The sequence below is a fragment of the Cupressus sempervirens genome, chromosome 11, assembly GCF_028749045.1.
Source record: "Cupressus sempervirens isolate cs-2001-9-10 chromosome 11, ASM2874904v1, whole genome shotgun sequence".
NCBI classification, from domain to species: domain Eukaryota; kingdom Viridiplantae; phylum Streptophyta; class Pinopsida; order Cupressales; family Cupressaceae; genus Cupressus; species Cupressus sempervirens.
In genome coordinates, this window is record NC_143128.1 from 825,282,826 (window position 1) to 825,354,914 (window position 72,089).

General features: G+C 34.5%; 1 protein-coding gene across 1 annotated transcript; it reads right to left on the reverse strand.

Moving 5' to 3' along the window:
• Nucleotides 1–3,776: 3,776 nt before the first annotated feature.
• Nucleotides 3,777–33,807, reverse strand: LOC149532109 (uncharacterized). The gene is made up of 3 exons (XM_089810085.1): nt 32,522–33,807; nt 5,927–6,571; nt 3,777–4,595 (listed from the first exon to the last, which is right to left on the reverse strand). Exons 1-3 carry the CDS (start codon nt 33,514–33,516, stop codon nt 4,217–4,219), a joined length of 2,019 nt encoding a protein of 672 aa, XP_089666211.1. The 5' UTR covers nt 33,517–33,807; the 3' UTR covers nt 3,777–4,216.
• Between the last annotated feature and the right edge of the window lie 38,282 nt (nt 33,808–72,089).

Consider the following 72,089-nt stretch of genomic DNA (forward strand, 5'->3'; position numbering starts at 1 on the left):
GTGATAACACCACTGAAAGTCAAAATATTCTTATATGATCCCAAAGTAAAATCAAGTAATATGTGTGTTTAATACATAATAGAATGACTTGGTGCAACAACTAAACATAGCAACAAGACAATCTTTATAACATCAAAATCTTAGCCATCATAATTTTGTAATATTATACATATTTATCCTAGATGTGCTTAGTATCTATCTTCTACTTCTACTTTATATGATAAGTTTTTAAGCTAAATTTGAAATTTTGATTTAATAGAAAAAACATTAAATGTGATTTTATTTTTTTAATCTAAATTCTTCAAAAATGCATAATTCAAGCCCATTTAACTCTACCTATTATGAGAAATGCTCTTTATTTTATTAATTGATTACATTTTTAATTTGATGAATTCTTCCAATTTTCCTACTTAAAAATTTGACAACAATAAATTGTTTTTTTCTTTTATTTTGATGCAAACATATTACTATAATTGTTTTGAGATCTTAGTATGTCTTCAGAGTTTTCAAAAGTTGTTATATTAATGTTGTCTCCATAATTAAACATTCTTTTGATATTATAATAATTTAGAATGCATTATTGTTAACAACATTTTGTAAGCCACTCACAACATACAACAAGAATGGAAATTTACATATTATAAATTAAATTATACTATTATTAATTTTGCAACAACTATATCAATTTCATATACCTAGAACTTACCAAAGAATCATTTAATAGAAAGCTTATATTCTACAATCCATTATATTCTCCTTGGAGGGGAAAGATTCTCCAAGAAATTACTAATTCTCCTTATTGTAATTTTCAGCATGCTTTTGGAGGGAGAAGATTAGAGGGGAATATAAAAATGGAAGGAAGAAAAATTATGTAGACATTTAAACCCTTTTTTCAGTATGCAACTACTACTTAACTTCAACCCCTCCTTTATTTTGGCTAGGAGTCGTTCTTCAACATTTTTAGCAACAATTTGTGGAGCTGATGGCCCCATGATTACTTATTTTTGTTGTTTATTTCTTAACAATCCAAAATCGAATGTTTAAATAAATTTTTAATAAAAAAATATGATAGATAAATATTTTGAGAAAAAATAGGAGGCAATAAAGGAGAGTGAAAGTATTTTGTGGCACCACATCATAATTCTAAATAAGAAACGGTTGTTTATTCTAGCCCCTCATTTTTTCAATGCTTAATTTTATATTTCAAGCGGTGGACACTCCACAAAAGTAGAGATAGATTCCAAATTATCATTTTCCTACAATTAAAAAAATGACATGGGAATACTAAGGTTGCTTAAGTTTAAGCACAAATTGCACTTCAGCAGCCACATGGAGACATGGGGTTATTTTCAATAGTAGAGGAACAATTGCACTATGAAAATAGGAGATTCCAAATTATTCTTTTGTGCTAATAAAATATTGCATGAGAACACTTTTATACTTATTTGTAAACACAAAATAGAGTTGAACAGCCTATGAAGGCATGAAGTTAGATAAGTTTTTTATTTGGATACGCCATAGGCTAAATTTTCTATTTTATGTGCTCTATCCATATATTATGAAAATGTCACAATCGGATGGCTTGAGTATGCTAAGCAACTTTATGAGTGCCCACAAGAGGAGACACCTCTCCGTTTGTGAATACAATGAAGGAAATCTTCACAGTTGAGGATATCAAAATGGGGATAAAGACTCTAGCAAATGGTAAAGCTAGGGACATTGATGGGGTGCAAGCTAAGTTTTTTAAATGGGGAGTGGCAATCCTTGCGCCTCATATAAAGGACATATTCAATCGTGTTGCTTGTGAGGGTTTCCCATCAGACTGGACAACTAGTGCAGTTATCCCCCTTTAAGGGTGGAGGTGTCAACAATTCATCAAATTACCACACTCATGGTTAACCCACTTTTTGTGAACACTTTTTGGGAGCATGGTAGAATGTTAGATCAACAAATGGTTAGAAAAGGAATGTAAGAGAGAAAGAGGGCAAGCCAATTTCGGATCCATACACTCCACATTTTAATCATTGCATCACTCTTCGACACATAATAGAGAAAGTGTGGGACAAACAAGAAGAAGAAGCCTACTGTTGTTTTGTAGACTTCAAGAAAACTTTTGACACAATGCCTAGAGATAAGTTATTGAATAGAATGAAAGATTTGGGGATTCCAAATGAGTATAGAGCAATAATGCATAGATTATATGACAAACTTAGAGCCAAAATCAAAACTAGTGGCAAAATGTCAAAATGTTTTGGGAGTGACATTTGCGTTAAACAAAAATGCCTTTTATCTCCTACCTTGTTTGGGTTGTACATCACTAATCTAGAAGCTTGGTCAGATAAAAGTTAAAACCAAGGGGGAGGGTGTTCACCTAGCAGGGTACATGGTGAAGCTTTTTTTTGTATATTGATGATCTCTGATATAAAAAATGGCATAGGGGCTAAGAGATCTTTTAGGGGCCTTAGAGCAATTTTCTTAGGAAGTTGGGATGCAGGTGAACATTACTAAAACCAAAGTCATTATTTTTTCTTTAAGGAGAGAAGAAAAGCATATCACATTCCTGTTTGAAGGCAAACCACTTAAAATTGTGAAAGAATACAAATATCTTAGGATTGACTTCCATTATAGACTCAATTGGGAGACTTGTAGAGCAAAAATGATTTAAGAAGGTTGGAAAGCTTCATTTTTACTCCAAAATAGATGTAGGATAGTGGAACTATGAGACTGGAAAACCAAGAAGACTCTTTTTTATTTGTTAGTCACACCGGTGGTTCTTTATGGCTGCGAGGTGTGGGGGGGGCAACATATCAAAATGGGGGTGGAGACAAACAGAGATAATTCAAAAACAATTAATCACAAGCAATCTCAAAGTCAAGAGTTATGTGCCTTATGAAAATCTTATTGCTGAGGCCGGGGCTTTTCCATTAGAGGCTTCAACAGTAATTCGGTTACTTAGTTACTTAAAGAAGATTGAAAACAAGTAAGATAATTGTTGGCCGAAAATAGTGAAAGGAGAGGCTCTTAACTGAAGGAAGAAAACATGGATGAAGCAGAATATTAAATGGTTGGCTAAATTGAACATCAAGTTACAAGATTGCTTGAACACAAATGCAGACATAAGAAAGTTTGTTAGAGGGAAGTTTCACAATGCCATGTGGAACAATACTATGAGTAGAAAAAAAAACCTATTATATTAAAGAATTTAATCCAACTGGGGAACTTGGCAAAAAACGTACCTTGAGGCTGCTATCTAAGGAAAGGCAAGGTTATTAGTGGCACAATTGAGGATGGGATCTCATCACCTCAAGTGCCAGACGAAGAGATGGAAGAGGCCCAAAGAGACTTGGGAGCAGAGAATTTGAATATTTTGCGAGTCTGGAGCAATTGAAACGGAATGACATTTTCTCTCAGAATGTGTGACATACGACAACATCTGATCTCTATGGTGTCATCTTGATGGTGGACAACATGCATAGTTTATTTTAAGGGAATAAGATAAAGCAGACTGCTGGTTTTTTGGTTAAGATACACACCAAAAGATTAGAAGTGGAAAGGAATTCGGAAATTATCTAGTGCAGTTGCTCTTCGGTCCCTTAGACTGCTTTGGTCTCATGGATGTCATTAAAAAGCATTCATTCGTTCATCCCAATTTTTTTCCTGATTTTTTCTCAATTAAAAAAACTTGTACTTCTAATTTCCGAGTTTTCTTCCAAACGATTTTTGCTGCTATGATGAGACATCCACGTAATGAGTCACGAATTTCGATTGTGTTGACATTTTTAGGTATCGTTGATAAAAATTGCTTGGCTGCAGGTGATATATTACAAAGAACACAATTGCAACACATTTTTTGGACTAGAAAATTTCCCATCTTACACACAACCTTTTTCTTTACAGATTTGTCATTAGCAAAAGATTCGGTTCACCTATGCCCCATGCTCTTCCTAACTGTATCGGATGCTCTTGACAGCATTATAATTGATTGCCTTACAAAAACTTTCAAAAGCAAGGCAAATTGATTGACCTCTTAGAGTGTCGTAAAAAGTTTGTTATGTTTCAACTTCAACACTGCAACCTCAAGGAGCAACAAGTAAATAAGCTTTGCCAAAATTAATTGCAGTGAAATTCATTTATCTGCTTGCATCAAAAATTTCTTACTGTCTTGAAAAGATTTGTACTCAGCCAATGGTCCGTCTATGGGCACTGATCATTAGAATTAGTAATCATTACTCCAATCCTCAAGGTACTGCCTTCTTAACTGCTCATAATGTTTATGCAAATTGGTATTTCCTGACAGCATGTGACCTCCAGTTACTGAGCATGCATTATGTGGTGGTATCGTTCTGTTTTTCCATACAAGCAAATATCGAATAACAACTTTATTTTCCTTTCCCGGAGGAACCAAGAAGAAGCTATTATTATGTGTAGAAAACCTGGCCCCAGAAAAAATCTCACAAAGAGCAAGCACACAATACTCTTCAATCGATGTAGCGTATTGATATGAATACGACATCTTGGTAGAGAAGTAAATGCCCGCTCCATAAGCCTTTCCTGAAGACATGTACTTTGTATCACTTAAACACTTCAAGCCATTCCTGCACAACTCAAGACAATTGGCAATGTTCAGCAATGAGAGAGATGTATGTGACTTTACAATGTGTATAAGTTCCAGAAAACTTGTTTTTCATGAAATGGCACTATTCATATTAACTCTATAAAGTTTACAAAACTGCACTGTATCACAGAAAAAGGGTAGGTGGAAATAGTCTATGCAAGGCAAAGCCTAAAACAATATATCCATCGAGAGACAAATATTCTAATTTTAAAAGAGAAAAACTGAAAAAAGTGCATAGGCTAAAAGGAATGACCAAAATAATGTATACCTTGCAAGCATGTAAATGGGTATTTTCTGTTGTTTTGGAGGTATTTTCACTGGGATAGATTGCAAAAAGTCAAAAAGTTTAATTAGAAAATTTATGGGAATGTATGTTGGTTGAATAGCCATGTGAACGTTTCATTTGAATCACTTGTAGATTCAATGAGAATTTTTATGGGCTGTGACATTACTGATACTGATAGCTGAAGAAAAGATTCAGAAAGGCCAGTAGCAGGATGAATGTGTATGTTGTGATTAAATGATAACCAATTCTTTCAAATGATCACCGGGAACCTATATCATAGGACTGAATCAGAAAGGGCTATAATTCAGAAATGTTTATATTGTGATTAAGAGCAGCTAATTCCAACAAATATTTACAATGTCGCAGGAAAGCTTTAGCATAGGACCAAACAAGCAAGATTACCTTTACAAATTGACTTAAGAAGAATAAAAATAACTGATCAAATTTGTTACATTTGAACCCGTCCAAAACCTTCTATGAATAAGAAATTCAAAGCATTGGTGTCAAAAGATTAGATGCACACATTTTTTGAAGTAATGGGTCTGCGGCTCTGTCATATATTGCCTTCTATAAAGGTTATGCAGAAAGTTAGGAGAGAGAGATCACAATTTCAATGAAAAAATGGATGCTGGTGAAATCAAGAAATCATTTTATATTTCAAAACCATAATTGCAATTTGAGGGAACACATAGTCTTCTGGATTTAGGGACCTACGATCACCCAAATGGCTACTAAATAGGTCATAAAAGACAACTATAGGGGAAATAGATATTGGAATGTTTATGCTTTACTATATTTATGGTCTGTTTATTACTAGAGGTATTGCCATCAACACTTTTACAGTTGGCACTTTTACAGTTGGTATCTTATGTAATATTTTTTATTTTTCTACAATATTGAGTATGAATTATGCTACTCCCGTCTGATGGAGTTGTAAAGATAACAAATCATCATGTTCAAGCTTAAGGACTCAAAAGAAAGAAAATAAAAACATGCAGATATTCAAAGAGCACCAATGGGGATACCTTATGATAGAGTACCAATTAGATATGTTACTTCCATGGAATGCAAAGATAGATCCTTCAGTTTCCCTGCGCTGCTCAAAGTTCTGCTCACGCTCAGAATTATAGAAAACAGCAAACTGGTAATGAGATTCGTCTATATTCAATCTGTGACTCTCTGGAAGCAGATGGAGCGACAACCTATTTGTAAATAGCACATATCTCAAGATTTTGTATGGAAGCCACATTTTCTCTACAAAATCTTTTGGAGATAAATTAGCCCCAATGGTACTTATTTTACCAGTAGATTTATAATCTTTTTGCTGCCATGACATTCCTAGCTTCAGAACCAGTTCAGATTCACTAGAACAAGTTTGCATCTCAGATAGTAGGGGAAAAGAAGATATTAACTCTTCCAAAAGATCCAAATTTTTATTTGCCATATTTGGACTATAAGTCTGTCCTCCAGAGGAACAAGTACTGAAGAATCCTGAACGATTTCGCATTTCAGCATTTTTCAATAGAAAAGCTGGATATGGCTCAAAAACATCCCTAGTCTTATTTCTTGTTGCAGCAGCAGCAAGTTTAAGCTCCAATTCAATAACCTCTGTATTCTGTAGTTCATGTAGAACTGATGCTCCAATTCCAAGTTCTTCAAATCTATACAAGCTGAGGGAAAATTATTTTCTTTTAGCATTATGGTCAATACTGGATAGAAATCCCACATAGAATACAAGTAGCACATTATTTACATGTAAAATAAAAACATTAGTTTTTCTTTCTTTGCAAATTTTGCTATTTAGCTTTGCAGAAGGGATCCTAGCAATATGGGTTTCAAAGACCACATAATTGTCAGCCCTATATGGAGCAGTTTCAAGCAAAATTCCTGCTCAAGCGAGTATTTAGGAGGACAACAGGACCAGCCCATCAAGAATGAGTACAGTGAATTTATAACCAGCATGTATACCAGGTTATTAAAAAGGAAAAGGTCTCAGGTAATTATATGTTTAAGCAACTTATAACTAGTATTTTTGTTTGATTGGAATGCTTCCAATGATAAAGTTAGAGGATAGTTGTAAAACTAGATAAGTTCCTATGATATCAGAAATGCAATGTTCATGACTCATTCCACATTAAATATGGACGAATTGCTGTATCTGTTTTATTTTTTTAACAATAATTTCTCAAGCATTTGTGACTTTATTCCTGTATGCAATAAAAAACTGCTTGGTCCTTACAAAAAAATCCAACAGTAAACTTGCAAGAACTTTTGTAAGCCAGGTAACTTGTGTGCATTGTTCAGTGAAAAAATTGCAATTTTCTGGGAGTTAATCAGCCAATTTTCACCTGCAACAAACTTGGACTTGGCGAGTTCTCTCTTTAGACTCATCCACTGAAAAGAAAATTGACAAAACTTGATAAAAACCCGATTTAGTTTTTTTTTTCGTACTTTTGATTTTCATGTTCAAGAATTAAAATCTCAGGAGTGTGAGTTGATTGTTGACTGACTGTGAGTGCATCTTAAAGGATTTATTGACAATTGCAGTGCATTGGACAGGAGTTTGGTTTTCTATTTTCTTGTCTATCTTTGTCCAAATTTCATATTCAAAAGAAAGAAAACCTTGTCACTATGCTAATGTTTTTTCTTTGATTGAAGTTTGAAACCTATAGTGGATGATGCAAGGTACTAGCAAAAAGGACCTCACATGAAAAATTAACACATTGGGTCTAATTAAGTGGCCGATAACCTGAAATTATTGCAATTTTATATGAGAGGAGATAGTCAGTTGATTAAAATACCTATATCACCGGTCTTGGTATAGGGACAAGGTTAAGTACGGCAGCATGGAAATTTTTTCTCATTGGATATAGGAAAGGGTTCAGTCGTGTGTGTGAGAGTATGTGATGCTTGTAATTTCCAATAAACTAAATATGTAGGTACTTGTGCATTCTTTTTTCTGGGTTCAATTGTGTAGCAATTTTTTAGCATCTGTTCGGATCACACTACATAATCCATCATCAGGATATAGATTGTGGAAACCTCACAACGTTTACACAAATACCTTATAATTTATAAAGATGAAAATACTCATAAATTCAATTAAATGATTTGTCAAATGCTAATACACAATGAAAATTAAAACCAATATTTGATAATCTTCATATTGCTCTTTAGTGGTTGATATCAAAGCCAATATTTGGTTTAATTTCAGTAAACCACAATCAGCTGCATTGCCACTCCCACTAGCCATGTCATATTACAAAAGCTGCCCAATCTATGAAGACTTCAACAAGCTATGCAACTTGTGTCCGAATTGGCACACTTAGGAAGTAGATCCCAACTCTTTGTCAGCATCTTGGTGTAATTAGAAATTTATATCTCTTATATGACAAGCGACACAAGTTGGAGTGGACAAAGACCGAATGCTCAGCTTTTCTTCCATCCAATCAGTTGTGCTTAATTGAGTGGATAGAATATGTACTCCAATTCTACTCAGCTGAAGGAAAACATACAAACTCAAAATACAACATTTACATAACAAAACATAAATTGAAAATTAGAGAATTATAATACAGACAAACAAAATACAAATGAGAAAAAATATTAAAAGGATGCATTCTTCGGAGAACTTTTATTGCAAGTAAGACCCTTGGCTATGCATGTACCTCCATTAATGGACACTTTTTTGTACTCGTACCAAAGAACAGAATAGAGATCGAGGAGTAAATCTATCAGCCACAAGAAAGGAAGTAGAGAGAGAAAAGGTGAGGTTAGTAGTTTCATTTGTAGTGTTCTTATGCAGAGGGCAGATATGAATGACCAAACTAATTTGTGAAAACACTTTGTATCTTTACATCTTAGAATATTCCTCTTAGTGCAGTCTTGTAGCTAACAATAAGCTCTTCATCTGTATATGATGTCTCCCTCTTTACCAAGGAAGGTATCTCTTTGCTACAATCCTTTGGAAACAAAACAAATGCTAGTAGATGCAAAGGTGTCGTCACTCGTTCCAATGGTCAACAATGATACTTTGCACTCCTTTGAAAAATGTTTCAGTCAGACCATGCTTCCTAGCTTCTATTATGGTCCATTTTTTCAACCATGGAGTCCATGCCATCATAAATCTTGACTAATGGACTCAACTCAAAACATATTTCATAGAAGCCCATCTCTTCGTCTAGTATCAATGCTTCAACTTTTTTGGATCTCTTTGTACTTGATTCTTCCCATGCACCCCGAAGAGTGTTGGTGACCATAGTGGTCAATTTTGGTTAATGTATCTCACTTTCACAAATCATCTTAAGGCAGACGTGTGTGATGCAAATGGAGCTTCAACAACGTAAGATGGTGTAAAAAAAAAATTAAAATATGAAAGGTAGATTACATGTCACACATTAAAAATTAAAAGTAAAAAATATAATTTATATTACCTTCAACAACTTGTGAGGTCTTCGCACCAGCCTCCTCCCATGAAACATGAAGCCCCCTTCTTTTTGATGTAAGTTTTACTTTTGTTTGTTGTAGGTGTTAGTGTTAGGTAGGTTGGTAACATTTTATGAACTTGTGAGAGCACAATAAAGATTATGTCCATGTCAATTTTAACTTCAAGTTGTATGCACTTGCCTAAGTCTATTAGGATCTAAGCCCATAAAAAAAATCAGCAATAAGGAAAACATAACAGATACAAAGTACACCAGAATTTATCTTGGGAAAACCCCTCTAAAATGAAGGGCAAAACCCAACCACACCAACAAAAGATCTTCTTTAATGATAATAAATATTCAAGTGTACAATGCCTTTTGCTTGATGCGATATATATAACACATAGAGAGACTCTTCGCATTACAATCGAAGGTCTCTTCAATTTTCCCAAACATAATTCTTTATTTTCAAATACAACTTTGTATTTCCATGCCTCAACGCATGTTGTATAACACGACTTTATATTTAATATTACAATTTATCATAAATGTCCTCTTCAGCTGAAGGTGATCATAATAGTATTAACACCTAGAGATAAAGATCTCTATCGCAGCTATTATCTCCAACACTCCCTCTTAGTGAGAGAGATCTTTAGTTGAACAGTTACACAAGATTGCAACCAAAATGTCAATGATAAAATCTAATCAAATAGATGCTATAAGATTCATGGAATCACTCAAATGAAAACCTTGCAAGAAACACAACCAACTTTCAATGTGATGTTGTCATCGAATCTCTCAACATGCCACTAAGAGAACAATTTACTTATTGTTAATAATCATGGAATCCCTCAACACAATAAACTTGTAAGAATTACTCACAATCCTGGAATCACTCAACATGATAGATGAAAGTATTTATTCATAACTAATAATCATGGAATCACTCAACTTGGAAAAACTTGTCAACTTTCATCATGAACTCGCTCAACATGATGCTGTCATGGAATCTCTCAACATGACAAACCAATAAAATTCTTATATCATAGACTCTCTCAACGTAATGTTGTCATGGAATCTCTCCACATGACAAGCCGGTAAGGATCACAACCAGCATTTTTATCACGGATTCTCTTAATGTTTTACAGTCATGGACTCTCTCAACATGACTTCGAACTCCCATCACAAAATCTCTCAACGTGATGACATCATGGACTCTCTTTACATGCTCTTAACTATGAATCTTCCATAAGTGAAAGAGTTATCAGGTTGTCGTTACAACTTATTATCAATTTCACATGAATAATAACTAATAAAACCATAACTAAAAATCTTTTCCAACAAGAATCTCAAAATCTAACATGAAAGTAAATTACAGCTGAGAACTCTTTTCCAACAAAAGTCTTAAATTCTACAATACATGTATAGTATTAGTAGAGATTTCATAAATACTCCCTCTTAACTATGATCATCACAAGAAGATAGTTGATGAAGCCTCCCTCTAAAGCTAAAACATCTCCCTCTTAATAAAAGCAACATCCTCTTCTCATTGCTTTCCTTGTCACATCCTGCAATGAAGAGAGATAAACCTATAAAAATATCAATGCTAAAAGCATAAGATTTATGATCAATAATCAAAAAAATGAAAGACTTATCTCTAATTGTCTGAAAGTATAAGGACTCGGCTCTAAAATAAAACATTCTTATGCTTCATGTCCAACAGAAAGAATTCAATCTTTTCACAGGCCAATCCTCTATCCTGCAAGTGAATAACGATGTCATCCTACGCGCGGGTACATGTTTGGGGGTAAGTAACACAACTCGAACAGTGCGACTTAATGGGCAGAGCATTAATCAATTCCTTGTCACATGATATCTTGAAAATCCCTTCCTGCAAACAAGCAGTCTAAGAATCCCACAAAGGCTGAATAGTTCTAGGAGGCCAGCGCTGAGCAGCAACTTCTGCCAAGCCCTGAGAAAGCAACTGTTTGGTAATCTTCTCTGAAAACTCCAACCTGGGCTGCCAATCTCAGTCTGTGCATGGATGCCCCATATATGTGATCCAATATAGTGGTAGACACCCAAATTAATAGCTACCATGATGTCCTCCCCAAATAAGGAGAGGGGTAATAGACTCTGAAAAAATTGTTGATATATGAATGTAAAATCTATACCCACAAAAACTTGCTGCAACTTTTTTTTTTAAATTATGGCAATTAGAACCCTGGTAGTGCTATATGATACCTGTAGTTTTATATGAAAGCTTACCCAGCTCCATAAATTGCATAGAAGAATCATTAGGAAAATCTTTCCTGCATTATCTGGTAATGAAATTCATAATCCAAACCTGCACAGATCCAAAAGTATATAACAAGCACATTAACAATGTAAATATACGTTTAGTATATAATTGAAATTCGCAGATATGGACACCAACAATTGTGAGAAGCACAGAGACTCGGAAAATTAGCCTGCTAACTACGATATCTTATTGCATAAACTAATAAAAATTAAACGATCTGGACAATGCATAATCGCACTGACTGAAGAATATAGTCAATCTGAAATATATGTGCATGCAAAACAAAAGCGATTACCTAATGAACATCACACAGAACAGACCAAAGTCCCTTAGCAGATGGTCATTGGAATGAAGCATTGTCCAGTATATCCAAATCTGCAAGTTTATACCCCTTTTTTGCCGCAATAGATCATCGCCTTTTAAGAGCCATAAAGATATAACCTGAGAAGAAGAACATTGTGGATGCTCATCTAAATGAAGCTGGTGATTGCCTTTACACCAGGGCTTGTGTCAAGGAGAGACCAACACATGAATGCAGGAAGCTCTTCAAAAGGTGAAATGATGATCAAGAGATAAGTGACGAATAGTGAGCATAAAAGAAAATATGTAACCAACATTGCTCTAATTACCAAGGTAAAATAAATAAAGATTTCCAGGAAGACTACAGACTCGGTAGAAAGAGCATCCATGATGCCACTTCATCTCAACTCTCTCGTGGTTTCTACTTGATGTGATGCTTTTGCCTAAGCGTATAGTGGTTTCCACTTTTGGGATTTAACCTTTGCCTAACTACTAGTGGTTTCCACTTTTGAGAGTTTAACCTTTGCCTAACTTACTAATGGTTTCCACTTGGTGTATGGCAGTTTTATCTAAGTAGTGGTTGCCATCTCAAGATTCCAACCACAAATCGGGCTATAATAATAGTGCAATCTGTACGGATAGAGAAGTGGATCAAATTAGTCTAGAGACCCAGCATTCAGTGTGAGGTAAGCACCAATGAAGTATAATGATATTGATTTTAATCTAGTATTCAGACATTGGCTTGGGTTGAATAAAGGAATAGATCTCAAATCAAATGTAAGGCCCTAAATCTGATCGTATGGCATCAAACCCCAAGCAGCTGGAACCTAAACTACTAACATATGGAACTTAATATCCAAGCAAATGCATCCTTTGCCAATGTATCGCTCTAAACCTGATTGAAGTAAGCCTTAATATATAAAGTGCGGCTTTGGATTTAATGGATAGAGTCCTTCTCCAAACACACAAATCCCAAATTCCAAATGTGCGGACCAAATCTGATCATATGGGCCTCAATAGCTAGGCCTCATATATCAAACGTGTGGGTTTAATTTTAAATTTTTAATAGTCATGGCCTTAATTTTAAGCATGCAGACTTAAATCTGGCCTTCGAAAACGAATGTGCGGGCCTAAAGCTCAAATGTGTAGGCCTATAGTTCAAATGTATAGCCTCATATCTTTAATGTATGGCCTCAAAATTCAAATTCATAGCCCCATATCTGTAAAATGTAGCCCTAAATCCAATTGTAGAGGTCTCATTCCTAATGTGCGGACTGGAGTGTGATAACTATAGGACAAAATTCAAATGCTTGGATTTTAATCTTTAACATGCAGGACTAAAACAAACATATGGGCTTACATTTAATGATTATAATTTATGGCCAAGTTCAAACATGTGCCATCATTTCTATACGTAAGGCACCAAATCTGAACGCAAAGCATTATATCTGTAATGTGTGGCCCTAAATTCAAGCACATGGGCCTTAAAACCGAGGGTTTAGGCCTAAATCTGATAGAATGGCCCCAGAATTCAGTGATCCAGGCCTCATTTCCAAACATATGGCTTTAAAAATCAATTATAATGGCTCCTTAATTCGAACTTTTGTGGTCATTTTTGATTGAGAAGTGAACTCATTAATGTATACAGGCTGGATATTTGAAACTTATGTCCTTGATTTCTCTCCAAGTGCCTCGAACTTAACCATGAAAACGCTGAAATTTAATAAGTAATTACACTCACCTAGGCATCAAATGGGGGTTTGATCCAAATATAAGGAAGACAAATTAGAAATTTGAGATCATGTAGGGTATCAAATTTAATGGAGGGAGCTCAACTTTAAATACAAAATTATTAATTTTAATGTGAAAGAGGAGGATGAGTTGAATGAGGCAAATATGGCAATTAAATTTTGATTATTTGAATTCAATCTCATGAAAACAAGTCGACCTTGAGAGAAAAATGATTTGGAGAGCAAAGGTATTTAAGTTTTGGTGTTTTCCAACACCCAAACTGAATCAAAATCATTTCTTAGAAACAAATTAGAATGCTGTTGTAGATAGTTTGATCCACAAGAAGGCTGAAAGAAGACAATTTTCATCAATTTTCATGTAAAGTACATGCAGAGATTATTAGTCAAAAGCATACAGGTTTCAGTCATCTTGTGCACATCTCAGACTCAAAACAAGCCCAGATCCTCCAATCATATCAAATTGCATATTTTTTATTGTACTGTTACACTAAGAAGGCATCAATCTGATCTTATATCAGGACCTTACAAGCTCACAAAGTTGTAGATTTGACGTCTACAGTCCTTAGTTTCTCATCACAGCAAAAAGAAACTGTCTTGGGATGGTTGGCATAATGTTTTATACTGTTAATTCATGATGGTGGATGAGTTTGCAAGGATTTTCTATGTAACCAGCAGTCTGAAATCCCTGTCATCTAAGTTCATGACCAGGTTTTTAGAGTTTTTTTTTGCTGCATTGTTGAAGCTTATTTAGTTTAGAACTAAAATTTGATGGTACACTCTGTTATGTGGCAAGTTCAAGAAGAAGTAAGCCAATTGAAAATCTAATGAATGGCATTGTATGGCAGGATAAAAGTGGCAGGAGCTGAAGATGGAAGCTGAGCAAGAAGAGAAAGACTAGAGTTTGAAATCCAAGTAAGGATGGCAAGGTTGTTTCAAGTCAAAGTGCAAATCTAGGAGATCACCAAACAAGCAAGGTGCTCTCAAGTCAAAGATTAATCCCAAGGCATCAAGGTGGGAAACTCATGCATTGAAAAATCAAATTACAGCCACATTTACACCACTTCTACAAGTGCAAAGTCAATTACAAGATCAAATCATGCCAATGAGGAGATTTCAAGATCAGGACATCATGAACACATCGAGATTCCAAGTACAAGTGTGAGTTCTAACAGATGCCATGAGAAGATTTCCAAGGGTAGAGAAGACAACGTGAAGATAAAATAATTGGCGAATATGAGCCATCACAATTGAGGACATGATAATGCTGAAATATTTTCTGATCATCAAGAGGTATTTATTAAGCTTATAAGATAAGCATGCTGAGGTGGCACCCACGTCTTCAACCATTCAGGTCATGCCAAGTGTCTCAATGGTAGAGCTTGATGATACTATGTCCAAATTCATTCAACTTGAAAAGGGATGAAAAGTCAAAGCAAATTATCTTCTTAAAGAAGATTTTTTGTAAGCCTATATGGCATTTTATCATTGGCCCACTGATTGGTCCCTTCTACAAGTTTATACCTAACATATTTTCTCATTGGCCTATTGAAGCATTATAATTTTCTTATTGGCCCACATGGTAGTCCTCTTTTGTAATTGGGTGGGCATTTAATATTTATGAGAATTGGTTATACAAATCCTAATTAGGGCTTTGATAGATTAATCTAGGCCATTTATTTTGATTTAATCTTGGCCATTCATTGTAATAGAGCTCCCTATATGAAGGCATGCTCTCTTGATTTGTAAGGAGTTATGTTGGAGAATTGTTGCCTAGATACTACTAAAATTGTTCTCTATTCATTGTTGTGCTTGCATGATGGATATTTGTGCACATTTTGGAGTATAACATGGTTCTTTGCATTTCTCACTTAGAATAGAATTTGCTTTAGGGACTTTGTTTTAGAATGTTCTTCAATTAGTTTATATTGGATGAGAGTTATTGTGGATACCACTTTGATTGAACTCACTTGCACTAAACCACTAGCTTCTTGCCGCTTGCAAGTATGCCTTGCATGGTCAAATGGCATAATCATAAGCTTAACATCAATTAGTACTGGCTCATTGATCTGCATCTATAGATGGAGTTCATGAAGAGGTAGTGATTTGAGCATCTTTCAAGCATACCTTTAGAAGATTGCATGTGATATTACATCTATGAAATAGGGTTTAATAATAAATAATAATAATAAATCTAAAACTGAAATAAATAAATAAATAATCATAAATTATAATTGCACAAAGTGTCTTGAGTTTCAGCATGACCATAACGATATCCAATCACCTAGGTTCATGAAGAAGCAATATATTCATCTATAACCTGATATTCATCTATATCAATATTATTAATGATTAACATTGGTTTAATTTAATTAATGATCAACATTGACATTGTGCATAGAATTGAATACCTATAACTATTAATGAAAAGCTCAAATGCAATAAACAAATAAGGCAAACATCAAGAAGAGTTATAAGATTGTTGACTACAAAACAAGGATTTATTATCAAAGAGTTTAACAATGGTAATAATGAAAGTCATTAGTCGAAGTAAGACTTTTGTTTATGATACAGATAAGACCATGGATAATTCATGGCATGGATGGAATATTGGCTGGTATATAAGAGAGGATATCAAATTAAGGAATATTGGTGGTAAATCACCATTGCTGAAGAACGGTCATAGGTCTCCAAGATTCCTCACAACGTCAATATAGTCACCTTGGTCAAAATGGAAATAAATATATTATTCTATAAGAAATCAAATATTAGGAATTAGTTGCCGCCTAAAGAATAAATGATGCTAACGTCAATATAGTCACCTTGGTCAAAATGGAAATAAATATATTATTCTATAAGAAATCAAATATTAGGAATTAGTTGCCGCCTAAAGAATAAATGATGCTTCAAGCAACAAGGAAAAAAAAAATGATTATTGCTCTTAATGAAGAGACACGAAGCCTACAAAAAAAGCATTCATGAAATGGTATGAATACATAGTGAAAGGATATGGAAGCATAAGAACATCTTTAGAATACAACCCACCTTCTTAGTCAACAGGATACATAATGGTAATGGATCTCTCACCCAAGGAAGGAGGAATAACTAGCATGGAATGCATGTGAATCAGAGCAACCCTTCATTAAATAAGAGAGTATATATATCATGAAAAAGAAAGAGTTTATAAATATCTCTGATACTCTTCAAGGAAGAGCAGAGTGAGAAAATAAATCACTCCATGCTGATGGTAAACAGTATGGATACTGTCAACAAAATATTACAATCTAAGTTATCTGATCTACTTCATGTATAAATATGTAGCATATAATGTAGTAATAACAAAATCAGAATTATATACATATGTATGTTGTGATAGATATATTTATAGCAAAATTGTAAGTATATATATTTATAGTAAAATTGTAAGGACTTACAAGGAAGGCTTTTACCTCATTTCTCTCTCACAGAGAAGAAGCCATTACAAGGAATTTCACTTAGAACTTCTCCTCATAGAGAAGATATCATTCACAAAGGATTGCACCTCATAAATTCTCCCTTTGAACAATGATCCTAGGAAGTCAGGTTCAGTAGTTTACTCCCTTAGAGACTCTCTTCCCCCAGGATTCTTGTCAAACTCACGCTGAATCTGATATCAATTTTCTGATTTTCTGGTGATAAGTCATCACTTCCTCATGATATACATAGAAGTAGGCCCATCAAAATCATGCAGTTACACACATGTATTTCTAGACTCCCTCTGAGTATCAATCTTCTAAGCTCATGCGTTAGCTTTGAAGAAGTGTCGTACTCCCTCTTAATATAGAAGAATCTCATAATCTTAACCATCAAGGATGTTTGCTTCAAGAGCCTCACTTTATCCATCTTGATCATCAAGGTCTTTGGAGCTACTATCATTAGATTGAGTCTGCACAATATTTGGTAGCATATTTAAAGTACCAACTTTCTTTTCCTGTAAGAATATCCTCAAACATAAAGGAAAAGATCAAAGCAAATAACCCTTATAGTATATATAGAATTACAAATAAATGAATAGATAAATGTAAAAAATACGAGTACTTATCTTCCCATGAGGGTCATGAAACATCTCCCTTCTAAAGATGGTTCAAGTGGGAATGAAACATTGGTCATTATTCCACCTCACAATGTAAAATTTCCACTCTTATATCGTTTAACACTTTTGCATCACATCAAATATGGCAGCTTCTTTCTAAGTTCCAACTTGCTCTTTTCATCCATTGAAGATCCAAACATTCATTGATCTTAACAATAGAAGCAAACATGTCCTTCCATTTTCTTAAACTCATCCACGATACGCCAAGATCTAGATTGAGTATGATTGTACCACATGAATGAATCTACAACTTATATGTCAAGTTTCATTCATCAAAGAGAGACTCATAGATGGTTCAAATGAATTTTTAAAAGCTTCATTAACCTCTCACAATGATAAGTCAAATTTCCTTTGTTTATGCAAAAGTATTTGTTTGGTCTTTTGATTAAACCTATATTACACACATCTTGCACTCTGTGTACTCCAAATTTATATCATTGGTGAATTCAGCACAACGTGGTTTACTCCCTCTTAATTTGATATCAATCCTCCTTTTCTTGCAAGAACATTCTCAAAGGAAAAGATCAAGGCAATAGCTCTTATAGTATATACAAATAAGAGAGAGGCTATATTGATTTAGTTGTATAAAATATTCAAGGATGAATGCTAAACTGTACATCAATATTCTTTTATTAAATATTTCATGCCATTAGACATTAATATTGTAATCGAAAAACAATTATTTATTACTTTTAATGTCCCCTTCTATTAGGTCAGCTTATTATGATCCTACAAAGGATATGAGGTTCACCAAAAGTTGAAACTTTATTTAATTAATTTTATTTGAACCAAGTTGCAAATACCATCACTAAATTTTATTAGAAATTCTAGATAACACACATATCAACTCACATAAGGGATTGTAGAATTACAATTGCTCGAGCTTGGACATGACCTATGTGGAGCTCTCTTACCCCAACATGGGCGATTTACTCCTCCCCAACTGCACACTCCCTATTTACTACATAATCGATGCAATGGTTCTTATAAACTTATCCATCATTTACTAATAATAGTAAATTATTACATAAGATTCCTTGCAAGAGAACAATTTATAATCACATTAAAGAATAATCAACTATCAATATGTATTTACACATTGTTATAATGATATTTCATAACAATATTATAAATTATTATAATATTAAGAATTAGTTTATTATAACATAACAACTCTCAATAATAATCTAATTCTTCATCTCTTTATAAAATGAATAACCTAATTATGAAATGGACTAACAAACATACATAATTTAAATACACTTTCTCATACCTTATAACTTATGGGAGTGACGTGACCTTTCCCAATATATAATTGAGAGCCGAATATTCCTCATACCTTTTTGTATATACTTGATCTTGGATCCCATCGCATTTGTATTTACATGTCATTTCCTATAAATAATCCTTAATGGGATAAGTTCTGTTTCCACCCTTATGTCATCTCCTTTGATATTATAGCATATTATCATCTTATCTCATCTTTTGTCATGTAAAGATTGTTATCTTCCCTTGGACCTATGCATCTCCCTTCCCTACTTGGTCGATGTGTCAATTGATTCCACCATCGATCAACCTTCCTATAACCATTCTCCTGCACCAAGACAAAGGGGTCTAGCCTATGAAATGACTACTTTCTTTTCTTGTTTATAAATTATCTTTGTCTATCTTGTGTTACATATTTGGGTAGTTGTGCTTTTTCCATGTGTATCGAGTTGTCAATGTTCACGTGTATTTCTTGTTATCCATGTGTCCTGACATGTCATCATTGGGCATTGATTTTCTTTGAGTTAATCGTGACCTATCCCTATCTCTAAGCATCCCAATAAAAAGAGTGTATTTGAATTTGGGAGCATTGAATTAAAGGAACCACAGAAGCGCTTGTGCCTTCCCATTCACGTTCAACTGTGGAACCGGAGATTAGCCATTTGAAAGGAAAGCTCTAAATGGAGGCCTGTGAACACGCTGCCACCATATTTAACTACCCACATTTGCATCTCCACATTCATTTGGTACAAGGGTGAAGGTCACGAAAAGGGTGGGTTCAACTGCATATGTCGTGTTTGAACATGTGAGCAACACTGCCACATATTAGATTAGAATTCTTGTTTCAACAGAGGCTGGAATCATTGGGCAGAGTCTTGAATGCATCAAGTTATATCTGGGCAACATGTCACCACTTTTTCACTCTTTTGAAGTAAGCCCTATTAGGAGCCAACCATGTTAAAGGTTACAATACACAATGTTAAATGTGATCTGGTTAGAGGATTTAATCACCCTATTAGGAGTGGCCTTGTCAGACGACTTTAGAACATTCCATTAAAATGTCACCTTGTTAAAGGATTTACACAGACTGTTAAGTCCTTAATGACTATTAGGTCAACCTTTGATTAAAAGGATTTCAATATAAACTGTTTACAATGATTAGAAAGAAAACACTAGGGTTTGACCTATATGATTATAACTCACTTTGTAGTTTCAAATCTCTATTCAGTTCATTTGCTGACCTTGATAAGCCTTCCCTGTCACCTTTGTCCTTGATTTGCTTGGCAACCCTTCAAGCATTCACCCTTCTCTTCACAACAAACTTAAACCTTTTGGTTAGATTTTCTTATCAACCTCAGCAGCTTAGTTCCATCTTACTGGAAACATGCACAGATTCTCTGCTCTATTCTCTTCTTTGCATATCTCATTCACGCTCATACTAAAGTTCATCTTTGTACCTCCTTAAATAGGTAATTTTGGCCCTTTCTCATTTTTACAATCATCGTAGATCTTAGGGTTCGTGATTAGATTCATCAAGTTCATTGTATCTGTTCATCTTCCTTCTTTTCTAGAAACTTCTCTTCGAATTCATCTCTTAGATTGTTTACCTAATCCTCTCCTTGAATTAAATGATCCAACCCATCAATCCTTATCTTCAACATGCTTTCCATATCCCAAGAAATCAACTGAGTCAACTAGAAATCACAATTTCTCATACGCATTCAAAATATTCACTAAACCATTACTAAGTTCTAAATTGCTCGGTCGCTACAAAACTTCTTGCTCGGCATCAACTTGTTTTCTCGATCGTTACTGATGCTCGGTAAACACTAAATTTACTCGGCACTTACTGTGGCTTTGTTGACACTAGCATCACTCGGTGTGAATTAAGCAATCACTTTGTCTTGTCAAAGTCTAACTAATCAAATGTCCATTGTAGCTTCCCTTTCATAACTCAACCTTTCGTCTAGGTGCTTTTGTTATGAGCAACTTCTCAAATTCTCTTCACTAATCAAATAGATATGACATTTAGATCAGATAGCAACATGTCTCATCAGTAGATTTGACATCAATGACAATACAACAATTGTTCCAATTGTAGTTTCCAATACCTTCATCAATTCTTTCCATTCCAATATTCTTCCAATACTCCTTCCTTAGTTCCCATGCTCATTTATTTCTTCTTTTCTCCTTGTCCTCATCCAAATAATATTCTCTTCTCCCTTTTATATCTCATGTTTGAGGGAATCACAACTTTTCATTTTGTGCCTTTTGACCATTCATCAAACTTGATTAAATTTAAATCTAAATTTTATTTACATTTATTTTATATTCTTATAATACTATTTACTATTAAATCCTATTCCAGAAAGGAATAATTACAAAATTTTACCAATGTGTCTGATATAGGAGCATCTTGCACGGGCAACAAAGATGCATAGTAGCAAATAATCATTTAGGTCCATGAACAAGGACTAAAAGGAAATTGAAATGAAAGGACACTTCAATTTTAAAATCATGAAATATTGAGGAGGTAAGAAAAGAAAAAGATTGCAAATATTTGTATTCTTATTGGCATGACAAGGGAAGCTTAATGCACCTATGAAACAAAAGCAAAATGATTTGGTACTTCTTTGGGTGTATTATTTGCAACTTTAACTACTGAAATAGCAAGCGTTAAAACACATATTAACTCCATTATTGAACACTTTGGGAAATTGGCATTATTAAGGACAAGCAGTTTGGACTTGTTAACAAGCAAACTTCTCTGATGTCGAAAACATAACAAAAAATTAAATCTTAGGCCTCCATTTGTAACAAAGCCAACTTTGCACCTCTCCCCAGTGTGGAAAAGATTGTATAGGAGAAGTTGGCAGATGAATGTGTGAGGCATTCCTATGAGCTCAACTTGAGAGTTCGGAGCCTCTCTCTCTTCCGTCGACCCTATTCCAGTTGGGTAGTCTTTCCTCAACAAATAGATAGGCCTTTCAGATATTACAATCAACATGGTTTGGGTTGGCCTTAACAACACCCTTTTCCTCAGGTTCCTTTCTTTGATCGACCGACTTTGAGTTCTTAGAGTAAGGAGGAAACTTTTCCCTCTTCCTACTAAGATTTATCTTGATGAGAATCTCACGAAATCAAGGTGGCAGAGTTGAAACACTCTAGGGGACTCATTGTGAAGGCTAGATGCAACTAGAAGCGAGCGGTTCTTCAAAACCTCAAAGCTAAAATTCACAATTCCCCTCCCCTTGATTGGGAACCAAGATCGGCCTCCAAGGCTAAATGACAGTCTCTACAATAGTTGGGCAAGAGAAGCCTCTCACTGGTTCCCTGCTTGTCAACTATTGGAATGACAATGGCACTTTGTGTTCCTTGTTGGGTCTTTCTCAAGATGCAGTTGGTTTTGTTGATATTCTTGTCATCACTAAGACTCATGACAATCTTGTTTATCCTCTTCTTGGGTTCGTTGAGTACCAATGGTTCTCTGCCTTCAAAGATGAGGTCAGGGCTTCTAGTGGGGATAGAAGGTCAGGTGTGGTTGTTTGTTTGATTAGAGACCATCTCTTCAGCACTACCTTAGTGGTTCACTCTGACACCCTAGCTAGATTCTTGTGGATCTGTATCAATCGTACTACACAACATCTACATTGTGGTCTGCTACTTTTCGTTGGCCTTCTCGCCCTATGTTGTGTATAGTACGGAGGGTGGCAGCCCTATTGTGGACTAACATGAGTGCATTTCTAAATTCTCAACCACGGGAGACATCATCATCCTAGGGAACTTTGATGCACGAACAAGAGATCTTAAGACTCCCCTCCACGATCACAAGTCTAATTTGATTTGTACTTTTGAGGCAGATCTGGCCAGCTTGGACATTCAACGCTTCTCCAAGGATGGGTAGGGGCCTCTTACAAGTTATGGTGATAGCCTTCTCTAGCATTGTGAATCTTCTGACTTGGTGATTTTGAATGTGCTCTCTTGTTTCCCTAATTTTGGATTCTTAACTTGTTGGCCCCACTATGGTGGCTCAAGTGTTGTGGACTATGCTTTCACTTGTGTCTCCTTCATTCCCTTTGTTAGTCGCTTCACTGTCTCCTCCCTCCTTTTGGCCAATCACGCCTCTCCATCAAGGTCTCCCTGCCCCCTCCTCCCTCCTCCCTCATTCGTGGAAGCCCTCTCCAACACCTCCTTTTGCTTCCCTAAGAGTGGTCGTGATCACTTCATCCTCCATCTTAGACAACTCCCATAGGCTTCCTTCACTCGGTCCAATCACACTTCCTCCATGTTCGATTTACTAGCTATAATGCTTTGGGAATCTGCTCTCCTCTCTATCCCTCACCGCATCGCCTACTTTCCTCATGGTCCCAAGTGCAAGAACACTTGTCCTATGAACCAATGATTTGATGATGATTGCAAGTCTTTCCATTGTTTTGTGTGTTCAACCTTCATCACTCACTCCCCTTCTTTTGCCCAACTGAGACTCTCTGACCACCGTTTTCTTTGCCACAAGAAGTGGATGTACTTTGCATCATGGTGCAGATCCCTCTGTGCCTCGCTCCTACATTTGCCCAAGCTCTTCTGGCACACTTTGTTCCCCCACCATCCTCCCCTGCCTTCCACCCTAGACCATTGCTCTTTGATCTCTCACACCTCCACTCTTTACAACATCCCCGACCAACCCTCTCTCCACCTCACCCTTACCCCACTACCATCTTTTCAGTCTCTCCAGCATTTGTTAGGTAGTTAGATCCAAGAGTTGCAGTAGGACAACGGATAAGGAAGGTCCTAGGGGGAGCTCTTCAAGCTTAGTATCACGGTTTTGGGTTCCTTCCTCTCAATGCTCTTCAATAGAGTGATTTGCACTAGTTTTCCTAGTTCCTAGTCGAGGCACATTATTTACCCAATTCATAAGGTTGGGTCAACTTCAAACTCTAACAACTATAGGACCATCATGGTTGGGCATACTTTTGCCAAACTTTACACCACTGTGTTGAACATTATTTTATCCAAAGAGCTTAATAGAGAACACTATCGTGTGAGGAGTTGGGTTAATTTCAATACCAATTTCTAAACTATGGACCATATTCTGACGTTACCAACTATTATTGAGGAGGCTCGACATCGCTGAATGAAAGTCTACTACTGTTTTGTGGATTTTTGCAAAGCCTTTGACTCTATTCCTCGGATGGGGTTGTTTTAGAGGCTTAGAGGCATTGGGATTTCCAAGGCTCTTCTAGCGGCTATTATGAGGCTTTATGAGACTATGGTGGGCAGGTTTAGGACTCCACAAGGGTTCTTTGATCCGATCCATAGCACCATTGGGGTGAAGTAAGGATTCCCTCTCTCCCACTTTGTTTGGCATATACATTGACAAGCTCAAGGCTTTCCTCTGGGATTTTTCACTCCTCAATGATGGTTGCTACTTGTACCAAGTTCTGATCTGCATGCTCCTATTTGCTAACGATGTAGTTCTTTTGGCCTTCTCCGTGGAGGGTCTTCAACAACTTCTTGACGGTTTGGCCTCATTTTGTGACTTGCAACAGTTAGTTGTGAACCTGGGTAAAACCCAAGAGATGGTCTTCAATTGCTTGAAGACCTCCCATCTCCACTTCTATTTTCAAGGCCTAGAGATTGAGATTGCATCCTCTTACACTTACCTCAGGGTTAAGTTCTTTGGACCTCATTTCAGTTTGAGACCTACTATGCAGCCTAGGGATAATAAGGGTTTGGGTTGCCTAGCCATGTTGGAGAGAAAATGCTTCAAATATCACATTCAAAACAATGCATCCAAGTTGTCCCTCCTTGACTTCTTAGTCGGGCCAACTATGCTCTACGACTATTGTGTGGGGGCCATCTCTCTAAGATTCCAATTGGGCTTCAGTTGAGTGAGTCTAGACCCTTCTCCTTTGGTGCATCATCAGATGTCATCAATCTACTCCTCACAGTGTCATTCTGGCTGAGTTCGAGGCCCATCCTTTAGGCTCAAGATCATCTTCAATCTAGTATGGTTCCTTCACCATCTTCGAGGGTTTGTATATTCGAGTGATAGTCGCCACAAATACTTCTACTTGTCCTTTTGGTCTTTTAAGGTTGTTGTTAGTTTCGACCCAACTGGAAGGTCCCATTGTTAGTACGCCAAGGCCTCTATTTTGCTAGGCTTAATCGAGATTGTGGATTAATCATCTCCCTCCCTTTCAGTTTTCATTGGATGCTCTCACCCATCTTCTTCCCTCTCAACAGGAGTTGAACGAGCATGTTAGACTTGACATTTACAGGTAGTAGATTATCACGACTTAGAGTAACCCCTCCAAGGGGTCTGCGTCTGAGGATAGCCTTTTATGCTAAGCACTACATAAACATTCAAGATGGGGTTATCATGCACCCTTTGTAGCTGCCTTGGTGTTGGAGTCACGCCCTCCGCATATATTTGGGTTCCTTTGGAGTCGGTTCCCATCGACTCTACATACAAACGAACCATTAGATTGACATAGTGACCAAATCTACCACCTTTGTGCCTTGGCAAAGGTAAAAATGGTTAGGGTGAGGTTTCACTACCTGTTCAAAGAGTGCAGATCCCTTTCATCTTTCTTCAAATACACTAACCAACAGTGTCTTGCACTTTACCTCTAGGAGGCCACATGACTTCGTGATCACACTTTGAAGCTTCAGCTCCCTTCGAGTCAGACTTTGGACCAACTTATAAATTCCTTTTTCTTAGTTGTGTCACCGGCCTGGGGTACAAAGCAGCCACTAAACACTCCTACTTCCAGTCACACCAAATCTGTTAGACCTCGCAAATGGTACACTCAGTAGCAGCACCCCACCTCTAGCAATATTCTAAGACAGTCTAGGGCTCACTCTTGTCACAGATTGCATCCTTCGGTGTCTTTGGTTCTTTTGCTTTCTTGCTTGTTCTTTCCCCGGACACCCAATGGTGCTCCTGTCGTTGGCAGTGGCCTTGCTTGTATGCTTTCAGTCCTTCAGACCTCCTTTGTGCTCTCTTGTTGGACATTAATAAATTTATCTTATCTTTATCCAAACTGTTTTGAGCTCCAGATCAGTTGTTGATTGGGGAAATATATTATTGGAAATAAAAAAGTAAACATATGAAAGTTTGGGCAAATGATTTCACTAGAGAGAGAAGTGAAGGGAAAACAAAAAAGAAGACAAAAAGACAAAACATAGAAGATGGAGTACGCATGAGAGGGAAAATGCAGATTTCAAAAAGGAAAAAAATAGTGTGTGGAGGAAGGAGGAAATTGGAAGGTCTGCGTAGAGAAATGAAGAGGTGCAGCATGGAAAAGGTTAGAATGGTTACTGATGGAGCTCTAATTTTAGAGGCTCCATTTTTGTACATTTTCATTATCTTTTCATTATTTATGTCGTGTCTATGACAATGACAAGAGTTTACATGCCATATACTGATGATTATAAGGAATCAAATTATATGAGGATGGGAGCACTGTGAAGATTTGAGTGAGCTATCAGAAGCTGTTGAAGTGCCAGAAAAGGAAGTATTAGTTTTGTTCTCTCCAAGCTACTAAGTTTTTCCAAACAACTGAGTTCGACTGGGCAGAGGCAGGAATTCAAGTTTGTAGACAGGAATGTAACATGCTGAATCTTCTTATTCATCGAAAGAACTAGAATTATCTTTATCTAGATTATGATTTCAATCTGAAACTTATGAGGACACTCACAGTTAAAATGTGTAAAAATCACAATTTGGAAATACTTTTCATTTGTGCCTTGAGATCCAGAGATTACAGAACTATTAGAATGTTGAACGTGCAGAGACAAAAACATTGATGGATGAGATTAGTCAAAGTTGAGATGAATTGACATAAGCAAACCTACACAGACATGTAGAATGGCATTTGACACAGATAAAATCAAAAGATTTCGGAAGAACAAAGGCAACTATATATACAGATAAAGACAGGCGAAAGAAGTTGTCAAAGACATGTATTTGGCAATACATGAGAGAGTGTCGGGTGATGAAAAACTTTCATCCAAGTCTGCAAATGTAAACAAATTGGAGAGAGTCGTGTAAGACAATGGTACAGATCAGCATATGCTTGAAATGGTTACATGGAAGAAGAGAGTTCCAATAAAAGAAACTATTATTATCAGAGTCTTCAAATAAGAAAGGCGGCACATAGGCGAGCTCAATCATCGACACACAAAGGAACAATAGTTAAAAGGAAAGAATCTACAGAAAAATTATGGAGTTTAAGGCATAGAGTAAAGATCTAAATCCAACATAAATATCAATTGCATAATCTCCATGGCATAAATAAACTCCAGTGAATATGATAACAGTTTCACCGAGTGGTGTAATGAGCAAATATGATGAAAGTATTATTACTAGCAGGTAAGTTTGTAAAAGCAGTGACTACAAATAACATCGAACTATATTCTTCAGCGATTATGGGTCCTCACAAGAGTAATATTATACACTAAGACATAGCAAAGTTAAAGTTCAGATGACAGAAATGAATATGGATGTCCACAGTGAACAAGCAAAACATGATGGCCCTGTGACAAGCAAGAGTAATAAGTAGAAAGATGGCAGCATGTCTTTACAATTACAAAGAGATAATGCTTATTAAGGCAGTGATTTAAATCTACAACAAATATCAGTCAAGATGGGTGCAATTAAAATAAAGGCCTAATAAGTAATAAGTAAAGGAAGACAGCATTCACCATATGCTATTATTGAACAAGTGGAATGGCAACAAGGATATCATGAACAGGAGGAGGAATCAATGGATAATTAACCGATGTAAAGAAAAAGAAGACAAAGCCATGGCTGGCCCTCAACAACATAAATTTATATATTAGTTGTGCCAATGTTTAACAGGAACATCATCTGACGTGGGTCCATTTATTCCTAAGTTCTTTTGAGAATACACAGAATGGTGACGGTGGTCAAATATTAGTATCGTCCTCAGCAAAAATATATATACTCTGAGCAGTGATGATATAAGAGGAAGTTTAAAACAAGGCTTTTGGCAAAACAAAGAAAGTGCGATACAGTCCTCATGAAATATAAATTTAAGTCAGTAAAAATAACTTTAAAGACCAATATCCTAAAGATGTAATTCATGTAATTAAGGTTACCAAGATACATAACTCTTGTATATATTGAAGGATATAAATAAAGAATGACTTACTTGCATAAGTGAGAGCAGTCAATGAAAATATAATGAGAAGAAAAAAGATGAAGAAAAATACAGAGATAAATATATAAAAAAGGAGTAGATGTTTCTACAGTTTTTGATAGACTGGATATTGTAAATGAAGCACAGACTATTTGTACTCATTTTTCATATCTAATGCAAGGGCCCTGTTTTCTTTATTCATCTTGAAAATTAAAATTCAAAGTATTTTGTTCAGATTTATATCCTGTGACATTTGATTTTAGAATCAATTACTACTAACAGTGAAAAAGTTAATTTCACTAGAAGTCTTTGATTATCAAAATTTGCATATGAAACGTTGTCTATGTGAATTTTGTTTAATTGGTTTTCCCAAAGAAATTAAATTCAATTACACTAAGGTTTGTGTTGCCAATTAAAGCTTTCCCCTGTGATATTTGATTTTAAAATCAATTACTACTAACAGTGAAGAAGTTAAAGTCTTTGATTATCAGAATTTGCATATGAAATGTTGTCTATTTGAATTTTGTCTAATTGGTTTCCCCAAAGAAATTAAATTCAATTACACTAAGGTTTGTGTTGCCAATTGAAGCTTCAGTCTATAACGCAGTGGACGGTATAAGCACTGTCTCTTGGGGTTATATATAAGGGTCTAGAGAAAATTTGACTCTATTTTCCCAAGGCTGGATAAGGGACTGGTCTGCAGTTTATTTTGTGAAAGCGGATTGATGTCTGAGGCCTTGAAGTTCAACATTCTGCCACATCCATAACTCATGAACACTACTGCTTTCATTTAAATAATATTCATTCTGCAAGTAAAGCATTCATATAACTTCTATTTTGATAGAGTTTAAAGATTTTGCCAACTTAAGAACTCACAAAGTTTAAATTTGCTATAGAAAAGCTTTGAACCAAGTGATCAGGGTTTAAGGTGAAGGTGTAGCCACCTAGGTTTAGCGAAGCCTAAGGTGCAGGGGAATTACATCAAGAGGTTATTCCCATTCGTTGGCCAAAACTGATTGAGTAATCCTATTAGAGAATCGGCAAAGCTCTTGGATTTCCAATTTGTGATTTTGTGAACCAACAATTACCAGACCAAGCACCATGGAAATAAAAGAGAACAGTGCTACATTGAGGGTGAAATTGTGAGGCAGGTGTGTGATGGATAAAATGCCATGGAGGGCTGCGTAGAAGAAAGAGAGGAGGGTTGGTTTGGAGTAAGAGAAAACAAGCCGTGCAGGTGGAGATAATTGGTGTTAACCATGGCGAGGGAGGAAAAATGGGATTTTGGGAGTGGACAAGTAAAATAAAGGAGAGACACAAAGCTGCATAACGGTACGGTGAGAACCAGCGGTAGATGGCAGGTTTGCACAGAATGGAGAAATTAAGAACCACATAGAGTGCAACTCTCATTAGTTGAGATGGGAATTTTAATTCTTTGTAATAGTTTTTAATTATTTAAAAATCTAGGTGTGAGCATGATGTTCGCGAATTTTGCAGTCAATAAGTGAAAGAAATCGCAATTCTGAATTTGTGCTTACATTGTGGGTGTGGCTGCAAGATTGGACTTATTCCCAATATTGTTGTGCATCAATTTGTTATGCATTTTTCACAGTAATTTAAATTATTCTGTGTATTTGTATAATTGTTTTTATTTGCCAATTGTTTGCTAAGTCCTGAGTCCATGTCAAAATTTTGGCATGCCAAGATTTTGCTAAGAATTAAAATTTATATCTTAAGAAATAGTTCCTGCATGCAGGGAAGCAATAGTTGCAACTATATCCACATGCCATAGCATAGTAGGCACGTTACATATAGATCAGTGGGAACCTTCATCTCGTGAAGTCTGGGTGATCTTTTAGGCAGGCATATAATGCCCTTTTTGAACTATGCTTTAACAAATCTGTTAAATTCCGCAGGATAATCATGATGATAAACTTGTTCACTCAAAGGGAAAAGGTCTAAAAAATTAACTGTCAAGTTGGAGCAACTTAGTTCAGTCCCAACCATTATTTATATGTTTGGGCAACTTAGTTTAGTCTAAAAGATATGTTTCTGCAATTAAATAGCTTTTGAGAGTAATGCTTCCAACATTAGATAGCCCATCAAATTCTGCTGCTAGTCTGGCTTTAAATCTGTTAATAAGATAGATGCAAACATCCTGACTAAACCCTCCAAATCATGTTGCCTCACTTGATCTCAGTCAATAGGAAGAGAAAATAACAGAACATTTGCTTCTATAATACTAGTCTTTTTGACTCATACAAGGACAAATTTTCTTGATGGAACCTTGATCTACTATTAATTTTTGTATAATTCAAGTATGCTTCTTAACTTGATTCTGTGGGACCCAATTAACAAGGGGAAACAAAGAAATGAGAGTGACTGAAAGTTTCAACTTGATCAACCACAGTGGCTCTGATTTTAAAAGGCAATTGATTATTTAAAGATTAGATTTTTGGCAGTTGTTTGGAGTAAAGGACTTAAGGAGAATGAAAAATACCTCGCCTAGTACACTTATAGGACTATTGGGATTCAAACAATTCATATATAAAGAGTAGCTCCTGCTCAGAAAAATAAGAAAGTCTTTTAAAAGGGACTTCTGTGGAAGTTTGCCTAACACATGATTGACTTATTGAAAAAGGATGACTCCTCGATAACATTGGTGCAATATATGTCCTTATTTTTATAAATTTACACATGGGTAAACTTGTTGTAATAAACCAAGCTTGCAAGAAACCTGATGCAAGTAGAAGTGGCATGTCACAATATCAAACTGGTGTAAATCAGCAAACTCACTTGGACATACAATGCAATTCGTAAATGCTTCAAACAACATCAAAACTCTGCAAAGAATAATGGAAATCTTCTCTCACCAAACCACTTGAAAATTTGAAATGATACAATGTCAAAGCACAGCTGAAATTACATTGATATGACAACCATAGGAGCAGATAAAAACCATTACAAAACTGATCTATAATAACAACCTTACATCAACTTCAAATATGAATGCAAACTATGAGACTGTTTGGAACTCTGAGCCTATTGACTTCACTAAAACACCTGCAATTCTGAATACAATGATAATACAACCAGCTAGAAGAAGCTACAACAGCAAAACTTCCTTCCAAACTGATTTTCCACCTTTTCTCCCTTCTACACATTCAAACCTAAAAACTCTTCCCCAGTAAATGAAAGAAACAGCATATGAGTGCAACTCAACAAATAGCTAAAATTAGCATTCTAGAAATGCCAACCCAACTTGATCTTCCTCCATTTCCATGTTTGAATCAGCACTAAACATTTGTATTTAATGCTCTTACAGCTCTTCTTGCAATTTATTAACATTAATTGTCCATTCGTGCCACTATGACTGTCCGCTAACTCCTGGAATAGAAAAGCCCAAAAACTCCTTCGTGGATGCCCAAGTTGACATAAATGCTGGAATATGTCATTTTCCTTATTTAGTTCTACATGAAGAGCAAGTGAGGTCCCACAAATTCCAATGCCCAAGTTGGCCAAATTTACACAAAGTTTTAACATAAGGTGCTGACCAAAATATTTATTAAAATATGTAGCCTTTGTTAAAAAATATTCAAGCTACATCACTTTCACCTAAACTATGGATATTAAAAATAAAACATATTTTAGATGATGAGGGTAGCTTGTACACCCCATAGATGCTTCTGCATCAGAACGGCAATGGTTACTACTTTCATCCTACTATGGAAGGGGCTGTCAATAGGAGCGGTCCCATGAAAACTGTTCGTGTTAATAAAATTATAGTTTCTTGGTTATTATCCCATGAGGTTACTTTTTAAAGAGGGGAAGTTTTTGTCCTGTGCTTTGAGAATTCAATACCAATTAAGAGTTCAAGTTCCGACGGCAATACAGTTGAATTTAAGATAAATGAGATCACCTCTATGTATGCAGCGTGCAAATCAATTTAATTACTTCAAATATTAAGTGGGATGGTCAAGATTCAAAAAGATTATTTCTCCTTAAACCCTTGACCACACATGAATGGATACAATTTACCACAGTTTTTCCCTTATAATTTTTTTAGCCAGTTTGCTTGAAAGACTCCTCCATCCTGAGGATAAAACATCTTAACCAAAATACTAAGGTTACCTTCACAACTAAGAAAGGACACCTATAATTACGAGGGCCAAGCAATTTAACTGTAAAACATAAGAAATTCAAAAGGCGCGTACTTAAAATGCTAAACGAATTAGCAAATTTTTACCTGATAAAAGAAAAATGACTAAAGTGACAAATGCATACCATAACTCTGCATCGCAATACCACAACCGAGAGAATGATGGAAGGGGACTTCTACAGACGACGCACCAATTCTTCAGCATCCTCAGCCAACTTCCCAGGGAAAGTAGAAGGTCGATAAAAATGTTATCAGGTCTAATTCTTGTGTTTTGAATAAATTCCTTCACAAATTGGGGAACCAAAACAGAAGGCCCATATGGGCGCATACTTGCAATACAACTTTCAAGAACGGCATGTTTAACTCCTTCATCCATTCCAGACATCAAATTTTCCAAGGAATCCCCAAATTGCAAAATATTAGCTGTGTTTTGTTTAACAAAAACATCAACAGACCCTAACAGACCAGCTCCCTTTTCATACAGTTTACCACCGTCAAATGTTAAGTGAAGGTTGAGAGGATGATCAAAGCAGAATCCTAGGGCTTTGGTAAAATGATCCGGAGTCATTATACCCTTAATCTCCATTTGCAGCTCAACAGCTTCTGATGCAGGATTCAGTTTAATAGAGCACTGTGGTAGTATTCCATTTGGCTTTGAGTACTGAAGTGCTTCAGCCAGAGCCATGTCGCATTGCAGTCTGGCATCTTCCACCAACCCGTACAAATAGGATTCCTTTAAGAAATGATTTTCCTGCCCAACACCCAATTTTTGCTTTTTAGAATTCCTGCCAAAAATTTGGGCTATGATGTCAAAGACTCTGTCGACACAGTCTGGAGTAATTCTCACACGTTCTAGCTTCTCATTGAGAGCTTCAAGAATGTTCATCAAGTTCTCATCATCCTCTTCTTCCGTAGATACAGCTACAAAGACACAGTCAGAATTGGTATTGCCCGGCCATGCTGTATCTTCAAAATTAGAGACAGGGGGCATTGTCAGTTGGATCCTATACCCTCCTACCTTAACATTTACGAATTCTTTATGACAATCTTTTATTTTCAGTCCAAGTTTTGCCGCAGTGTCCCTGTTCTTGGCTATCCATGCATTGATGTTTTCTTCCATAATTTGAACACTCAAGCGAGACAAGATTTCAGGACGTGGGCGACGATCAAAAACTCCTTCCTTAATCTTGCTCACTCAAAACTATGCAGTTGTTTTCAACGAGGTTTGGCTTCCAGCATCAACATAGGGAATATGAAATTGTTTTTTCAAAAAGCTCTGTCAAACAAAGCCATGCAGAAACGCACTAGAAAAGAGACAGGTGGGAAATAAATGAGAGGAATTTTCCTGGGAATTGTGACTACAAAGTAACTTTCCTGGCTCCCAAGGAAGCTTCGCACTTTCTAAGAAGGGCGTCTTTGGTTTTCATAAGGAGTTCATATGATTTATTATTATTATTTTTATTGTTATTATTGTATAAGGTTTTTAGTGCAGTTATTGTACTTGCCGTAGGCATATTATTGCAATCAGAAGATTACTCAATTAGTTTAACATCAACCCACCAATCACAAATAATGATTTTTTAATTATTAAAATATTTTTAAAATTCTTTTACTAATTTTTATATTTTATATTTTTAAAAAAATCATGATTGGTTGGATAAATTTTGTGTTATATTTTTCGGAGGTTCTTCATATTGCAATATTTTCGACTAAAATTTATGATCTCCACATTTAACCTCTATTCAATATTTTTTACTAAATACTAACACTACACTTTATTTAACACAGTCATACTAAATTCTAAAATACTTTTTACTCTAATTATATTGTACTATTATAAATTCGAAATAGAAACCCTAATTATATTGAAAAATTCAAAATATTCAAATAAGCAAATCAAATGCAGAATGTGATTTTGTCTATGACTCATATATCTATATTATTATATTATTATTTTAATTAAAGTAGTATTATAAAACAAAACCAAAATTAGATTATAACTTATTATTTAATTTTTTTTTACTATAATTATAATTAACGGCAAGTACATGCCAATACGTGGCACTTGTTTTTAAAGCTTCTATCTTGTTATTGTGATGCTCAAACTTGTTTTTCTTGTTAAGTTTCTAACTATTTCTCCTTCTCTCTTTACATTCCACTTATCTTATTTTCCCACCCATATATGTTGTTATTGGTTCAAATATTTAAATGCTTCGTCTATATTTGAGATTTTATTTAATTTTTTATATTAGATTGTGGGAACAATCTACCAATCAAAATCAACTTTAAAATTTTGAAATATTCAAATACTTATTTTAGGATGACTTCTATATTTTATTAGTCATTTGAATGTATAATATTTTGTAAGAGTATAAGTTATGTTAATGATATTAATTTATGCATTTAAATGTAAGAAGGTTATAGAGAAGAAAAATATTTGGTGTCCATCTATAGTTTATTTTTATGTTATATTTATTAAACTCGTTTATGCTTATTTCGTGGATGTGTTAGTCTCGAGGATATTATTTCATAATTTGGACTATCAACGATGATTACTTAGTTGACTATATTTCATGTGTTGTTTAATGATTATTGTTACTAGTGCATTAATGATGCTTTAATGATTCGTAGTCAATAAATGTGATTTTTTTCATAGCAATGTCAAATAATGCTTTAATGATGATTACTTCATATTCGTAAGGATACATTATTTTATCTGAGCATTTGATATTTGACTTATAATTATTATGATACTTACCCCATACTTGCATGTGTATGGTGTGCGTGTCTATTTTATCTTTTGTCTGATGTGTTTGATGTGGTTAAGAAAGGGAGTCGTAGTCACCTGCTAGTCGAGATCTACATGATGTATCACTCTCTGTCATTGCTTGTTTAGTTTACATATATTTATATATATGTACATGTTCGTCTTTTATGTAGAATGTAGGTACCGGGTATTGATTTTCCTAAATTTCCAAGATGAGTGTGCCCTATCACAATAACTTTGGTAAGAATGGGGAGATAATGTTCAGGTCCAATCCCAACGATAGCCTAAATACTTATTTTGCAAGGAGGACTCATAACTGACTTTCCACCCTTTTTAAACCCATGATTTTATCTTTGTCTGTGTTGTTTGATTTTGAGCTTTGGTCTATTTTGGTAATGTTGCTTTTATGTTGATTTCACTATGTGATTTATTTGGTAAATTATTTAATTATAATATTTCAATTAATCATATACTATTGAGAATTATTAAATATTATTTAATTAAAAAGAAAATATTAAAGCATGAGAATATTTAATTAATTAAATATGTGCTTAAATTTAAAGTCTCAATTTAGAAGTCTAAATTTAGAAAATTGGTTAAAGAAAAATTAGGATACGATGATATTTAATTAATTATAAATTAATTAAATATTTACTTCAACTTAAAAGATTTAATTTAAAAGTCTAATTTAAGAAGTTGGACAAAAAAAGAATTAAAATATTAAAATATTAATGATTTAATATTATTTTATTATAATTATTTATTTAATAATAATTAAATTAGAGTTGCAAGTAAACAATGAGTTTTGATTATTATTATTAATTTAAATAATAAATTATGTTTTAATTAGTGCTTGCACTAATTAATAAACTAGAGAAAAATAAAATTTAATAGAATACAATTTAAAGATAAAGTTATAGTTCTAATTGTGGTGTAGTTTTATTTATTTAATTTAATGATAATTATTTATGAGTTTTATTTTAATAATAAAATTTAAATAATGTTATTAATTAAATTAATAAATATATTATTAAAAACACTTCGAAAATTAATCAAAAAGAGGAAGCTAATTAAATTAATAAAGATATTTTAATTAAATATCTAAAAAGTTGTGAACGAAAAGGTAAAAGATAACAAGTAATAAACAGTAATTGAGTGTGTTCCCTCTCGTGATTGCATAATCAGAGCCCCAATTTAGGAGAGAACTCTTTATCAGAGATCTAGAGCTCATTTTGCAATTACACAAGTTTTCGGGAGCAAAATTCAGAATGGGATCAAAAGAATTGTTGAAAGTTTCAGAGAGTTTGGATTTGCATGCATTCACAGATTGTCTCAAATTTTAGTTGTGGTTTTGAGGTAGGGTTTGAAAACCCATTGTATAATTTTATTGAAAGATCTGTCTACTTCATGTCTTTTTAGGTGTTTGCATATTGCTTATTAATTTAATGTATTGATTATTGAACAAAGAATTATGTTGTAGATTTTGAAAAATGAAAACTTATTAATCAAGAAAACTTGACTAAGAAAAATTATCGAAAAAAAACTGTAAAAAATTATTGTGACTATATTCTTATAATCTTTTTTCCAATATAACGAAAATTTTGATTATTGAAAATTGGAAGAAAACATTAAATTGAATAGTTAGGTCTCAACTTTAAATCTGTCGTTAGAACTATGTGATTATCATGAATATTATTCTTACATCTAAAATAATTTAATTGCAATATTTATTTAGAAGACAAAAGATTAATTGAGAGGAAAGCATGTTGTAGCTAAACATATATATGCATGTGAAAATAAATATGCTAAAAATAGAAAGCTAAGTCTAGTAATGTTACATGCATGTGAAAATAAATAAGCTAAAAATAAAAAACTAAGTATAGTATGATTACATGTATGTCAAAACAAATATACTAAAAATAAAAAACTAAGTATAGTATGATTATATGCATGTGAAAACAAATATGCTAAAAATAGAAAGTTAAGTATAGTATGGTTGCATGTGAAAACAAATATGTTAAAAATAAATAAAAAATTAAATATAGTATGCTTGCATGATTTGAGAGATCAAAGAAGTGAAAATACTAATTGCATGTTTATTTTAATTTTATAAAAATATAATATAATTTTCAGATTTATTTATTTAGAAATTATTATTATTATTAATTAATTTCAAAAATTAAATTAATACTACTCATTTAGTTAAAGTGAATGTTACTATTAGTGATTCTTTAAGTCTAATTAAACTCTTAGTTGCATATAAATAATTTTATAATTATTAATGCAAGAGGGAAGTTAATAAATATATATTTATAATTTTATTACATTTTAAGAGAAGTTGTGGTGGAGTTCACTTTATAATAATTTAGTTAATAACTATTTGACTTTATGAGAGAAATTATAAATAATTTAATTAAATTGATAATTTTATCTCTATTTGCATTATGAATTAAGAGAAAATTAAATGTTAATATTAGACTTAAATAGAAGTCAAATTAATATTTTAGAAATAAAATTGATATTAGTATTTAACCTAATAATATACATTTATGTTATTAATTGAATTATTTATGATTTAAGATTATTTAAATTAATAACATGATAATATTGCATGATATTTTATATGCACAAAAAGATTGAATATTTAAATACTTATTGTTTTAAATAAGTTTATTAGCATAACAATTTATATCAACATGTATATTCTTACTTTATTTCTAAACACATCCTTGTGATCCAAACTAAACAAGAGAAATTGATGGAATTAAATCATGTGGTTGAAAACTATGTGTTTTCTAATATATAGTCTTGGGATGTTTATTTTCTTGATAATTTTTCTTTGTGGGTTGTTTAGTTGGACAAGTTAGGACGTGCACCAAAGGTTGTCTTTGTGATTTCTTTTATGACGTATATTTATTTCGAATATTATGATGAGCTTGTGTTTTTTTTAAAAAATCTAAAAGAGCATTTATGAGTTTTTTTATGCGGTGCATTTATGTCTACTTGGGTTGGGAGAACCAACTTATTTTCGGGTTGCCTGTTAAGGAATCGGGTTTGATCTTTATGGGTGTTATGGTATGGGACACAACTGTGTTTTATGTACTTAGGAGAGGTTGTCTGGGTACATATCTTTGAGAGTGGATTGTAGTAGGGGTTCAAGACCCAAAGCGATCAGTGCTAGGGTAACCTATTGTAAGTTATTTAATAAGTCATAATCTAGTAATTAATATTTTGGGAAAACACATTTAAAAGATAAGTTAGAGATATTTGCCCTACCCATGCCTTGAGTGCTTGTATAGACTAAGGATGAGAATGGGATGACAGCATGACTAGTTTGCCTCATCTTCTTGAGAGGGTTTTCTGGTTCCACATGTGTCATGTTGAGGGCCTAGGGTTCAAAGTACCCAATCCAGGGTAACTCAACGCTTGAGGGTTCGAGGTCTATTGAGGGATCAGTCCAAGGTAACTCAAGTAGTTTGACCATGTGATGACCCTCCCTAGAATGTAGCCTGAGTCTCCTTTGTAGATTTTGTTTGTACCTTTGGTGGTGTACTTAGTGTTGGATGCTTTTAATTTGGTTATTCACTTTCATTAATGGTGATTGGTGGTTTATGTATATTGTACTTTTGTCATGTGGTCCTTGACTTGAGGTTGATATCTTTCATTGACTTTATCTTATGATTTTGGTGATTTGATATATTCTTGGTATATGTATGATGTTTGTTATGCGATATTGGTATTGGATTGAGTGTTCTTTCTTTTGGAGTATCTTATTTTCTTGAGTAGTATGTGTTACCTTTGAGGTAGTTTTGGCTTTTAGGATTCCTATCTTAGAAATGCTTTATGTTTGATTAGTCATTTGTGGATCGTTCATTATCTTCCCTACATGGTGGGAGTGGAAGCTTGACTAGGTAACCACGTGGTCGGGAGGTAGTTTCTTCTTACCATTTGGGTCCCCCTCACATTTCGAGTTGTTGGATGTTCGGTGATGCAATTGTACCTTTATCATTCTTATTTCTTATCTCAAAGACTTCTTTTCAATTGATATATATATATATATGTATGTATGTATGTATGTATGTATGTATGTATGTATGTATGTATGTATGTATGTATTCTATCTATTCTCATATACCCTGCGACATGTGTAGTGGATGTTATTTATTGGATGTACTTTCATTGTATTAGTTATACTTATGCATTTTCTTATGTGATTATGTATCTGTTATTTCTTTATGTTCATGAGATATTGTACTTGAAACTTAAACTAATTAATTTAAACTTCTTAAACGTGACTCAACGTAAAGGAACCCTTGTGGAATTGAAACAGTATCTGTAATTGCTTATGTGTATTTTATGTGTATGTTCATATTGCTTCTGCATTAATGTTATCTTGATGTTGTCAATTTTTTTATAAAAATAGTTCAATAAAATTTGTAAAATATTAGATTTATTTCTTTTGGGTTCCCGAGCAGGACGTTACAAAATTTATAAGAAGACGTTAATGGGAACACTAAAAGTAACTAATCATGTCAAAATCAACTTTTAGATATGTTGCATGTTTGAAATGTTATTAGTAAGCACTAGCTCAAGGTTGTAAAGTTATAACATAAGGGGGTGAACTTAGGAGAATGCAAGTACTAGGTGATTTTCCCAATGTGCCTTAGGAACCACACTTTTTACTAATTAGCATAGTTTAGTTCTTAAATTGAAATTAGTTACAAGTGTGCACACATTAAGTGGGTTAAAGTTATGCCTATATTAATCATGTCTTGGAAAGATCAATGTTGTAATCAATAGAATTGGCCTTAGATAAATTCATAGTTTGTTATATTCCCAAAACATTCAATAGATTTTTAGAATCATAACATATACCTTTTGCAAATAAAAATCAATATATATTTTATATTAAAGCAACAAAAACTAAGGTGCAGTCCCTTAACTAGAATAGCTCAAAGGGCATATCATTAGTAATTTAGTACTAACAACAAATACTAGCAACTCATATAAAAAAGATCAACAAATTTTAGTAATCCACACCATAAAAAATGAATCAATCTCTTTGGATCTACTATCTAGTATAACATTTAAACTACTTAAAGTCTAATAAAAGGCCACCTAGTGTCATTACCAATAAACATAATAATATGTAGTAATTTAATGTTCTCACTAAAAACTAAGAAATGTCAATTTAATGTTAAAATTAAAAACTAAGAAAGCACCAAAAATATTCTTAATATGCCCATAGTGGAAACTAGCAACAAAGGGACAGAGTCCTTATTGAACTCCCTTGTAGTTGCATCAAACTTGATGGAATTTTGTTGACCAATCCTATATGAGGAACTTAAAGAGATCCTCGTAGTTTCCCTCGTCCCTATTGATGATGCCCAACACATTCTTCTGCAATAGACAAAGGAAGTCACTGAATTATTCATAACCATCATGGAGAATACTAAAATACTACCAATGTTTTTTTGAGATCAAAGATTTTGACCTTAGTTTTTTTTTAGTTCTTTAGTAGTGATAGCACATTTGTCAAAATTTCCATCCAAGAGGTCTTTATGTGTAACGCCTTGCTAGGGAACCCAAAAGAAATTAACCTATTATCTCACTAAGTTTGATAAGCTCTTTTTTTTAAAAAATATTAAAATAAAAAAGAGATAACATAGTAGAAGCAATAACTCACATATATACATAAGCAATATAATAACAATTACATCTCTCAAAGGTTCCATGACATTGAATCACACACATAAGTTTTATGAAGATTAAATCTAATAAGTAAACAAAGCCCATATCGTAGAATAGCCATAAGTACAAAATCATATGAAATAATGTACAAGTACATAAGATGCCACATGGCATAACAAAATGCATAATCATCCTCTATACAAGTCACACGATATAAAATGCTACAATAATATACATTAAGATAAGATACAACATCTCATATGATCTCAAAGAGTCAAAGGACACTAAACTACAATATGACCATAGAACATAATCACAAGATTAGATGAATAAAACAACTGCACAAGGTAAATCCAAAATCAGCATCCATCTGTCGGATCTTAATAGTATAAGAAACACTACCATCCAACCTCGTGGAACCTAAATGACCCACTCCCACCATGCTGAGGAGATAATCTCAAGTCCCAAATAGATAACAATCCAAAAGGCATAACAAAAATCTAGGTCAAGGAATCTTGATGGCAGTCTACCTCAAAAGTACAAAGTACACAAGTAACATCTAATCCCAGAGGCAACAAAGACACGTAGGAAACCTAATATGCATGTGGGCAAGTGTCATCACATGAGTCAACTCTATGGTTACCCTAGCAGTCTCTCTGGACTTTGCCCCCCTAGTGATTCTATGCAACATCAGTATCATTTTTTACAGACAAGGCATGCTAATGAGGCAAACTTGCAACCAAGCATCCTCTCTACTCCCATCCTAGCCTATACTAGCACTCAAGGTATGAGTGAGGTAATACACTAACTCTTGGTAATTCATTTTAACCCCATTAATAAAATGTTATCACTTATTAAAACAACTTACAATGGATTACCCAGATAGCCTATTTAGAGCTCCAACCTCCATTTCAAGCCACTTCTTAGCATATCTCATAAAATCACAATAACCACATCAGTCTTATACAAGCAGCTGGTAAGCACCATAAAAACTAATCAAACCTCAAAGTTTAAATCATGAAAATTACAATATGAGCTTGCAATACAAAATTGGTTCTCACCATAGAAACATGTGAATACATCACAATGATTGGGAATGAAACAATCGGGAGTAATAGCACACATAAATATTGTAAACCGATCACTTCCCAAGCCTTTGGTAAACATACCTAACTTGGTCAAAATATTAGGTTCTCCCAAACCCATCACAAAATAAAACATAACATCTCATCATTCAATTAAAATAAATGTAGTTATTCGGCCATTTTAGTTTTTGATATAATCTCATAAAAATTATTTTGCATCAAATTCAAGTTTTTATTTTCAAAATTATCCTAGTTGATGAAGGTTTTTAGGTTTGGATTGATCAAAACATAAGTTTTAGGTTATTATCCTAAATGTGCATACGTCTCCAATGACTACGTGTTTAAAAAATATGATGATAACCATATGGCAACCAAATAATTGTCCAATAGTTTACAACACATTTCCATGCCATGACACCCTTCAAGGATTCAATTATAAGAATGAAGTGTATTGATTACATTTAATGAATATATAATTCTGCGACAACAACATTAGATTTGATATCATTAAACTATAAGCAAAATTTAATTCTATTCAGTTTAAACATTTTTCAAACTAATTAAATTTAAATATAGCTACATCTCATTTAATTTTTAAATTTAGAGCTATATACTAAAGGTCCTAATAAAGATATTAAAAGGACATTAATTATAAATAATTATAATTACAAACACTAATCTCTTTTGTTTGTAATTTATTTATTTAATATTTCTAATTTTTTTTAAAATAAAAATATATATATAACTTTTAATTTTATTTTTTAATAAACCCCAATGAGGGGTCCTACTACGACAACTCTAGGAGCCTGCATGCAACGGTTGGTTTGCTAAGACAAATGTTGCTGCCTTGGGTAGCATGCGTACTACCTTGAGCAATATGTTATTACCTTTGGCATCAACGGTCTGCTCTTGGCAGCCACATGCATTGGAGGATGGGGGGGTAATGGCATGCCTCTCAATACAATCAACTTTTTAAAAAAATTAATTCCTTTCTGCAAGAATAATTACCATGGTATATATTTGATAGGGAATAAATTTTCAACCATTTGAAATTTCTGAAACAATAAACTTTCTTAATTCGAAACCTTGCCATAAAAACCTCTTCTTCCATTTTCCTAGTAAGGGTTCTTAGATTCATTTCTCTTAGATGATTCAATGATGAAGAACAGTTGTTTCAAGGAATAGGGTTTTTCATTTTTTAAATATAATTTCCATAAACAAAGATCCATATAGCATGCACAAAGAAGACAGAAGTAAATCAAAACATTTACTGTGATAATTTCTATAGAATTCCTACCTTGATTTGATGTTAAAATCTGACAAAAGCTCGATGAATGCAAAAATATAAAAAATTGTCTCCCAAAATCCTTCTGAAAACTTGCTCCTCCAAACCTATGTGTGGAGACAATGAGCTTTGAACTCCTAATTAAGAGTTTAACCCATCCTAGGGTTTCGGTTTTATGAACAGGCAAAATTCTCTTCTTTTATTATTTTAATTTATTTAATTTTCTGTGTACGCTTTTTGCCTTTAATTAGAATAAAATTAATTTAAACTATACCCACTTCATTTTATTAAATAAGAAGATGTTTTTAGAAAACATATTTATTAATTCAACTAATAATAATATTTAAAGTTCATTATTTAAATGCAACTTCTAAATTTTTTATTATTAAATTAAATTGATATAATAATGCCAAATTCAGTCTTTTCATTAAATCTTTAAATTTATTTCTTCTATTTAATTAATTTCTCAATTAATTAAATATAATTAAAATTTGACTTTTTCTTTATAAAATTTTTGTTTAGTTACAACATTTAATAATATCTTTGTTGATTTAATTATATCTAGAAATCATAATAAACCCACAAACTCAATAAGAAAACTCATCTAAATGACAAAGTATGAATCAACCTCAAAGGTCAAAAATCTTGAATTCACTTCACTTGATGAATTTAGAAAGGTAAATAAATCATATACTTGTCCTATATTTTAGGACAATTGGCTCAGGTTTAAGATTTGACTTGAGAACTATCTCCCCTCTTTTACCATTGAGATACTATGGTAGGGCACACTCATCCTACCAATTCAAGGAAGTCAATGCCTAGTACCTATAATTTGCATAAAAGCTAAACATGTACACACACACACACACACACACACACACACACACACACACACACACAAGGCAATGTCCAAGAGTGGTACATTATGTAGATCTCGACTAGCAGTTGACTACGATTCTCTCCCTTAACCACATAAAAAATATTAAACATAAGGACTCATTTGGTGGCTGGAATTAGAATGGAATTGACATTCATAATTCTAAAAAAATTATAATGTATTGTTTGGGTTCGCAAAATTAGAATTAGAATTGGGAATAAGTAGAATCTAGTATCCCCATTTGACACCCAAAACAAGAATTCCAAATTCCTTAAAAATACTTGTTGTTTGGAATTCTTGTTTTAATTCCCCATTTAAATCCTATTTTTTGAAAATGAGGATTCCAACTAAAGTAAAATTTAGTTGGGGTTGACATCTTGATGCCCATTTGGGGGCACCTATTTTTGCACAAATTTTTTAATTTTTAATTTTTTGAATGGGGTGGGGGGTGGGAATTTTCCACTATTACTTGCTCATATGTTTGTCATGTTTGGAGTTGCTCACATAGATCACTAGCTTCATATATAACCTCCATACCTCTTGTTGTTTTTTTTTTTTTTACTAGTTGTTACCAACAGACACCCGATACATATTTGTATTTTATTTTTCGTAATGTTTCTAATGTTTCTTAATCCCCATCTGTTGAATTTGTCTGTGATTGTATATTGAATCAATACTTAAACTTCTTTCACTTTATAACTATGCATGTCTTTCTTTTTATTCAATGCAAAAATTATATATACATATGTTGGTCAAAAGAATAGTCTTGACAATTGAGTGTCAACACACTTAACCATTTTCATTATATAAGCCAAGTACACAATGTATGTTGAGCCAAAATTTCAATAGGTGTCAAGCCACAATTGGTGTCAAGCAAGTCAGAACATAGTATGTGCCGAGTGATCCAAGAAATGTTCATGTGCCGAGTAATCCAGAAATGTTCAGATGCCAAGCAATACACAACATACATGTGCCAAGCAATACAGTGTTTAACAAGTGCCAAGCAAACCAGAAAAGTAATAGATGTCAAGCAATCTAGGAATCAGTTCATGCTGAGCATCAGTAATGTAATGAGTGCCGAGTAACTCAAGATCAACATAAGAGTTTGTGCCATCACAAACTAAGATGTAAAACAATTTTTGCATGACTCACAAAGGGATAAGAAGATAAGATCGAATCCTTTCAATTACCTATGAAATCAACATGTAGCCAATCAAAAAATTGGAGATAACATGCAACCAATAAGTGAAAACAAAGGATTTAAGCAAGAATTTGAGATTCAATATGGATTGTAGATCCATACCTAACCCTAAGTCTTTGCATTCTTTATAAAGAGGTTGAATGCACCATTGCATATGTGGAAGAGAACAATATAAGGGGAGATTATAGTGAAATTTCAATGTGAAGAAGGAAATACTTAAAGGAACAGAGCATCAATTTCATATCAAGTTGATCAGAATAGTACAAGGGACAAGGAGCACATACAAAGATCAGATCAAGCAAGGATCAGAACAAGAAGAGTAGATCTAGTACCTAAATACAACAATCTATTAAGTCAAATGTTCTAATACTTTCTTACAATTGTATTAGAGGTTGAAATCATATGTTGATAGGTTAGCTTAACAGCTAGGTAGGAGAACCTTTGGAGAAGGTCTTGAAAATCCTATGTATTAGGTGGGTTTAACAACCTATTGTAAATCCTTTAACAGGGTGGCAATTCATGTAAGTGTTTGTAAATCCTCTAACCAGATCACTATTGACACAATGTAAAGCCTTTAATAGGGTAGGCCTTTCACAGGGCAGACCATCAGAAGTGGTTGAACATTGATTGTTGTAGTAATTTTTGTGGGTGTCATTCCCACCCCAGTTTTACCTTCTTATTCCTGGAGGGTTTCTTGGTTATCAATTCTGGTGTTATGTGTTGATGCATGTTTTCATTTCATGTTTGTTTATATGTTTACATGCATGTAATTTGTTTTTTAGTTATATGTTTAAAGGATTGAAAAAAAATAGAAAAGTGTGGTACTTCTAATTCACACCCCCCCCCCCCCCTCTTAGAAGTACTCTTCCCATTTTGAACATTCCAACAACACACACACACACACACACACAACATTATTCATACCATCACCATTGCTATTGGGGTGAATCAAAACTTTTAATAATATCAGGCCTTCACCAATTAGTATTGTGGATGTGTATGCTCATTCACTTTTTAACTCATATGGTTATTTTGGTTAGTATTCCAATTCCATAATGTGCAACCAAATGGAAGAAATTTGTATTCTCACAATGAATTATTGGTCAACCAAACAATCCCAAATTGAATTCCCTAATCAAAATATGGATTCCAAATTCTAGAATCCCAAAGCCAACATTCTGATTGTCAATGCTTAATTTATATTCCAGCAACCAAACGAGCCCTAAAGTAAAACATACATGTACACCATACACATGCAAGTATGGGGTAAGTAACCATAAAAAACATATAAATCATGCATATAACTACCATTATGAAAGCAACTAAAATAACTATAAAAAATATTCAAAGCATCATCATCAACAGAATAACAACGAACACATGAAATATCCAAGTATAAAGTAGCTCATCAAATATATAATCTAAGTTTGAAAATAGTATCAACCAAATCAGGTAACCAAGTATGACTAAATCACATCACATAACCATGAAAGCTGACTTAAAAGAATTTGGCAATATAACATAAAATAAAACTAGGGGTAGACACTACATCCTCCCCCTAGGCTTAGCCTTACTCCTGGAAGCCTACATGAAAGATAAAACTCAAGTGCTCAATGTGTGGTTCCTATTGGACCCTTTCCCCTCATAGAAGGATAAGACTCCACTATGAACACCCTATGAGATCTACCCATATCTCCAACTATGGATTTTGAAACTATAGGTCTTTGATCAAAAAATTGTGGTTCTCATTGGGGACAATGGGACAACTTATGCTCGTGTTGTCTACATGAAAAACATTATCCAACAAAACTCCCCTACACTCTAGGTGTGTTGGACTGCTGAAAGCTACCCCCACTAGCAAAAGAATGAGTACTATGTGTTGGTTGGTTGTACTGATTGTGCCTATTATGCTAAGAGTAATGAGAATATGATGCAGGAGCATCTTGCATCCAAAATAAAGGGGAGACGTGTTGAATGTAAAATTTAAAATTAAAACAATAAAAAAAATAATAATAATAATAATAATTATGGAGGAGAGAGAAAAGTGACGAAAATTAGAGGAGAAATAATAAAAAATAAAAAAGAGAAAAGAAAGGAAAAGAGGATTTTTATTTTTGAGGTGCATAGGTGGCATAAATAGAAAAAAAAAAAAAAAAAGTTGTCATTATATTAATCGAGGTGTGTAGGTGGCATCTTAGAAGCTTGTGGAAAGTTTCTTAAATCTTGCATTTAATATTTGTTGTGATCCATAAAGGAAATGTAATTTTCTAATTGGGCCACATGGTGGTGCTTAGTTGTAATTCTAGAAGGTTATAGAAGTTTTAGAAGGTTGTGGATATTGTGTAGGAGGAATTCTAGAAGGTTGCCTAGGACTCCTGGATCTCTATTACTCATCATTCCCTAAATGATGTGACTCCTCTCACTCAACTCTCTCCTAGTTTGATACCTGCACTCTAAAACAATCTTCAGTAGCTACCTAATACTAGGTTCTTCAGAGTTCACATGCTACTTTCCACTATTTCCCCTTCTATCCTCTCCTTAAACATGACTCTATCTACGAGTCAAAGGAGGGCTATCATGTCCACCTTTACCTTGGCTTGCACTTTGACCCCTAACAACTGAACTATTCACGTACACCATCTTCCTATAACATCCAAGCAAGAAAAAAAAAATGCCAATAGAGTCAACAAGGCATGATAACTTAAAGCATAATCATAAGAAAACATGTTTTGAATCCAAATCAAGAGTTATTCAAGTTTGCCCTTTTCTATGTTTAAGTACTCTTGTCTAAAGTTCAAGTTGATCAAGTTGTAATATATAAGTATAGTTGTTTAAGTTTCATTTAAGTTGACTAGTCGTAATCTAGTGGCATTCCAATATACGCAAAACTCCCAATGTAGAAACTCAGGCTCTGATACTAGATGTAATGCTCCACTAGGGAGCCCAAAAGAAATTAACCTATTATGTCACTAATTTTGCTAAACTTTTTTTTTTTGGAAAGATTAAAATAAACAAGAGATAACATATTTGAAGTAATAACCCACATACATACATAAGCAATATAATAAAGTTACATCTCTCAAGGGTTTCATGACATTGAATCACACACATAAGTTTTATGAAGATTAAATTTGATAAGTAAACAAAGTCCATGTCATAGAATAACCATAAGTATGAAATCATATGAAATAATATACAAGTACATAAGATGCCACATGACATAACCAAAATGCATAATCATCCTCTATACAAGTCATGGGCTATGAAATGCTAGAAGAATATACACCAAGATAAGATACAACATCTCATAGGATCTCAAATAATCAAAGTACACTAAACTAAAATATGACCATAGAACAAGATCACAAGATCAGAAGAATAGAACAATTGTACAAGGTACATCCAAAATTGGGATCTAGCTGTCAGATCTCAATGGTATAAGAAACACTACCATCTACCCTTGTGGAACCTAAATAACCCACTCCCACTGTGTTGAGGAGATAATCTCAAGTTCTGAATGGATAATAATCCAAAAGATATAAAAAGAGTCTAGGTCAAGGAGTCCTTATGTAAATCTATCTCAAAGGTACCAAGTACACAAGTAACATCTAATCCTAATAGGAACAAAGACACATGGGAAACCTAATATGCACCTGGGCAAGTGTCATCACACAAGTCAACTCTAAGATTACCCTGACAGTCTCTCTTGACTCTACTCCCCTAGTGACTCTATGTGGCATCAATATCCTTTTTTTTGTAGATAAGGCATACTAACGAGGCAAGGTCGCAACCAATCATCCTCTCTATTTCCATCTTAGTATGTACTAGCACTCAAGGCATGAGCAAGGTAATACACTGACTCTTGTTAATTCATTTTAACCCCATTAATGAAATGTTATCACTTATTAAAACTACAGACACCTAAATTTGATCACATAAACTCATAATCAAATTTTGTCATCTTCTAAAGCATATTTCAATTAAATATAAAATAATTAATTATTTTAGCACTATCCCCTAATTAATTAATTATAGCCTAATTAATAAATTAACAGACAACTAATAGTCTAATTTATTAATAAAACGCTCCTTCCTCTATTAAATTAAATAAATACAAAACTCATTTAATTTAATCTCCAAAAACCCCTCTCTATTAATTAAATCCCTCCACCCACAACCTAACCCTTCAACCCAATAGTTACCCAAACTCAACTCATGCACTAATAATTCCTCTTTTAATTAATTAAATTCATTTAATTAAATCTCATGCACCAAATATTTCTCTTTCAATTAAATAATTCATTTATTTAATCAAATCTCATGCACGAAATATTCCTCTTTTAATTAAATAATTCATCTATTCAATTAAATCTCATGCACTAAATATTCCTCTTTTAATTAAATAATTCATTTACTTAATTAAATCTCATGTACCAATATTTTTTCTTTTAATTAAATAATTTATTTAATTAATTAATTAAGCTCACCACCAACCTTTTCTCTACCAAATGCATCCACCTCCCACATCCTTTAGTTAACTGATCCACCTCACCCACCTGAACTAAAACACATCACATCCTCTTCCGTGTCTAAAATCTCTCTTCAGATCACTTGCACGAATTAAGGCATGATATATTCCCTCTCACTCAAGCCCAAGTCCACTCTCATGCCACATCTCCCTCATCCATCTCTAAACAAAGAAGTTCATCTCCTCCACCTATCTCAGTCAACTGAACCCTATCTCACACCTCACTCAGTTTACTATCCATCAACAATTCTTATCTCCTTCTCACTCAATTGCCTATAAATTGAACCCTTTGCTCCTCACAAATCATCCACCTTCTAAGTATAATTATTATACCATTTAGAGAGCTAATTACTTTCAAAGCCCTATTTGGAGATACTCATATTTCCATGCATCTATCAAATCCATCCATTGTTGAAAATTGAGAACTAGATTTGAGCACACATCCACAATCACAACCACATGAACACATCAAGGAGGCTATACGAAGACGTAGGTTTGCATGTTTTGTTATTTAGTTTCCTTATCGGTTAATTCTATATGTTTGTTAATTGATTTAGTTTGTTAGATGTTTGCCTTTGACTTTATATCTTTTGCATCCTAATTCTAACACATACATTTTGGCACACCCGGTGGGACCCCTCAAATGAGTCATTTCGCTATCCAAAATTAATTTTTCTTTGTTAAAGGACTAAAGGATTATTTAACACTTTTGTGTTTTTGTGATTTGTTTGCATAGTTTCTTGAGTTTTGCAAGTCAAGATTGATATCAAAAGCTTACCAAAAAATATCATATTTTTTGGATCAATTTTCGATATTTATATTTATTTTTATGAATTTTCATGAAAAAAATTATATTTAGAGAAAATGAAAGAATTAGAAGCTAAAAAATATTTTGGAGGTTCCTTTGATGTTGGAAGCCTATATTAAAAAAGTTGGATTTTTTTGAGCAACTTATGATATTTTATATTTTTTGCATGCTTTTTCATTAGAAAATTATTTTAGGAGCATAAAAAATAATTGAGAGCTTCTTTTTTTTTGGAGGTTTCAATTCATGTCGCCATTCAACAATAAAAAGTTCAGATTTTTTTGAGCAATTGACAAATTTAAATAATTTTTGCATGTTTTTTCATCAAAAAAATATTTTGGGTGCAAATAAAATAATTAAGAGATTATATTTTTTTTGGAGATTTTTGTTGATATCGTTATGGTATAAGAAAAATATCATATTTTTTTTATCACTTTAAAAAAAAAATTATGTTTTTTTACATTATGTTTTTATTAAAAAAGTATATTGGGAGCAAATAAAAGAATTGGAAGCTAAATTTTTTTTGGAGGTCATTCTCAATGTCAGAAACCTACAGTAAAATATTAGAGTTTTAAGATCAATTGGTTTCAATTAATAAATTTTCCATGATTTTCATTATAAAAAAATCTTTAGGGAGCAAATAAAGGTATTATCTAATGATTTATTTTTCTGTGCAGGTTGGAGATGTTGTTAGGAGGCTGCAATAAAAAATTTAGATCTAAACAAAGCTTTGGGAGTTAGATTTTTAAATATTAAAAGTTAACTCACATTTCATTTTAGGTACTAAAAAAAAAAATGCATGCTCTCACATACACACTTTTGAATGATTAAGAGAATGAACCAAACAATGATTTTTTCAATTTGGGTCTAAAATGAAGTCACACAATCTTGAATGCATAAAGTCTCAACAAACATTTTAAGCTGCACACTTCAATTTGGATTTTAAAATGAATGCAAAATTCTTTAATGACTAAGGTTAACATGCTCTTATTCCCTTCTCTTTCCATCTTTCATGATTTGATTTATTAAGTTGACCCTTTCGAAAGATTTATTAAGTTGACCCCTTCAAATGATTTATTAAGTTGACGATCGATTTACTAAGTTGACGATCGATTTACTAAGTTGACCACACACATTTTTAAGTTTGAAAAATGTATATTGCATCTTAATCATGTGTCTCTTCGATCATAGATAGCCAACTTAAAATCTTCAATTTGGAAAGAACAAAGTGTTTTTACTACAACACTTCCGTGGGCTCATTTGATTTCTTGAATTTTAGAATCCAGTTAATTAAGTGACATGTGTATCGAAAGGTTGTTAGCAAGATGATCCACAACAACCCTAGGAGAACTTATAGAGAGGCTTGTCCATTGGAAAACATCACCCCATTGGAGAATGACCCTCACACCGGTAAATTCCTTGGTCAGTATAAAAACAAGGAGTTGAAAAAAATTCTCACTTTATATCCATGCAAGTTCAAGCGATGTGTTTGTGATGGTAGTTTGAGGTAGAAAAACTTTCCTACGATTTTAGCAAGGTCAAAATAGACTCTTAAGTGGGTCATTCATGTAACAACCATTTGGGAGGACTCCACAGATCTAATTACGAACCAACTTAGTAGCTACCTTTTTAGCCATATTCTAAAAAGCCAATTTGACTTTAGGGATAATGTGTTTCTGAAGTGCTTGCATTATGATTTGACCTCGTGAAAACATTTATTGAACATACATAGTTCTTGGTCCTATTTTCCAAAATTGTTTTTTCAGAAAAGACTGTGTACTTGCCTCTGTCAAAGTTGATATGTCCTTTGAGAGATTTTTTGTTCACATATCTTATTTATTGTTAATAAATCTATCTTTGGGTATCGATGGGTTGTTAGCAAGTTCATTCACAACAACCCTAGGATTTTTTTGGTTGAAATTATAAAATTGTATCATTGCTCTATCTATTTGAAAGATTACTTGTCCTATTTGTTATTGCAATTATTTATTTGTGCACAAAGAAGTTAAGTGCTCATGTCTGACCAACCAAAGCCCAATTTTACAAAGGTCAAGCTTAAACCATCCTTAACATATAGAGGAAGAGAGTCAACACACCAAAAACTAGCACCCTCTAATCCTAGACTTGCAAAGAAAGTACAAATTGAGAAAGAAGGAGTCAAAATAGCATTACAAACTAAGCGGGATAAAAAAAGTAAAAAATTTAATCCTTGGGAAAGGAGTATACCACAGGCTTATTGACCATTCATCCATCAACCATCATGATTCATTTTAGCCTCATCACACATCCTACACTTTTTGATGAGATTTTTATCATTAAGTATCGAAAGGTTGTTAGCCAATCCATTTGCAACAACCCTAGGATTTGTTCTAGAGAAATTGGTTATTTAACCAAAGGTAAGATATACTTACCACAGTCACTACCAAATCTAAAAGTTGTTATACTGAAAAAATCCCAAAAAGAGTTGATTCTTCATGTTAAAATGATCCAAACCCAAGTTTTAAAAATTTAAGCTCTAGCCATCTCGAGTATACAGAGAAATAGAAGCTTAACACAAAAAAGTGGCACCCAATCCACGAATTCTTGATTAGATAAAATTTAGAGAGAGGCCATCAAAATAGCATTACAAGTAGAGTGAGAGTGCAAGATTGACAGACTGAAAGCCCACCCTAGAGTTAATTATGCCCTTATAAAGATCACCACTTTTGACTATTATGATTAGGTCAAACTTATTCCTCATACACTTTGCAATTTGTTTACCCTAGAGTCTTTTCTTAGAGCCATCATATAGCTTATCCTCTTCAACATTTTTAGTTTCATCATCTCTTAGAAGTACATCTATAATCCTTCCCCAGTTACATCTTGATCCACATCCTTTATCACACCTTGTCATTCGTAACATCATTCTAACAACCACAAATCCTATATCTCACATCCACATAAAACTACAACTATCCCTTAGAGAACACGCTTGTCCAAGTTAGTTAATCTCATCATTTGTGTCCCTCATCACCTTGATCAAAAAGTTGGGCTCTACACTTGATTATCTACCATCATCTACAACTCCCACACATATCACATTATATCCACCTTTGATATCGAGATAATCCTCACAGTCCTATAGGCATCACATCCTTAGGATAATCCTCCACCATAGACTATCTTCCTATTGGAAATATAAGAGGAGTAAATAAGAGGGGAGGCGTGAATCAGTTACCGCTAAAACAATTCCAAATCCCTTAGATGTTGATACAAACTCAAATCCTTGCACATCTCAGTTATAACTAGATATATACTATAACTTGGTTAACAAAGCAATTTGACATATTAATGTGTATTAACCTTTACTAAATTAGTTGTAAAAAGTAAGAAAATAACATGAACACATGAGAAACCAAGATTTAACATGGAAATCCAATTTGGGACAACCAACAATGCAATTAGTTACAACTTTTCACTATTTTGAAGTGATCCCTATGAGGAGCCAACCCTGTTAAAGGTTACAAAACACATTGTTAGGTGTGACCTTGTTAAAAGATTTAAATCACCCTATTAGGAGTGGCCTTGTTAGATGTCTTAAGACAATTCAATCTAGAGATGCCACCTGGTTATAAGATTTACAAAATGATTGTTAAGTTAACTTTGTTAAGAGATTTCTTCATTGCTACAATTGTTAGAGAGTAACAATGATTGACCTGATTAATGAAGCAACTGGATTGTAGATTCATAAAATTATTTTGGCTTATCCTCTAGATCCTCCCTGATCATAATATTCTTTGCAACACATTGGATACTCTTCTCTTAATTAGATATCCTTCTCTATTCATATCTTATCTTCTTCTCCATATTCTAATCCACAACTTGGTCTTTCATATATATGAAACCCAATGTCAAGTTGTCTTGAATACCCTTTCAAATAAATAAATACCATCCACCGAGTCAACTTGCATAAACCAACTAATATATAAAACTAATCTGCTAAAGGTCAGCTAAAATTGGGTCACTCAGTTACCAATGAGTTGCTTGGTAACCAACTTGACTCGCTTTACATTGAACTCCTTTGGTAATCAACTTGACTCAGTTTACACAGGAATTCCTGAACTTTCTTGGCTGATACTAGAGTCTTCTAAACTTGGTTCCAACTAGAAATGCTCAGTTAGAGTATAATATTTGTGTAATATCAATGATAGTATACAATTGAATAATTGTTATAAAAAATCTCCCTCTTTGGCATTGATGGCAACACAATATGTCATTAAGAAAAGAAAACTTAGAGAAATAAAATGAGTTATAAGATTTTATAATATCCTTAGTTTCATTCTGATTCTCTATCCATCCATGAGAACTCCCTCTTAGATTCTCCATCTGCCATCTTATTTTCATACTCTATCAGATCAAGTTTTCCCTCTTGCAAATTACTGCCTTTGATTCTTCTCTAATTACACCAATCTCTCTCAATGAATAAATGATATGATTCTCTCCCTCTTTGGCATCAAATGCCAAAGACTTGACACAATGATTTTAAAATATACCTAATGTACTGATTCATATGTAATGAGCTCCGATTACTTTGCATCAACTTGATAGATCTTCAAAGTAGTTTGGTTGATGCATCACTAATAGGTATTCTAGTGAGCATTAGATAGTGGAATGACTCATAGCTTTCCTCTTAGATACAAAAATGCATCCTTAGGTAATGGTTTGGTAAATATGTCAACAACCTGATCCTTTGTATTAACATATTCCAATCTACCCTTTGTATCTTGAACTAATTCTCTCATAAAATGATACTTGATTGTAATGTGTTTTGTCTTGTTGTTCATCACTGGATTTTATATTGATTGCACTTGTGTTATCACAATAGATAACCATTGGATCCTTGATTTCTTCCTTCATTCCTGATGACAATTGATTGAACCACATTATGTTGGAGCAATTAACTGTTGTAACAACATATTTTGCCTCTGCTATGGATTGAGAGATGCAATTTTGCTTCTTACTTGTCCAATATAGTACCCTTTTTCCAAGAAATAATGCTCCTCTACTAGTACTCTTCCTGCCATCAATTCTTCTAGCCCAATCAACATTAGTATAGGATTTCAACTCAAAGTTTCCTCCTTTCTTGCACCATAGACCATAGTCTTGAGTGCCTTTTAGATATCTCACACTTCTTTTGATTGTCATCATATTATTTTCTCTAGGATTTGCAGAGAATCTTGCAACAATACCAACTACTAATGCAAACTTAAGTAAAGTGTAATAAGTAAATACTTATTTACACCAACACCCCCACTTAAGTGTAGCTTAGGGGAATGCACTTAAGTAAACTTAAGTAAAGTTTACTTAACTTTACTTAGGTAAGAGCTATACCAAATTCTTACATGGTATTAGAGCTGAGGGAGATTCTCTTCACATAGTCATTCAAGATCGATCTTGCTTCACCTCTCTAAGGACACCTCAACCCAGATTTAGATTATTATAGTCATTGGGAGTGTCTAGAGCCAAAGAAAACCTCACCATTGCATTTGGAGCATCAATTCGATGAAAGTTTACTATAAATTTGCCTACCCTAGGCCATAGTCAAAATTGAGGCAACATTTTTTTGCAAATCGGCAACCCAAAGGCCTGATTTTTGAAATTGGTATGATCATTTCAAGTCCACATTTTTTTCATCTGCATCTCTACAATTTTTTTGGATCTACATTATTTTCTGAGAAATTTTTGGCCCTCAGGCCAATAGGAGAGATCTTTGCAGGTGAAGATTGAAGCTTGTTGGTGCAAATTAGATATTTTCATCACATTTAGAAGGTCAAAAAACCCCCAAATCAGGTTTTGTTTCATCCAAATTGGACATCTAAGGCCAAATCTAGAGCCATTTGATTTTTGGAGGCACAACAACAACAATTCAAGAAAAAAATAATAGAGGTGATTTGCAAACAATGATATTTCCCTCATACGAACTCCTTTTTGTGAGAATTTTTTTTTGTTTTGGGGTAGAATTTCATGATCTACACATTGGTGTAGGTGGTTTGAGATCTCTATCCTTGAATTTTTCTACAACTCACAAATCTTAATTTTTGTAACTTCAAATGCTCCGTACGGGCTCATTTGGGCTCCAAATCAGGTTCCATTTTTTTCGAAAGAATTTTTTTTGTCTACTTTCTAGATCTGCAATCAGATTATAGGCTTCTATGGACAAAAATCCTACTTTCAAAAATAGGCCCTAAATTGGCATGTGGCTATCGCATTAAGTGCCAAATCATACATTAGGGGAGGTTGCTTGATTATTTTGCATTTTGGGGGGTGCATACATTCATTGATCTCATGGAGGAGTTTTGTTCCCCATGTTAGGGTGGTCTTAGACCAAGGTTAACAAAGAGGAACTATCATAAATGGAGTGCCACACTCATTGATCATCTAAGGAATGAACATCCGAAAGTATTTCCTTTCTTATGTTCCAATGAACTGATCTCTTCCATTGGTCACATAATTAATGTGCCACCTGTTAAAAGAGTTTTGGATATCATTTATTTTAGTCTCTCTTCTTTATGATTTTTATAAGGTTATTGACAAGTTATAGTATCCTTATGACATTTGGATGTGTCTTTGGGAAACATATGGAGATCCACAAGTCTCTTTATTTCCAAAGGACATTCTATGTTTAGTGGCTTCAGTAATGGTTCCTCCAACTCCAGATGAGCTCCCACCTCCTGATGCTCCTGTTGATTTTATTGATCCAATTATAGTCATAGATGCTCCTGATTCAGTGTAGCAAGACATACCATTTCTTCCTACTCTAGCTTCATGGGATGACTTCCTTTCAGACATTGTAGAGTTGTTTGTGGAGTCTCACATTGAAGATGTGGGAGACATTATCAATGATATTCATCTTCTCTTTGTTGAGGTGAATACTTCATCCATGGCCACAATGATAGGTCCAAAAGAGAAAGGTACACCTTGTCTTCTAGCTCCAACATCAATGGATGACTTCTTGATAGATATTTTAGGTTTATTTTTGGAGTCATACATAGCAGATTTGGAAGACATCATTGATGATATACATCTTGACTTTGATGATGACAATCCTTCTTCAGTTGTTGTGAGGGCTCACTCTGGCCCTCATGTCCATTCTCTACATGATCAATCTTCATAGGTTGATATGATTTTGGATCCTTATGTACAATAGTTGTAGGAGGTCTCTTTATCATTTGAGGAGACAATAGGTTCTTTGGGACAGGTTCTACATCCATCCTTGCTAGATCTGACATTGTTCTTTTCAGAAACACTAGAAGGGGCAATAGTTAGTTAATAATAATGATGCTCAATGGATATCAGAGCTATACCAAATTCAGCACATGGTGTATACTCCTAAGTGTCTCACTAAAGAAATCATAAAATAATGCATAATAATGATATTGGAGCTAGAAGACTAGGTGTACCAACTACTAATGCAAACTTAAGAGAAGTTGACCTAAGTAAACTTAAGTAAAGTGTAATAAGTAAATACTTATTTACACCAACACCCCCACCTTAAGTGCAACTTAGGGGAATGAACTTAAGCTTATGAAAGCTAGAATGAAATGCAAGATGGGTCTTGACTACTAGGCCATATTAGGTACTATGTACATAATGTAATGAAATTTCTCATAAAGCAGAGAAAGAGGGAAAACCTCGTGGGAAAAACACTCACCCAAAAAGAGAGATGAAAGATCAAGATGCATGGATGGATGAAGTAATCGAGACCCCCCCCCATTACTACATACATCAAGTATATACACAAGAGAAGAAGGGAAAAACCCCATAAGAAGAAAAAGTCCCCCCATAAAAGAGAAGAAGAAGGAGACAAAGTAGTCCCCCCCCCAAATGAAGAGTGCTAATCAGTGATAGCTACTTTGATGTAGAAGTTGATCCATGACTGCTAAATAATTTTCCTCCCCTTGGAAGAAACAATATCATAGGTACATATGAGATGCTTCCCCTATGTGGAGAAGTAATCTTGATGATCAATGATGTGGGGAAAGAATCTCGATGATCAATGATACCTCTCAAACCTGCTCAACTGTCCCTGTGTCGATATTGTCTATCACCCCTTCCAATGTTGTTGAAAAGAACAATGTTAGATTTAGCAAGGATGGATGTAGAATAGTTCCCAAAGAACCAACTATCTCCTCAAATGATAAAAATACCTCCTACAACTGTTGTACATAAGAATCTCTAATCATATCAACCTGTGAAGACTGATCATATAGAGAATGGACAAGAGGGTCAAAGTAAGCCCTCATAACAACTAAAGAAGGATATTCTTCATCAAAGAGAAGATGTATATCATCAATGATGTCTCCCAAATCTACTATGTGTGACTCTACAAACAAACCTAAAATATCTGTCAAGAAGTCATCCACTGATGCTGGAGTTGGAAGACAAGGTGTACCTTGTTGTTCTAGACCTATCATTGTGGTTTTGGATGAAGTATTTTTCTCAACAAATAGAAGACAAATATCATCAATGATGTCTCCCTCATCTTCAATGTGAGACTTCACGAATAGACTTGCAATATCTAAAAGGAAGTCATCCCATGAAGCTAGAGTAGGAAAACATAGTGTTTGTTGCTGCACTAAACTAGAAGCATCTATGGATGGAACTAGATCAATAGTAGCAATAGGAGCATCAGGAGGAGTGATCTCATCTGCAGGTGAAGGAACCATAGCTGAAGTGAATAATGATAGAATGTCTTCTAGAAAAGAAGGAGCTATTGGATCTCCATATTCTTTCCAAAGAGCCATCCACATATCATAAGGGTGAATGAGCTTTTTAATGACAGCCGAACAATCTGAACTGATATTCAATATAATCTAAAAGTTTGTTGACGGGTGGTTGTTCTTCAATGTTAGAGATCAATTCATTGGAACATAAATAAGGAAATACTTCCTTATGCTCACTTTTTAGATGATCAATGATTAAGGCACTCCATTTGTGATAGTTCCTTTTTGTCAACAGGGGTCTAATTCACTGACATGTGCAACAAAAATCCTCCATGAGATCAATGAATGCATGCACCCCCCAAAATGCAAGTGAGAATCAAAGAAACCCCCCTCTAATGGATGATTAAGGCACTTTATAGCCACTTACCAATTTAGAGCCTATTTTGAAAGTAGTATTTCTATCCACACAAGCCTATAATCTGATTGTAGATCTGGAAAGTAGAGAAAAAATTATGCACTTTCAAAAAAAGGAACCTGATTATGTGTCTAGATGAGCCCATACTAAGCATTTGAAGTGGAAAAAATTGAGATTTGTGAGTTACAAAAAAATTTAGGAATAGAGATCTCAAACCACCTACACCAATGTGTAGATCATGAAATTCTACTCCAAAACAAAAAAAAATTCTTGAAAAAAGGAGTCTGTATGAGGGATGAAAATCACCTCTGTTATTATTTTTCTTGAATCACCGTCATCACACCTCCAAAAATCAAATGACTCTAAGTTTCACCTTAGATGTCCAATTTTGGTGAAATAAAAGTTGATATGGAGTTTTTTGACCTTCTAAATATGATGCCAATATTTGACTAGCACCAACAAGCTCCAATCTTTGCCTGCAAAAAATCTCTCCTACTGGCCTGATGGCCAAAAAATTTCTAGAAAACAATGCAGATCTGAAAAAAATAGCAGAGATTCAAATGATAAAATATGGAGATCTAAAATTTAAATTTAGAGATCTTAAATGATCATACCAATTCTACAAATCGGGCCTCCAGGTGCCGGTTTGCAAAAATTTTTTGCTTCAAATTTGACTATGGCCCAATATAGGCAAATTTATAGTCAATTTTTACCAAATTGATGTTCTGAACGCAATGACGAGGTCCACTTTGGCTTTGAACACTCCCAATGACTATGGATTCTCTAGATCTGGGTCGAAGTGCTAAAGCAAGAATGGTCTTGAATGACTATGTGAAAAGAAATTCTCTCAACTTTGATACCATGTAAGAATTTGTATAGCTTTGATACCATGTAAGAATTTGCCTTAGGAAAAAATCACCCAAGATCAAAGAACTCAAGCACAAGCACAATAGTAGACCAAAAGAGTATGATCAGAATAATGATATTCAATTCAATTCAATGTAATTGATATGAATTGATATGATAGTACACTAGAGGTGCCTATATATAAAGGCCTATAAGATGCATCTAAATTGTCTAGAAGTTAGCAACATGATAAGTCATACAATCATGCACATGTCCACCAGGTGTGGATTATCCTCCATTAAGCATATGAGTAAGTACGATAATAAGAGGATAAGCCTACAAAGGTGCAGCACACAAAATTATGTTGTAAATACCATGTGCTTAATTAAGAGTGCTAATAACTGTGTTGTCTACATGACAACTCAATTAATTATGCAAACTCCAGTGTTGCCAACATGACAACTCATAAGAGTATGCAAAATCCTAAGTGTCTCACCTAATAAATAATAAAATAATGCATTGACCTAAGTAAACTTGAGTAAAGTGTAATAAGTAAATACTTATTTACACCAACAGTAAAGTGTAATAAGTAAATACTTACACCAACATGTTGGTGTAAATAAGTATTTACTTATTACACTTTACTCAAGTTTACTTAGGTCAATGCATTATTTTATTATTTATTTGGTGAGACACTTAGGATTTTGCATACTCTTATGAGTTGTCATGTTGACAACACTGGAATAAGAACCTCTAATTCAACACATGGTGTCTATAACACTCAAGTTTGCATAATTAACTTAGTTTTCATGTAGACAACACAATTATTTGCACTCTTATTTTAGCACATAGTGTCTACAACATAATTTTACATGCTACACCTTTGTAGGCTTATCCTCTCATCATTGCTCTTACTCTTGTGTTTAAAGGAGGATAATCCACTTCTAGTGGACATGTGCTTGGTTGTAAGACTTATCAGTATGCTAATTCCTAAGCATTCTAGAAGCATTCCAAAGGCCTTTATATATAGGCACTCCTAGTGTACTTGTACATGAATTGAATAACATATTGTTATTTTATTCATACTCTTTTGGTCTATTCTTGTGCTTGTGCTTGACTTCCTTGATCTTGGGTGATTTTGCCGTAAGAAAAATTCTTACAACTTTCATAGCTTTCATAATTGCTTAGCACTAAATATCATCTAGATTAAAATGCACTCATATAGCTTAATTTTCTCTTCCCATTATTAGATTAGAATTGCATTTCATCTAGATTAATTGCACTGTCATATAGCTACATATATCTTTCATACTAAAGGTCTAGTTGCCCACTTATCAGTCTGAGAGTAAAGGCAAAATCTTTCTAGTTAGAAAGTAATAGGTCACTCTATTGGATTACTCGAATGGACAATTCAATGTTCATTCCAGGATGATCTCTCAAATAATGACCATGTTGGAGTGTGTGTGAGGATCTGAGGCCCACATTTTACATATAAATTTCTGGTGCCTACCATGGGGCAAGAGAAATTAATTTTTTTGGCATCATCTACTTTGTTTTCTATTTTTTAATGATTCTATCACATTTGTTCATACAAATTTCTAGATTTTTGCAAAAAGAACTAAAGATTTCACCTCTTTCATTACACTTCCTTGCACAAAAAAGTGCATAATTGTGTGGTTTCTCATGTAGTGCACAACATTTTCTCGCATGGGGTTGTGTAGGATTTCATGTGAAATTTTGCAATAGCACATAAAAAATATAGTTTTCCAGAATTCAACTTTTTATCATTACATTTGGCTAATAGTTTTCTCTAAAGAATTTTCTTTCAAATTTTTGGTTTTCTACAACATAAAAGTGGTTTGTAGGATGCTTGATGAAGATACCTTTATCAAAACAACTTGAAACACATACTAAGTGTGTGATTGTAGATGATTTCCAAAGAAATGCATGTCAAAGACCAATTTAAAACCCACTTTAAATGTCATGTCTTCTTTTTTCTTTTTACACATAATATAATTAGGGCTTGTGAACTTCGTAGAGTGCAAGATAGAGGAATAGGGGAGTATGCTCTTTACCACTTGGAAGTCATGCCTAATGGTAAATCAGAAACCTAGAAGCCTCTGAATGACGACATCCAAGGGAGGCAACCAAGTTAGTGGTTCTCTAGTAGGAGTCTTCTTCTACGAAGGGATGATAATTTCCTTTTAGGGAATAAAAATCTTGAGAAAGGACAAGTCTAGATCGGTTAAGCTAACTAGTTGATTAACATGTCTTGCATGTTTGGGTGAGGTGACGAGGTAGAGGAGTATGCTCTTTCCCCTTGAGGGAAATCAAAAACTTGGACCCTTAGATCCAAACCACCAGTCTAAGTCAACCCTTAGAGGGCTTGTCAGAGCAATCCAACCTCTAGGAATGACCCAAGTGAGCAAACTCCTTTTGCCAGAGATTCCAACTTACTATAATAAAGAAGCTTTGTAGAGTGAAAGACTCCAAAGCCATGTTAGCTTCTTCCTCTTGATTCCTGATATCGTATATCAATAGGATGCTCTATCTATTGCACTGGTCGACGTTGGCCTCAGTCTTGCTAGTCAAGTGTGTGTACTTTTAGATGCTAGTGTGGGCTATTGGTCTTAACTTCACTTGTGAAGCCACTAGGGATTAATATGAATAGAAGCCAAGTAAAAACTTTTTAGTTAGTTGCTACCTAGTTCACCTCCAAAAGGGGGCATAATCTTTGTACAAGGAGGGGGAAGAATCTCTCATGTAGAACTCACCATAGGCATGTACCTGGGAATTGGAAGGTGGTATACATGCTTGACCCCTGTCACAAGGGTGTTCATTTAGTGTATATATTATTGAGCCCTTGAGAATTTCTTTTTGTATAGGCACTGGGCAGTGACATCCCAACCCTGCATCCTGCATGGAATATTTTATTTCATACTACAAGAATATTTTGTTACGTAGCGACATTATCTTTGGCATTTATAAAAAATCTCGTAAACTTTGCAACAATCGACAGATGGAATCCAACTACTGGCGGGACCACCCAAACCATGACAAACTATTTTTATTTAACAACTACGAGCTTCTCTTTTTATACACTACAAAGGGTGTCGTGAACCTGATGTGGGACTAAAAAACTTGCCCTCAACAAAAATTTCACCCACCAGCTTGGCGATTGTACTTTCTAGCCATTATTTTTCTGCCCAGCCTCTGACACAATAGCTCCCAACAGCAAAGAAATCTCTATCTTTGACAACGTTCTCGACCAACCATCGTAGTCTAAACTTTTTGGTAGCCACCAAGAACCTAGCTCTAGGACACACATAAGCACACAATCAATGCATAATACCCCTCCACATGGATGTTGTGATAGACCCACCATGTGGCATCTCAGTAGCTACCATGCGAACAACTCTGCCACATGTACCAAGTGGTGACAGCTTAGACACATGGACCGCCACCTCAACCATCAAACCTGCCACACAGGCTGACTCACCAAACACATTAGTAGACATGTAGGTGCCATGTGTCATCCCCATCATCCTGACTATACTATGCCACATCATCCGACCATACGTTCTGTATAGTACAACCTTGCCACATCACCTAGGGTGGCTTTTTTTTGTTGACGTCAGCCAAGAACGAGCCTAAAATTGACGATCATCTGATTATCATTTTTTGGCATTTTTAAACTACTGCAATGGTCATTTGAAAATCAAATTTAACTTCTTAGTTTGCTGCCAAAATCCCTCTCTAGATGCAATTTTTATTTGATAGTCCAACTTTGGGAGGCGATAACTCAATCATCAAGACTCCAAATTAGGTGCATTTTTTTTTTGATTTTGGATAAAATTTTCTGAACTCTTTAGTGGTGTTGTTCTTTTCTAATTTTAGTGCACAAATTTGTTAGAAATTGCATCTTTTGGTGACTGTACCTATCCAATCTTGCATTTTACAACTTGAAACGCTTTGTATGGGCTCATCTGAACACATTTTTAGGTTTCATTTTTTTTGAAAGTACATTATTTTTCGTCTACTTTCGAGATCTACAATCAGATTATAGGGTTGTGTGGACAAAAAAATAACTTTTAGATTTAGGACCTTTTTTGTATTGTATTGATTTGATTACTTTTCAAAATTGTTGTATATCTGAGCTATAGTGCTTAGTGATAAATTTGAGCCTCAAAAGGTAGTTGTGAACAACAAAATAAGAAGTCCACTTTGTACATTTTGACAAATGGCTTATTGTACATGCACTTCATATAAAATGCCAAAAACATTTTTTTTTTGGTGGGGGGGATTCTTTGATTGAGTGAATAGGGGGGTGTGTATTGTGTTCTTGTGTCTCTCTTTTGTGCTCTTTTATTTTTTTGCATCATGGGTTCACCTAAAGGTCTACTTTTAACTTCACACAATTATTTTACATGGAAAGATATTGTATGGAGTAGATTAATGGAAAGAGGTTTAAATCTTTATGTTGATGGTACAATACCCAAACCCACTGATGCTACAACACTCTTTGATAAGCAAATTGTAGATGCTTAAAATCGTCTCTAAACACTATATTAATTATTTTTAATATCGCCCGTGACATTGTAATTAATTATCAATTAATTATATTGTTCACATTCCTCTACTTATTTAATTAAATTATTTTAATTAAATAAGTTCATTATTCTAAGTATTTAAATTTAATTTAAATGCTTCTAGCCTTAATGTGTTAAATTAATTTAACACATGATCTTCCACATTCCTCTTTTTAAATAAATTTTACTTATTTAAATTCTCCACATCCTATTAATTCATCTAAACCCATGATTAAATTAAATGAGATTTAATTTAATCCTAAACCTCACTAGCCTACCTAACCCACCTTGCTAAACCTACCCACTTCCTTAATCATGCTTGCTTTGCATAATCATCCTAGTTAAATCTCCTCTTAATCCTAAGTGTGTTCTCACACATGTGTGAGGAATCCTCACACATGTGTCAGAGATTCACACTTTTCTCATTCCTCATTTTTGCATGCCTCTTGCACACTTGTCCTCTTGCATGAGAGTCAAGGTGTCTCACACATGTGTGAGAAGCCATGCCCTTTTACACCTCTTACACATTTGTCTCCCACTTTTTCCCCCAAGGTTGCTCACACATGTGTGAGCACACCTTGAGCCTCTCAATCATTAAAGACTCTTGCATGGCTTGTCCTCTAGCTCATGTGTCTCCCTTGTGGCACCTATGTGAATGCCACATGGATGCCACCTCACCAAGCCCTCCCTCAAGCCTATAAATAGAGGGCTTGTCTCAAGCATTTGCATCTCCTATTATTTTGCATTGTTATCATGTTGGTTTGAGATTTGAGTTTGCATTCATAGTTTGAGCTTTCATGGTAGTTTGAGCTTGCATTGATAGAGTTTCATAGTGATTGTGTAGGTTCATACTAACAATTTGGTAGTGAATTTGATTTACATTATGCATTGTTAATCTAGTTTCTACATGCATTGGTAGCTTCATTTTAGCTTGCATTTTTATCATAGTTTGCATATTTAGTTAGCTCTTTCATTATATATCATCTCCATCTTTGAATGCCTTCAAGAATGGCTCTTTCCATAGCCATTTCTTGAAGTTTTCTTCATCTCATTTAGTTTAGATTCATACTTTACTTGCATACACATTTGCACTCATTCACTCAAGAGATTCACTTATTTTTGTGTTTGAGAGAGCACATCAAACACCCCCCCCATTTTAACACACCAACAAGGCCTCTCATGGGTGTCCTTGTTGAGCTGTAGAGGTGGCTGGAAGGTTGGACTTGTTGGTTGCTTAGGGTTGCAAAACTCAAACAAGCATTAGTTAGTATTTTGTTCTTCTCATTTTGATAAGTCTTTGATGCAATTTCAAGATTTTAAACTAGTGTTTGTTTGTTAACCCATGTTTCTTGTAGGTCACATTTTCTAGCACACATTTTGGCACACCTAGTGGGACCTACATCCCTGGTTTCATCTCAAAAATTTGCAAACAATCCTATTTCAGTTGCAAAATATCACATTATCATCTCTGAAGGCCGTAGCGTCCTCTTCGATTATCGTTTGCGCATACTAGCGTCTGCGCGGACTACTGTCTTCGCATACTAACATCTTCGCCTTCTAGCGTCTCCGCAGTGGTTCAAAACTTTCTCGCTTTCTCGCCTAAACCATTCTGTCATCTACGTTTCCATTCTGTCGTCTCCGTTACCAGTCTGTCGTTTGCGTTTATAGTCTGTCATCTCCGAGTTTTACTTTGTCGTCTGTGCCCTAAGTTCTGTCGTCTTGGTCTTTAGTTTTGTCGTCTACAAAGAAATTTGTCATCTACATTGGGGGCTGTAACCATTTTGTCATCTCTAAGTTTTGACGTCTATGATTTTCAAGTTGTTGTCTACGTCCGAAATTGCTTTGTCACCTGTCGTCTACGAGTTTCAGCGTCTACGTAGTTTAGCGTCTTCGAGTTTCGTCGTTTGTGAGTTTTAGCATCTACGTAGTTTAGTATCTTCGAGTTTCATCATCTGTGTGTTTTGGCATCTGTGTAGTTTGGCGTCTTCGAGTTTCGTCATCTGCGTGTTTTGGCGTCTGCACCTGTATTTTGGCGTCTCCGCGTTTTGACAGAATTGTCCAATTTTTTAACAATAATTTTAATTAGCTGATTGACTTGCAGGTTTTAACTAACGATTTTCATGTAGAGAAGTAACCTTAAGAACCTAAAAAAAAGTAAAATCAATAGTGATTTTCATCACTAAAGGAGATTTGTAGTGATTTTTATCACTTAAACCTTAAAGGCTAATGAACTTGAATTGATTAAACACTTTCATTTGAATGCATGAATGTCTAGATTAGCAAACATTTGGACTTTGGTGCTTAAAATTGACATGAATGCGTAGGGTAGCAAACATTTGGACTTTGGTGCTTGAAAGGGACATGAATGTGTAGGTTAGAAGACACCTTTGGATTTGGTGCTTAAAAAGAATTCACACCATCTTGAATGCTTTATAGGATAATGGACATGTATGCCTAGGCTAGACAATATTTGGAATTGGTGCTTAAAATGGACATGTATGCCTAGGCTAGATCATATTTGGGTTTGGTGCTTAAAATGAAGTCATACACTCTTGAATGCTCTAAGGTAAATTGACTTTATTTCTTGCATTTTTCTTTTTAGCATTTTACTTTCATGTACTCGCTTTACTTTCTTGTTGACGAACTCACGTTTTCATTTACATTGGCACTATTTCAAGTTGGAAAGAACATTGTATGCTTTAAACACGTGTATCTTCAAGTAGATTACATAACCTAAAGTTTCATTGGGAACGAACGCGTGTCTTTTTGAACCCCAAGACCACTTACGTATTCTGTCCCCTCGCGCCTTTGGGCGATCTTGGGTGCACAAGAAATAAGTAGTTTTATTTTTTATTTTTAAGAGGCCTGCTTGGGGATTTCATCACCCCTTGGGACGACCTCAACTCCTGTGTTCTGGCGGAGTATAAAAATCGGGAGGTGAATCAAAAGACACCTCTCTTGGAAGTGGAATATTGTCACTCTTGGCTAAGCCCCAAAGAACTTTATACCTTTGGGAAGTGAAGGAGGAGATTTGGGTTACCGTCTCCCTCTGGCTGTGTGGCAGTATTTCTTTTCATCTACAGATTTGGGCCTCACGTACCTTGTGTATATCCAGGACTCCCTCTAGATAAGCCTTGTTTATCCTAGAGATAGCCTTATTAGGGTTGTTGGCGTGTTTAGCATGCTTGTTCAAAAATTCAAAAACCAAAAGCCAAAAACATCAAACAAGTTCTAAAATGAGTGAAATTTTGAGGTAACCTTTCATTGAGTGAGATAGGTTAAGTGAGGTCTTCTTGACTCACGGCTACTTTTGGTCATTTGTATTTTGAAATTGGTTGAGTCTAGTCGCATCTTATTGCAAAGTTCTTGGGTACTTGAAATTTGAGTCTTGTTTTATTCCTGCCATGACCAATAAAGTTAACCAAGTCAAACATAAGAAAGTGAAGTTGTCCAAACCACCTGTCTACAAGGAAAGGAAGAACCTAGCATACGGTGACAAACAATTCCGATATGCTATCAAAGACATTCAAAAAGAAGAAGCTAAACAAGACCGTTATGATAGAATTGAATACAATAGAAAACTTCAAAATTGGTCTGCTTTCCCAGGAGTGAACCCAAGGTTTTTATTTCCAGTGAATGAGGATTGAGTTAACTACATAAGTAACCACAACACTTTCATCTTCTATATCTACCTTCATCTTTCCAAACTTCTAGTCTTCCACTTTCAAATTTTCTTCTAGGGAGCTCAAACCTTAAAACACCTTTTGACATTTCAACATTAGACCTTTCATCTATAAGCAAACATTTATCCTAATCACACTTACTTATTTGGGATCACAAGTCCATCTCCAAATAGTGAGTAATCAATTTGGTGTCCTATCTTGTCTACAAGATCACTTGGCTATCTTTGGTAGGAGAAAGATACTACTATACTCTAATCACATTTTGTTTGCTAAACCAAGGTCTTTTGTTCACACTTGGATAGTTGACCCTTTAATCACAAAAGGTTAATAGCTCTCATGCTCATTTTCTTTTTCTTCCACAATCTTCCACACTTTGGTTTGGTTACTCTTGTATGGTGCACACATGATCAGGAAGGTTCACATTTAATCCCATGCCACGTTTGTGGGAATCATTGAGGCAAACAGAGATGGAGAATCCTTTTCCTCCACTCACGACTTCATTAGGGAACACAATTCCCTCTAGTTCAAACCTTGGTAGGCCTAACTCAACATCCACACAAGAACTAGAAGATCCCTTCCATAGCACAACTTTGGGGGATAATGACGACGAAATATACCAAGATGAAGATCCTATTGACCCTAATGATGTACTTAATGATGTCAGGACATTCCTTGCAGACCCCTACAATGTGGAAATGATGGAAAAATCCATTAGGGCAAACAAAACTGAGATATTTCTAAATTTGGTCAAGGATGGTGTTAATGTTCCCCCAAGCTTTGATGAGAACACTTTGTTTAGAAAAATTACAAAAGGTGGTGCACTCGTGTTGCCCACTTCAAATACAGCTCCAACTTCTAGCAAAGGGAAAGAAACCATGATGATAACTAGTGTTATGCCTACATCTAGCACTTCAACACAACCTACATTTCAATTAAGTGCAGAACATATTCAACAAATCATTAGTGCCATGCCTAATGTTATCACACATGCTAGTATTCCACAATCTACCTTGACAACTTCAACCGTGGGATGCTTCGGCATTGGACAAGTGCCTACTCAACCAATGGAAATTTTGACACAACCAATGCACTCTTCTTATTTGCAAGTTCCAACCACTGTGGTAAAGACATCCATGCCAATTCCAACAACTGCATATCAATACATTGGCCAAAGTGGAGTGCCTCCACCACCTCCCACTACATTTGGAATTCCCCACAATTTAGGAGGTGGATTTGTGAACACCCAACAATCACAAGTGCAACCTAATCAAGATTTGGCTCAACAATTACAAGAACTGCAAAATTTGGTCCTTAACATGAACAACAAAGGGGTGAAGGATGTCTCTTTTGAGGAAATTTGTCCTTTTCCATTTGATAAATCCATTAATATGGTGCTATTTCAAACTGGTTTTGAAATACCTAAATTTGACAAGTATATGGGAGAGACATGCCCTGTCACCCATCTCAAAGAATTTTCCATTTTGTGCCAAGAGGTAGCCTACAGTGATGACTATCTTAAGAGACTCTTTGCACAAAGTCTTGGAGGCCCTGCACTTGAGTGGTTAATGAATTTACCTAAGGGCTCCTTTACTTCGTTCAATGATTTGACAAGCAAGTTTATAGCACAATATTCTTACAACATTGAACATCATGCCTCATTGAGTGACTTGTGCAACACAAAACAACGAAACGGAGAAACTTTTGCCAACTTCCTACAAAGGTGGAGACATCTTGCTAATCGTATGCCATATAAAATCGAAGATTCCCATCTTGTGGATATATTTATCAAGAACTTGATACCTGAAATGTCCTTCCACATGAAAATGGCTAGCCCCGAAGACTTTTCCACTTTAGTCAAAAAGGGAAAGAATATTGAAAATGGACTTTTAGAAAAAGGTACCATCAAACATTATAATTCATCATCCTCCAACAATGAGTTAAACAACAATAGCAAACCTAAAGTCTGGTCCAAGAATAAGGGTGTTACACATGATGGTGTTACTGATGTCAAAAACCTTCAAGGAGGGAACAACAACAACTACCGCAATCGATACAACAACAATTCAAATCATGACAACCAAAGCAATCAATAATCTAGAAATCAAACACAATTCTTTCCACAGAACAACAACTACAACTGTGACTATGATCAAAATAGAAAGTTCACTAACTTTTGTCAACCTTTGGAGACCATCTTTCAAAAATTAGTGGCTCACAACTTGATGGTATTTCCTAACACACGTCCTTTTGATGAAAATCAACCAAAGTCAAAGTGGTATAGGGAAAACGGATACTGTAAATACCACCGTATCAAGCGACACGACACCAACAAATGTATCAAGCTCAAAGTTTTTATCCAAAATCTTGTTGATGATGGGGAAATTGAGGTGGAAGGAGGTCCACCCTCTAAAAATGCTAAATTGAAGATATTTCAAAAACCATTTCCTGATCACAACAATGATAACAATAATACCAACAATGAAAATCAAGCCTCCACATCAAATGCATTACCTTATGATTATTCCACTAACCACATATCAGGGTTTGACTCCTTGTGTGGTCACATTGAAGAAGTAGACACTCATGTGAATACCCTTGTTTTACAAGCGGCTGATTGTGATGCCACCACTCGACGAGGAAGACTTACTTTTCAAGTTGCCACTCCCAATAACACTAATCCTCCAATGCCACATGCGCCCGCTGCACCATCCACCTCACAAAGGCCCGCTTCTCGCTATGATGTGTTGTCCCAGCCAGGTAAGACCCCTGCACAAATCTCCATTCTTGAGCTTCTTACCACATCACCCATCCACAAAGAGATCTTGGAGAAGGCTCTTTTAGAGTCTCATGTGCCTGAGAACATTAATGCTTCCCAATTCACTACCATGATTGGAAACCTTGCCGCTCAACAACTCCTTGTCTTCACAGATAAAGATTTCCAAGGTCTTGATCCCCACCATAATTTGTCGCTCCACATTGAAGTCCTTATACGGCGACATAAGATTAAAAGAGTCCTTATAGACAATGGGTCCGATTTGAACCTTTGTACATTGAAAATGATTCATTTCTTGGGACTTCCAGAAGACCTCCTAGATGTTAATAAAAGGATCACAATAAAAGCATATGATGAGAGGGAAAGAGAATCAAAAGGAGTTATCATGTTGCCTTTAAAAGTTGGACCAGCCATCATAAATACTGAATGCCATGTCCTAGACTTGG

Excerpts from the sequence above, each read along its gene's own strand:
- LOC149532109 (XM_089810085.1), bottom strand. The coding sequence starts at position 33,516 with ATGGAAGAAAACATCAATGCATGGATAGCCAAGAACAGGGACACTGCG. Across the intron at positions 6,572-32,521 it reads TATTGCGATGCAGAGTTATG|CTTGTATAGATTTGAAGAAC; the intron begins GTATGCATTTGT and ends ATTTTCCCTCAG. Across the intron at positions 4,596-5,926 it reads AATTGGTACTCTATCATAAG|GAATGGCTTGAAGTGTTTAA; the intron begins GTATCCCCATTG and ends TGAGTTGTGCAG.